General features: G+C 45.0%; 11 protein-coding genes across 11 annotated transcripts; 5 read left to right on the forward strand and 6 right to left on the reverse strand.

The window, feature by feature from the left end:
• Window positions 1-14524: 14524 nt before the first annotated feature.
• Window positions 14525-16502, forward strand: MYCTH_2312987 (uncharacterized protein). Its single transcript, XM_003667258.1, has 6 exons — window positions 14525-14892; window positions 15008-15085; window positions 15154-15441; window positions 15545-15619; window positions 15703-15786; window positions 15983-16502. The coding sequence occupies exons 3-6, from the start codon at window positions 15168-15170 to the stop codon at window positions 16375-16377; spliced, it is 828 nt and encodes a 275-aa protein (XP_003667306.1). The 5' UTR covers window positions 14525-14892; window positions 15008-15085; window positions 15154-15167; the 3' UTR covers window positions 16378-16502.
• Window positions 16503-21185: 4683 nt separating this feature from the next.
• On the reverse strand, window positions 21186-22543 carry MYCTH_71609 (uncharacterized protein; the record flags this gene model as incomplete). The annotated part of the gene is made up of 2 exons (XM_003667259.1): window positions 21301-22543; window positions 21186-21261 (listed from the first exon to the last, which is right to left on the reverse strand). Coding segments are annotated over exons 1-2 (153 nt in total), but the record flags the coding sequence as incomplete, so codon positions are not given.
• Window positions 22544-31063: 8520 nt separating this feature from the next.
• MYCTH_2312992 (uncharacterized protein) lies at window positions 31064-32747 on the forward strand. Its single transcript, XM_003667260.1, has 4 exons — window positions 31064-31323; window positions 31384-31658; window positions 31734-31957; window positions 32009-32747. The coding sequence occupies exons 1-4, from the start codon at window positions 31223-31225 to the stop codon at window positions 32366-32368; spliced, it is 960 nt and encodes a 319-aa protein (XP_003667308.1). The 5' UTR covers window positions 31064-31222; the 3' UTR covers window positions 32369-32747.
• Window positions 32748-33221: 474 nt separating this feature from the next.
• On the forward strand, window positions 33222-35063 carry MYCTH_2113928 (uncharacterized protein; the record flags this gene model as incomplete). Its single annotated transcript, XM_003667261.1, has 4 exons — window positions 33222-33463; window positions 33613-33955; window positions 34014-34347; window positions 34429-35063. The coding sequence occupies 4 exons, from the start codon at window positions 33222-33224 to the stop codon at window positions 35061-35063; spliced, it is 1554 nt and encodes a 517-aa protein (XP_003667309.1).
• A 578-nt stretch (window positions 35064-35641) lies between these two features.
• Window positions 35642-37406, reverse strand: MYCTH_2312994 (uncharacterized protein). The gene is made up of 3 exons (XM_003667262.1): window positions 36889-37406; window positions 36500-36828; window positions 35642-36435 (listed from the first exon to the last, which is right to left on the reverse strand). Exons 1-3 carry the CDS (start codon window positions 37301-37303, stop codon window positions 35956-35958), a joined length of 1224 nt encoding a protein of 407 aa, XP_003667310.1. The 5' UTR covers window positions 37304-37406; the 3' UTR covers window positions 35642-35955.
• Window positions 37407-40444: 3038 nt separating this feature from the next.
• MYCTH_103867 (uncharacterized protein) lies at window positions 40445-43050 on the forward strand (the record flags this gene model as incomplete). The annotated part of the gene is made up of 7 exons (XM_003667263.1): window positions 40445-40537; window positions 40631-41160; window positions 41209-41523; window positions 41621-41984; window positions 42267-42418; window positions 42469-42470; window positions 42926-43050. The coding sequence occupies 7 exons, from the start codon at window positions 40445-40447 to the stop codon at window positions 43048-43050; spliced, it is 1581 nt and encodes a 526-aa protein (XP_003667311.1).
• A 560-nt stretch (window positions 43051-43610) lies between these two features.
• Window positions 43611-44958, forward strand: MYCTH_2312998 (uncharacterized protein). Its single transcript, XM_003667264.1, has 2 exons — window positions 43611-43786; window positions 43862-44958. Exons 1-2 carry the CDS (start codon window positions 43725-43727, stop codon window positions 44784-44786), a joined length of 987 nt encoding a protein of 328 aa, XP_003667312.1. The 5' UTR covers window positions 43611-43724; the 3' UTR covers window positions 44787-44958.
• Window position 44959: 1 nt separating this feature from the next.
• Window positions 44960-46267, reverse strand: MYCTH_2313004 (uncharacterized protein). Its single transcript, XM_003667265.1, has 3 exons — window positions 46120-46267; window positions 45730-45853; window positions 44960-45439 (listed from the first exon to the last, which is right to left on the reverse strand). Exons 1-3 carry the CDS (start codon window positions 46232-46234, stop codon window positions 45238-45240), a joined length of 441 nt encoding a protein of 146 aa, XP_003667313.1. The 5' UTR covers window positions 46235-46267; the 3' UTR covers window positions 44960-45237.
• Window positions 46268-47246: 979 nt separating this feature from the next.
• MYCTH_2313005 (uncharacterized protein) lies at window positions 47247-51257 on the reverse strand. Its single transcript, XM_003667266.1, has 2 exons — window positions 50463-51257; window positions 47247-50399 (listed from the first exon to the last, which is right to left on the reverse strand). Exons 1-2 carry the CDS (start codon window positions 50988-50990, stop codon window positions 47292-47294), a joined length of 3636 nt encoding a protein of 1211 aa, XP_003667314.1. The 5' UTR covers window positions 50991-51257; the 3' UTR covers window positions 47247-47291.
• Window positions 51258-54733: 3476 nt separating this feature from the next.
• Window positions 54734-55461, reverse strand: MYCTH_2313008 (uncharacterized protein). Its single transcript, XM_003667267.1, has one exon. The coding sequence runs from the start codon at window positions 55170-55172 to the stop codon at window positions 54999-55001; it is 174 nt and encodes a 57-aa protein (XP_003667315.1). The 5' UTR covers window positions 55173-55461; the 3' UTR covers window positions 54734-54998.
• Window positions 55462-56806: 1345 nt separating this feature from the next.
• On the reverse strand, window positions 56807-58557 carry MYCTH_2313009 (uncharacterized protein). Its single transcript, XM_003667268.1, has 2 exons — window positions 58160-58557; window positions 56807-58051 (listed from the first exon to the last, which is right to left on the reverse strand). The coding sequence occupies exons 1-2, from the start codon at window positions 58382-58384 to the stop codon at window positions 56852-56854; spliced, it is 1425 nt and encodes a 474-aa protein (XP_003667316.1). The 5' UTR covers window positions 58385-58557; the 3' UTR covers window positions 56807-56851.
• Window positions 58558-68122: the final 9565 nt, after the last annotated feature.

Below are 68122 nucleotides of genomic sequence, written 5' to 3' on the forward strand. Positions count from 1 at the left end.
GAGGTTTCGATATAGTGGTCTCTTATACTAGTTCCTCCTATACTACGCTACTACTTGCTGCTATACGGGCGTTAATTGTTTTCGGGCCCCTTAGAGGGCCCCTACCCGTTTCCTAGGTCAGTATTAACCTCTTCGGTTGTTTAGCTAATAGCAGCTTCGTCGATCATACTCATTTCTATAAGCCATTAAGTGCTAGTAGCTTCCTACTATTAGGTCTGTTCTGCTTTCTATTATATATACTATAGCTTTATCTAAAGCTCCTAGATCTACGATTTCTTTTCATCTACGTGGTAGAGGTAGTCGTTACTCCGGCATAAGTCCTATATGTCTCGTCTTATTCTATAGTACCTAGGCTAGGCTCGTTTTGGTACTACCATAATGCCTTCTAGATCGCAGGCTTCGATCTTCTAGAGCAATTTGGCTGCTCTGTTTCCTATATCATAGACCTATTCCATAGGGTAAAGGCTTCCGTCTTTATTTCCTTGTCGGGTTAGCTAGTAATTGTTTTCGAATTTGTCACGAAAGTAGTATCGGCATTCGTATAACACATACTAGAACTAGGGCACTTATATATATGCCTTGTATTATAGGTATAGCCGTATAGCGTCGCCTAGAAGGTATTGGAATTCTTTTTTAAATCCTTCCTACTATATATAGACTATAGGTACTCTAATGCTAAGGTAAGAGTGTTTCTTCTAGTAGTTTTTCTATATATATTTGTCTTTTCCATAGTTTATATATATAAACTAGTACTCTAGGTTCTATACGTCGTAGCTAAGTTACTAATCGTCAAAATACTTAGTATAGCTATTAGGCCCATTATATATCACAGGCTATTCCCCTTTAATAATTTCTATAATATATTAGAGTTCCCTTATCTCGTCCCTTATCTCATCGCTCTACTAGGCAAGTCAAATCAAGCATCTATCCCGTTTATATAGTTCCGTGTTAAGTTAGAAAACTTCGTTATAGTACTATTCGATTTGTTCCTAGAGGAATAGAACATTAGGTCCAGGTCTTTCGATTCCTTAGGTATCGGTCGTCCATAATCTATCCTGCCTCTAGGTAACTATAAAACCCTACTGCCTTAAGGCTAGGAGAATCGAAATTGGTAGTATATATTCTCCTGCCGTGTCCTATTCGGCAAGACCTATTTCTAGGTCTATAGTAACCAGTTCGGAGTATAGTGCTTATTCGTCTTTACCGTCGCTATTACGTCCGAGACTATCCGTATCGCTGTCCCTGTTTTCGTAGCTTGTGGCCGCTACTTCGATGATATCCTTGGTAGTTTCGTTAATAGCTATAATTTCCTTTCTAGGGACTAGTTTCTAGTCTTTCTTCGGGCTTCGATATTCTTATTTATAGTATCCTTTCTTTCTATAGTTATAATAGATAACGTTAGACTTGTCTTTAGTTATCTTCTTTTTATCTTGCTTCTATACTATATCTATATCTATAGCTCTAGGATATATCCTATATAAGGTACTAATATATACTTATTTTTTCTTATCGTTAGCCTTAACCGTGGTTCTATTTATCTAACCTCGTTTCTACTACTCTTGTATATAAAGTCGATTATCGATCCTAATAGCCTATATAATATATTTATCTAGGGTCTTAGGCCGGTTATACTTATATAGCTTGTCTTTAACCTTTTCCTTTAAGCCATTATAGAATAGTTATATTAATACCTTATTATTAAGCTAAGACTTAAGTATATTCTGTCTAAACTATATAATATAAGAGGCTACTAACTTAGTCCATCAGAGATTAGTAAGTCTTTCTTACATATAAATCTTCTTATCTTTATTACTAAAAACCTTCCGAAGCTCTTCTTTAAACCGGTCATAGGATCGAAAGACTACCTATATAAATATATCTCGGTCGTCTTTGTCTTCCTTAGTAAGATAGTCATTCTACATAGGCTCGAACTATCTAAGTACCTTGCCCTCTAGTCTCGTAGCTATATAGAGGACTTTAGCTTTATCGTCTAAAAACTTATCATTATTAAGCTAGAAGATCAGAGGTTTGTCAGGAATCCTACAAGATCCTCCTTGGTTCCTCTATATTTACTAGGTAGTTTGATCTTGATACGGCTCGCTTTAGCACCTTCAAGTGCCTTAATTTTGGTATAGGCCTCGTTAACTAGCTTCTATAAATGCTTTTCGCCGTTCTCGAGTTCCTTGATCTAAGCTTAAGTAACCTTATCTCTCTAGTCTAACTCCTAGATCTGCTACTAGAGTTAACTAAGCTAGGTAAGTAGCTATTTAGCTATAATGTTAGTAACTATATCGATATTAAGGTCGAAATTACCTCCGTTCTAAGCTATAACAGAATAAAGGGAGTAATAACAACGTATAACAAACCTAACTCAGACTTCTTCTAAAAGGGTTCAGACAGAGGTAAATTAAACAGGACAAGCATATAGGTCGTCTAAGGGATTTGGTAAAGCTAAAGGGTTTATAATAACACTAGAGTTGTCTCTTACAGTAGTTAGCGATGCTTAGTATAAGTACTATGATTATAGGTTACTATTACTAGTAAACTCCTAGAGTCTACTATAACGAATAATTATTTATATGTATATATACTTCTATTAGTCGTTTATAGTCCCCTTCTAGCCTGCCCTAGGATTGCCTTTAGTAGCTAGCTATCCTCTGCTATCTTTCCCTTTTGGCAATTGTTTGCTTATAGTAGCCTACGCTCCCTAGCGATCCCGTGTTAGCCTCGCTCCGTGCCCTTCTTGATTGGTGGCTCGTTTAGCCTGCTACGCCCTACCGGGTTGCGGTATATGGTTGGCTTGTAACACTATCTAGATAAAGGAAGGAGAAGATAACCTACTACTAACAAAAGAGTAATTAGTTATAAAGAAGGATCGCTAGGTTCCTATAGACAATACTATCTAGCAGTTCCTTAGTAAGGTACCTAAGGGACTTAGGCTGCCTTAGTTACTCTAATAGGCACTCGAATATCCCTATAAACCAAGGATAGCTATCTACTAGCGTATAGTAAAGCAGGTAAAGGAATAACTTATAGCTATAGAAGGATAAGGAAAATTTTTGGAGTCGTAGTAGTAGTAACTAGTTAAATAGGCGCCTTTAGTAATATAATAGCCACTAGGTTAGACCAAGATAAGGCTAAGTAAGCTAGTATAAATATAAGAGATATATTTAACCTAAGCTACTAAGAAAGGATAGGCTTATTAATGTCATCCTAATAATAATCTAGCCAAATAGACTTAGCCCTTACTATTTAAACATTTAAGGCTATGACAAACCTAACTTAGACTTCTTCTAAAAGGGTTTAGACAAAGGTAGATTAAGCAGGACAAGCAAGCAGGTCGTCTAAGGGATTCGGTAAAGCCAAAGGGTTTATAACAACACTAGAGTTATCTCTTATAGTAATCAGCAATGCTTGGTATAAGTACTATAATTATAGGTTACTATCACTAGTAAACTCCTAGAGTCTACTATAACGAGTGACTATTTACATATATATATACTTCTGTCGATCGCTTATAGTCCCCTTCTATTCTATCCTTGGATCGCCTTTAATAGCTAGCTATCCTCTACTATCTTTCCCTTTTAGCAATTGTTTACCTGTAGTAGCCTGCGCTCCCTAGCGATTCCATATCAGCCTCGCTTCGTGCCCTTCTTGATTAGTGGCTCATTTAGCCTACTACACCCTACCGGGTTGTGGTATATGGTTAGCTTGTAATACAATGCCCCCTCTTTAGGGCTTTTGACCTAAAAGCTTCTTATGACTTATTTTAAGTACTACTAATACCCCCCTTTTCCCTAGTAAGTAATGTCCTTCTTCTGCTAACTTTCTTTTGCTATAGCTAATTGTATTCCTAGGAATTATTATAATCTTAAACGCGAACGATACGCTATTACGATTAAGATTAAGTGAGAGGGTTACAAAGTCGCTATACCTTATAAGCGTTATTAGAATACAAAGCTATAAAAGCGTTATATAATAATAGAAGGTTTAAATAAGTATTAAAACTATATTTATATAGGTAAGAAGTATAGTAGTCTAAACATTATAGATGCCTATAGGTTCCTCGTTATTTTCCTTTGTAGTCTTAGGTTACTAACTATCTTAGTCCTTTCGAATTTATCAGAGCAGGAGGAGGTTTTGAGGGAGATTGCTAAGACCGAGGCATTACTTACTTGGATACTAAGCCATTTAAGTCAATTACGTCGTTTATAACAATCCCTATACAATTATAGTACCGAAGTTTTTCGTCGTAGCGTAGCTTGTCTGGAGGAGGAGGAAGAACCAGATACTCCTCCGCTAATATTAGAGACGTAGACCCTCGCGGGTTAGGCTTAGGCGTTAGGTGCTTTTAATGTGCTTGATTAGGAGTCGATCGGGTTAGATCCTAGTCCTAATTCTAGTAGGTTCCCCTCTTTTTCTATCGGGGAATAGGCTTTAGAACCGGTTCTTATAGCCGGTTAGGATTCCGCTAGTAGAACTACTCTAGTTTCTTAGGGCAATTTAGGTTCTTAATAGGTTCCTATAAGTTATCTTCTAGTCCAAAATCAAGCTATTTAACTAGGTACTATAGTTCTCTGTTAATAATATGTAAATCTAGAATTTCTTTAATATCCTATTCTTCCTCTTTATCCTCTGCTTTAATATATGTAGTAACCTTAGCATTCTTTAGTACTAGTTCGAGAAGTGAAATATAAAAAACATCTATCTATAGTTATATAGATAATAGTAATAATAATTAATAGTTAGATATCGAAATTCGTTCTTTAATAATGAAAGGTCTGACCTTTTTAAAGTCTAGCTTCGTACTTGGTCGTTTGGTTCGTAAGTTTTATATAATTAAGTAGACTTTGTCTCCTCTCTCTAGGTAAGGTCCCTTAAGCCTGTATTTGTTATAGTAATTTTTCATTCTAGTCTTGACAAACTCGAGTTCCTTTTTAAGTTTCTTATATAGTACGTACATTTGTTTTACTTTAACTACTACTCTTGGCACTGTAACCTCTAGTCTTTACCTAAGGTCTACTTTATATCTATAGTTCGCGAAGAACGGTATGACTTTGGTCATTTCTATTAGCGTTATATTATAAGCGAGTTATACTATTAGTAATAGTATAACCTAGTTATCTTGCTAATAGTTAACGTAAGAGCGGAGGTACTACTTAATAACTTGGTTTAGTTACTCCGTTTATCTGTTAGTCTATAGGTAATATACTATTGATAGCTTACTATTAACGCCTAATCGTTATATTAACGCTTACTAGAATTTTAATATGATCTTAGTATCTCTATTAGTAATCTATTTTTATAGCTAAGTATATACTAATATAACTTGCTAATAGATTATATCTACTAGCTATTTAGCTATCTAAGATTTCTTATAGGGAAAGAAGTATATCTATTTAGTTAGGTAATCCACTATAGTAAGAATACTATTATAGATTACTCTTATAGCTATGTCTTTAGATTCTAGTAGCTTTATAATAAGGTCTATTATAACTAAACTCTATAGTTTGTCAGCTATTAGTAATGGCTAAAGTAATCTATACAGCTTATATTATACCGTTTTACTTTAATTATAAATGTCGTAGTTCTATACGACTTCTTTAACTTATACCATTAACTATAGAAAGTCGTAATGTTTCTTAACTTATATAATAGTCTTCGTAACTCCTTTATATCTTCTAAGTTTCGACTTATAGAGTTCTCAAATCATCTATAGCTATTAATCCTAGTCGTAGATATATGCTTTACCTCGATACTAGAGTTTCCTATCTCTTTCTTCTACTCCGTTAGGTACTACTAGTCTAGGTACTACTTAATACTATATCTCGTTAATCCTTTCTTCTTGAAAGATTATATAACATTCTAGGAACGAGTCAAGTAGATTATCTTCTATAGGTATCTATATTTCGGAATATAGTATTCTATCTGTTCGTTCTTTAAATAACGGTAGTGTTATTTCCGTTCGTCCTTCTATATAATCCGTTCGTCAGCTTAAGATATCCGCTCGTATATTCTCTTTACCCTTCTTATAGCAGATCTCGAAGTTAAATTCCGTAAGGAATTCTGCCTATTGTATTTATCGTCTGTTAAGCTCCTTTATCGTTATAAAGTATCGCAAATTCTTATAATCCGTATATACTTATACCGGTTTAATCGTACTACTAAGGTATAGTCGCTATTCCTTGAAAGCTTTGATAATCATAAGTAATTCCTTATCGTAGATCGGATAATTAAGACGTGGTCTATTAAGCTTCTTTGAAAAAAAGGCTATAAGATATAGCTTTCCTTGTTCGTCTCGTTATCCTAATTATCCTCTAATGGCGTAGTCTAAAGCGTCTATTTCTACCTCGAATAGCTTCTTAGGGTCTAGTAGTACTAGTACTAGATCTTTAGTAATAGTATTATAGATCTATATAAATGCTTACTTATGCTATTCTTCCTATTAGAATTTAGCGTTCTTCTTTATAAGTTCGTATAAAGGTTATACGATTGCTCTAAAGTTCCTAATAAATATTCGGTAGAAGTTCGTAAATCCGATAAAGCTTTGTATTTCTATAACTAATATTAGTTATAGCTATTCCTTGATAGCTTTAACCTTTAAAGGTTCTATCCGAATTTATCCTAGGAATATTTTATATCCTAAAAACACCGTCTTCCTAACGTAGAATTTGCCCTTTTCCTTATTAATTAATAGTTTATATACATATAACACGTCTAGTACTACTTTTATATGCTTCTAGTGTTTATCTATTATCTTAGAGAAGATAAGTATATCGTCGAGATAATATACTGTAAATTTGTCGAGAAAGGGTCAGATAGCTTAATCAATTAGGGCTTAGAACGTTACTAGCGCGTTCGTGAGTCTAAATAGTATAACGAGGTACTTATAATAGCTATAGGGTATCCTAAAGGCCATTTTCTACTCGTCGCCTTCTTTAATCTATATATAGTTATAGGCCAATAGCAAGTCAAGACGTATAAAATATTAGGCTCCTACTAACTAATCTTAGAGCCGTAAGATTAGCAGTAACAGGTATCGGTTTTTCATAGTCTATTCATTAAGTTACCAATAGTTAACGTATAACTATAGCTTTCCGTCTTTCTTAGGTATAAACAGGATTAGGTAGCCTACTAGCAATATCGATAGGCGGATATATCCTCTTCGAAGGTTCTCCTCTAAATATCGCTTAAGTTCTTTATTCTATATCTAGCTCGTATAGTAAATCTTAAAGAACTTTAGTTATACTCCTTCCTTAAGCTTGATCTCGTAATCCTATAGGCCGTGTTCTAATAATCCTTCTAGATGCTTTGGTTCGAATGCTAGGTGTCCTTTATATTCCTTCGGTACTTCCCTAGTCTTGTCTTATCTCTCGGTTTTCTGATAGTATATAAACTTGGTTCTGTCTATAGCGATACTAGCGATTTCTCCTATCTTAACCTACTACTCTAATTATAGTGCTTTACATTTATTAATAGAGAGAATAGCTATTAGCGGTTTAGCTCGTTCCTCCTATTACGATATTGATATCATTATACTACTTCTTCTAGAGTCTATAGTAGTCTGTCTACTACTATCTATCTCTTACGGTAGATCTATAGGACATGCCTTCCCTTAAGTATTGTCTGTTTGCGATCCTTATATGCTCCCTATCTTGCTAGTTAAATATAACTCTATTTAGGGTTATAGGTAGCTACTATTCTTCTAGCTAATGTCTAGGTTATAATCTTCATACTATAGTAACCCTAATATTATATCTTTATTATTACTTATATCCATAATATTAAATATAATTACCATAGTCTTGCCTACTATAGTAATATCAATTGGTTCGGTCTCCTTATATACCTATTATATTAGAAATAGCCCTTTAACTATACTATACTTCTACTTTATTCTCTAGGGTATCTATAGCTAATTTACAAGTATTAGCGAAATCAGGTTTATCTCTACTCTACTATCTACTAGTATAAGCATTTTATACTATTTCCATTATACCGTTATTTATAGTCGCTTATCTTACTACTATCGTCTAAAGATTATAGCGATTTCCTATATTTGTACTAGGAGTTCTCAATATAGTGGTCTCTTACGCTAGTTCCTCTTATATTACGCTACTACTCGCCGCTACGTGGGCGTTAATGGTTTCCGGGCCCCTTAAAGGGCCCTGACCCGTTTCCTAGGTCAGTGCTAACCTCTTCGGTTATTTGGCTAATAGCGGCTTCGTCGATCGTGCTCATTTCTGTAAGCCATTAAGTGCTTACAGCTTCTACTATTAAGTCCGTTCTGCTTTTCGTCGTATATACCATATCTTTATCTGAAGCTCCTAAATTCGCGATTTCTTTTTGTCTACGTAATAGAGACAATCGTTACTCTAGTATAAGTCCTATATATCTCGTCCTATTCTGTAGTACTTAGGCTAGGCTTGTTTTAGAACTACCGTAATGCCTTTTAGATTATAGGCTTCGATCTTCTAGAGCAATTTGGCCGCTCTATTTCCTATATTGTGAACCTATTCTATAGGGTAGAGGCTTTCGTCCTTATTTCCTTATTAGGTCGGCTAATGATTGTTTTCGAATTTGTCACGGAAGTAATATTGGCATTTGTATACTATATACTAGAATTAGGTCACTTACGTATATGCCTCGTGTCGAGGGTATAGTCACGTAGCGTTGCCTAGGAGGTATTAAAACTCTTTCCCGAATCCTTCTTACTATATATAGACTATAGATACCCTGACGCTAAGGTAGGAATGTTTCTTCTAGTAGTTTTCCTATATATATTTGTCTTTTCCACGGTTCGTGTGTATAAACTAGTACTCTAGGTTCCATATATCGTTACTAAGTTACTAGTTGTCAAGGTACTTAGCGTAGCTATTAGGCCTATTATATATTATAGGCTGTCTTCCTTTAATAGCTTCTATAATATATTAGAGTTTCCTTATTTCGTCCCTTATCTTATCGCTCTACTAGGTAAGTCAAGTTAAGCGTCTATCCTATTTATATAGTTCTATATTAAGTCGGAAAACTTTATTATAATACTATTTGATTTGTTCCTAGAGGAATAGAACATTAGGTCCGGGTCTTTCGATTCCTTAGGTATCGGTTATCTATAATCTATCCTACCTCTATATAACTATAAAACCTTACTACCTTAAGGCTAGGAGAATCGAAATTAGCGGTGTGTATTCTCTTACCATATCCTATTCGGCAAGACCTATCTCTAGGTCTATAGTAACTAGTTTAGAGTACAGTACTTGTTCGTCTTTACCATTACTATCGTGTCCAAGACTATCTATATTACTACCCCTATCTTCGTAGCTTGTAGCTGCTACTTCGATAATGTCCTTGGTAGTTTCGTCGATAACCGTAATTTCCTTTCTAGGGACTGTCTTCTACTCTTTCTTCGGGCTTCGACATTCTCGCTTATAGTGCCCTTTCTTTCTATAGTTATAGTAGGTAATATTAGACTTATCTTTGGTTATCTTCTTCCGGTCTTACTTCTATGCTATATCTATATCTATAGCTCTAGGGTACGTCCTATATAAGGTATTAATATACGCTCGCTTTTTCTTATCATTAGCCTTAACTATAGTTCTATTATTCGACCTTGTTTCTACTACTCCTATATATAGAGTCGATTATCGATTCTAATAGCCTATATAATATATTTATCTAGAGTCTTAGGCCGATTATACTTATATAGCTTGTCTTTAACCTTTTCCTTTAAGCCGTTATAGAATAATTATATTAATACCTCGTTATTAAGCTAAGACTTAAGTATATCCTATCTAAACTATATAGTATAGGAGGCTACTAACTTAGTCTATTAGAGATTAGTAAGTCTTTCTTATATATAAATCTTCTTGTCTTTGTCACTAAAAACCTTCTAAAGCTCTTCTTTAAAATAGTCATAAGATCAAAAGACTACCTACGTAAACGCGTCTCGGTCGTCTTTATCTTCCTTAGTAAGGTAGTCATTCTACATAGGCTCGAACTATCTAAGTGCCTTACCCTCTAATCTTATAGCTATATAGAGGACTTTAGCTTTATTGTCTAGAAACTTGTTATTATTAAGCTAGAAGTAGGATCGAAGGTTTATTAGGAATCCTATAAGATCCTCCTTAGTTCCTCTATATTTATTAGGTAGTTCGATCTTAATATAGCTCGCTTTTAGCGGTTTCGAGCGCCTTGATTTTGGTATAGGCCTTGTTAACTAACTTCTATAAGTACTTTTCGCCGTTCTCGAGTTTTTTAATTTAGGCTTAAGTAGCCTTATCTCTCTAGTCCAACTCCTAGATCTACTAATAGAGTTAACTAAGCTAAGCAAGCAGCTATTCGGCCGTAACGTTAGTAGCTATATCGATATCGAGGTCAAAGTTACCTCCGTTCTAAACCATAAGAGAATAAAGGAAGTAATAGTAACATGTAACAAACCTAACTCAGACTTCTTCTAAAAGGGTTTAGACGAAGGTAGATTAAGCAGAACAAGTAAGCAGGTTGTCTAAGGGATTTGGTAAAGCTAAAGGGTTTATAATAACACTAGAGTTATCTCTTATAGTAATTAGTAATACTTAGTATAAGTACTATAATTATAGGTTACTATTACTAGTAAACTCCTAGAGTCTATTATAATAAGTGACTATTTATATATATATATACTTCTGTCGATCGCTTATAGTCCCCTTTTATCTTGTCCTTGGATTGCCTTTGGTAGCTAGCTATCCTCTACTATCTTTCCCTTTTGGCAATTGTTCGCCTATAGTAGCCCGTGCTCCCTAGCGATCCCGTGTTAGCCTCGCTTCGTGCCTTTCTTGATTGGTGGCTTATTTAGCCTGCTATACCCTACCAGGTTACGGTATATAGTTAGCTCGTGACAAAGGCCTAAAGATCTAAAGCTAGTTCCTAAGTACCCTTTATAGTTTATAGGCTAAGATACGCTAAATATCAAAGTAAAAGCCCAGTAAAGGCATTAGATATCTAAAAAATGGCCCTTATCTAAAGGTAATAGTAGAGCTAAACAGGCTAGGCATTATAAGGAATATAAGTAAAGTTTTAGGCCCGAATTCGCTAGTAAGAGCCTTAAGGCGAATTCGAAAGGGAAGTATAGACTAGGGCTAGAAGTTCTTAATATAACTAGAAGGACATAAGATATAGTTTTGTTTTTCCGGTTCTATAGAGCTTTATTATATATAATAGGTATAAATAGGGGGTACCCATCTAGGGGCTCTAGATAGAAAGACAAGGACAATAGATAGCTTTTAATACTTGTTTGCTCTAATAGATTAAAGCGATAGGATATAGTTCTTCTTTCTTTTATAAGTTAGAGTATCTTTTTCTACGTAAGTGGACTCTTCTACATCTGTCTAGAGGGATATCGTTGTCGCTACCTTTGCCCCTATCGTCGTTGCCATCTAGATGGTTAGACTTGCCTACTGTGACCGCGAATATTCGGATGCCCTGGACATTTTAAGCCGACGCTCCTCCTTATCTGACTAGATAGAGGTTTAGTTCTAGAGGTGCTAAGTGGTGCCCTAGAGGGTTGGCACTAGCTTAATATGTACCTAGTATCTATAGGTAAAGATGCTATTCTAATTTAGGTATAAGTCGCTAGTTAATGTAATTATTAAGCTAGGTTTGTATTAGCGAAAATACTATTTAAACTAGCTATAGAGCACTTTATTAGGAGTTTTAAATAAGTAAATACGGCTTAGGCTTATTATATATAAGTATATTACTACTTATATACTTTTTAATTAGAGCTTTATAAATAGATTTATACTATTAAGCATCTTAATTAAGTATAAGGTTAGTTCTTACCTTACTTACTTTACTAGTCTATTAGGCTTATAGGTATATAAAGGTAAGAGCTTAAGATTAATACTACTTTCTATAGCCTAAGTCTAATAGTACGTTAGTATATACCTTATTAAACTAATCGTTATAATATCGTTATCCTATTTAATCTTACAAATAGTAAGCCCGTATTAACGTCTTACCTAGCTCTCGAAGTTCTAAATAATTCCTATAATCTAGTCTAGTGACTTCGTCGTTAGGAAGAAAGGGAAGAGCTTCTTATTATACTTATCAACAATTATAAGTAGCTATTACGATCCATTAATCGCTTTAGGATAGTCAAACAGATCCTAGGCTACTTGCTAGAATAGGTATATAGACTTCTACTTAGGTAGTATTTTCCTAGAGATAACCTTACTTATGTAAGTATAAGCGTAGCTCTCGTACTTAATATATACCGTCCCCTTGATATAGACGTTTCTAGCATTATTGATAAGCGCTTTTAACGCTTCTAGTCCGAGGTAGCTAGCTCTTAAGTGCTAAAGATCCTTAGTATCCTCTCTTATAGTAGGTAATGCTTATATCTAGGACCTTTTACCATACGTAGTGAACACGTTCTATAAGGATATATAAACGTTTATAATATCCGCTTTACTAATTAAGACGTAGTCTAGGAAGCTTGGGTAGTAAGAAAGTAGCTTATATTCGAGGAAGGTAAGATTATACTTATATTCTAACTTATAAAGTATAACGTTTTTTCTAGTATTCTAAAACATAGTAAGTAATCTAACCTATAGTACTAAGTGCCTATCTCAAGTAATAGAGCTTCCAAGATAATATCAATATAGAATTCTTTGATGATAGTAATATCTTTAAGCGTTAGGCTCTCGGTATATAGTCTATATAGTCTATCTAGAACGTTCTTAATTACCCGAGTACCCCTCTTACTAATAGGAAAGGTTGTTATACCTGCTTTAATAAACTTAGGATCTTCTACCTTAACAAACATTCTAGGTAAAAGGAACTTCTTATCGTTAACTAAGTAGGTTATACTATATAAGTCTAGTAGAGTACTTTCCAAAAGAGGATAATGCCATAGAGTAACTATACTAAACGCCCTATAGTAAGTTAAGAGCTCACTAAGTAGTTAAAGGCTAATGATTAATATATTAAGGGAACTAGGGTATCCTACCCCTGACTACCTAGAATAGGATAGCTCCCTCTATTTAGCGATAAGTTAATCCTTTAGTCTAGCCTACTTCGGCTTATTAAGCTCCTAGTAAATCCTCTTATACTCCTTATTAGAAAGGTATAAGTATTACTTATCACTATAGATAGCTTACTTAAGTATATAACAGTCTATTAGGTCCTATAGATATCTTAGATATTTATAGGGATATCTTATATTATATTATTAAGTATATAAGTCTCTACCTCTTTCCTTACTACTCTTTTAAACTATAGGAAGTATTAGTATATAAGGTATTAATAAGATTCTATACTTCTAAGAGACTCTAGGTTATATATCATTATTAATTAGGATCTTAGCTATTATAATAAGGGTATTAAGCTCTAGAAGTAGCTATCCTATACTATTAATAAGCTTAATTTCTATCCTCTTATTTACCACTTAGGTTAGTAAGATATATATAATGATAATATTAAAAAAGGTATAAAGTCCTTATATACCTTATATTTCTAAGATATTATATTAGATAGCTTATTAGAAGGTAATATTAAAGTCATAAATCTAACGCTATAGATTAACTCCTAAACGCTTAACTATATTAAAACTAGTTATATATTATATAGTAACTATTATATAGAGCATTATAATAGATAGTATAAGTATAGAGCAAAGTACCTAGATAATTCCCCTAATAAGGTTAATATCTTTCTTCCTATATACTTTTATAACTTTATAGAGTTTAGGATCTATAATATATACTAGCTAACGTTATAGCTATTCTATCTACTTACTAATATCTATAATATATATAATATCTTTATAAAAGGAGTCTTATAGTTATATGAATTCGGCTATAATAGCTATATTAGAAGATATCAAATCTATAGGTATTAAAGGTAATAATCCTTCTAAAAGTTACTCTTAAAAAGCTAAGATAAGGTTATCTCTAGCTTACTTATAGGTTAGGCACTATAAAACTTCTAGATCTAGCTTATAGTCACTATTAAGGTCGATAAATCCCTATATATTAGCGAATTTAACCTATAACTATAGTTTAATATACTACAAGTTCTAGGAACTAGGCCCTATAAGGCATATAAAAGTCTTAACTAGGATCTTAGGTATAATAGACATATCGTCAAAAGCGTATTAAAGCAGGGTAAAAGAGTTTATAATAGAAGAAGCTACTATTAATATTAAAGATACGTTAGTAGAGGAGTAGTCAAGGCGCCGGGCTTATAACTGCTAAACCTAGTAATGAGCTTCCTAGAGCGTTAAAAGCAGTGTCTGTAGTGGGTAGCTGTACGAAGGAAAGAGTGCCTTGTTGAACTATCTATAAAGGAGACAAAAAGAGTGGTATTTATAGATAAGGGGACTGGCCAATGCGTTGAACAGCCTCATATAGCTGTGGCAAACGCGTGGCTAATACTCTTGGAAGCTCTATAGCTTCCGACACCTGTATACCAGGTAATAATAGTCACCCAAGTATACCCACCCTACCCAGCCCCTCCTGAAGTACGGAATAGAGCCGTTACAGGGCACCAGAATCACGAAACTGCTCATTGTGGTTAAAGGCAACGAACTAGCGCACCAAGGCGGTGGCGGTGCAGAGCAAGGGACGGTGTCACACTGCTAATAAATACGGAATGGTGCATGTAAGTGTTCGTGCAGATCACATCCGCCCTTCACCCTGCAGAGGCCTCTCAGCCTTGCCATGGTCCATGGAGCTCAAAAGGGTGTGCCCGTGCCATCAACCCCGCCCTCTCTGGCATTTCATCAATATGAGCCCGAAGTCCTTCTGTCCCTTTCCCAAAGTTGTCACCAAGATCCAAAGCCAAATCAGACCACTCCCGCTGCGATAGTAGTCCAGTCCATCCCGTGAATTCAACCAAGGAAGATGAGTCTGGGTAAGAAGTCACCAGCTCGGACTGATTTTTTTTTCTTTTTCTTTCTTTCTTTCTTTTTTTCTGGTTGGGGAGGGGAAAACTCGAAGCCTTGCTGAACAACCTCGACCCTCTCAAGCGGCCAGCCAGTGCGTCTACATCCAGCTCCAAAGGGTTGCGCTAACCACCCAGAGCCCGCGCGAGTTCGCGGACCAACGTAAGTTCTCGCTGCAGCACCAGTTAGCGGCGTTCCCTGGGGACCTGACAGACTTTTCATAAAAAAAGTGGCCATATTCATAATGACTCGCCTCTTTGATGTTGGTCTTGCCACTGCTGCAGCAGCGGCAGCTGGAGCAGCAGGCGCACATGCAGCCGGAGTCCCCCTGACTACCGAGATACTGCGGGATGCCGCCGTTGGCGGAGCCCTCAAATCCGGAGCCATGGCCGTTGCCGGTCTCTTCATGCTGGCGCGGCTTAATACACCCTTCATCGTCATCCCGATGCTCCTGGGAACAACCATGGCGACAAACGTTCTGTTGGTGGCAGCACTAGCAAACCGAACGCTCGGATACGGTGAGCATAATCACCCAAGTTTTTTTCTCATCATCATGCAATCCGCTGTCTTTATAAACCGGGGGGTTGCTGAGCTGGCATCTCTTAATTGCCTTTCACCCAGCGCCAACCCAGCTCCTCGTAGCCGCCGTCGTGGCCGGCATTCCGCTCGGCTTTTGCCCGGTATACTATTATGGAGGTGAGAGCCCCTTGATGCAATCATGTTCCGGAACCGGTAGGGCCAGCCAGCCCGACTCTCACACGAAATCCATCACGATCTAGCGTTTCGAGTCCCGATCACGTTTACATCAATCCCATTCGACGTTCTCGGGGCATATACGTTTGTGAAAATGGCCGACAACTTGGGTAAGACATTACCTATTAATTAATTACCTACACACCTCTTTCCCATTTGGTTCTTCCCCCCCTTGGTGCGGTGAGAGACTCTGGTTCACCATCGCGACCTTGGCTATCCTTGAAGAAAAAGCAACTGGAATAGAGAGGGAAAAAAGAAAGAAAAAAAAAATCGAAGCTAACCACAACCCACAATCCATATTAATAGGCCACCCTATTTGCCCACTCAGGCCTGCACTAGTTGCCGGCGCCGTGTTTGGAACGGTCTTCTCTGTCGGCTTAACTTTATTCGGTTGCTGGTTCATAGGACGGCCCAGGATCATACGCCTGAGCAATGCCGGGAACAGCCTCTCTGGGCACGCGAGCTGCTGTGGAAATCAAGTTGTTTTCAATTCCGTCACGAGGGGGGCCATCGCCAGGCCCCCAGTCTATGGTTCCTTGGGTAGCGCCGGGTTCGGCGTGGTGTCTCGGAGAACCCATGCCCTCGGAATCTACTGGGAGCCTGGTGCGGTTGGCGGGGGCTTGGTCCTCCACGCCGAGTCGTCTGCAAACGATACGGTAAATTACACTACGGGCGGGGCCGAGTTCTTCAGGATGGCTTGAGTCAACACCCAAGACGCCAGCGTCTCATCACGTCCCGAGACGGCGCATTCTTCATCATCATGCTTCTCTACCGAGCCACAGCAGAGAAATTACACAGAACTTAATTATATAAACCTAAGTATGGCAGTATTGCTTAAGTGCCTACTCCACATGCTATTACCATATGCCAAACGCAGTAGGAGCTCCGGGAGCATTAAAAGCAGTCTATAGTAGGTAGCTATATAAAGGAGACAGTACCTTATTAAACTATCTATAAAGGAGACAAAACGACTAATATTTATAGACAAAGGAACTGGCCAATGCGTTAGCAATGACGCCTTATACGTTATAGCACGTATATAGCTAATACTCTTAAAAGCTCTATAGCTTCTGATATACCCCCTAGTTAAAGGCAATAGTCGTTTAACTACACTTTATAGTAATACTGTTCTTAGTATTATATCCTTTGTCACTCTTACCTCGATAGCTCCTTCAGGGGGCCTGCCTTCTATATTTAGAAGTGTAATGTGCTAGCCTTATGGCAACTGCAGATAAGCGCACAATATTCTATTCGACTACCTTAGGGAGGAAAAAGAGAAAGAACACAAGAGTTATACGGAGGGGCGCCTTTTAAGTATATACGTTGTAACCTAGGTAGGGCCCGGTTAGGCTCCGGGTCGGGCCCTAACCGGGCCTTGGCCGCGTGTCCACCGGACGAGTTACGAACGAGCAACGAACGCTCTACGGACCTGTGGGGCGTAGGTAAGTGGGGCAGGGTGGGTCTGTTCTGTGCCTGGGTAAAGCCTGGGCATTGTCTAGCCCGGGTATAGCCTGGGCCTATAATATACCCCCCCTCTTTTTTCGCGGTTGCTGGGCCGACCTGCCCTATATCGTGCTTTATATATTAGTCCTATAAGCAGGCCCTATACCTTCCTTCCTTTGTTGCTATAATAATGTAACTTGCGTATATAATAGTATATTATATATAAATAGGTAGCTATTTAAGTTTAGATAAAACCTATACCTCCTTATCTTTATTATTAGAATAATGCGACCTATATATATAGTAGTAAGTTATATATATAATAAGTAGTCTGCCTAGGCCTAGTATACTCCTTTATTACCCTCCTCTTATACCTATAAATATACCTTCTTTTTCCCTCCTCCTCTTAATTTTTCCTTATTTATAACTAACTCTCTTCCTCTATACCTTCTAACTACCTCTGCCTCCTATAACTATACTTACTACCTATGCCCTTGTTATACCCTTAAGTTCTTTTTTTTTTAATTAGTATCTATCTAATATATTAATAGCTATCGGTTTACTTAGTAGTAGTAGTAATAGTCGCTACTCTAGTAGTAATAAGAATAAAGATTACTATATAAATTTTTCTCTTACCTATACTAATTTTAGCTATTATATATATATATAGGGCATGGACTAATTCCTTATTTTATAGCATAAGAATGCTAACCTCTCCCTTGGTAGGTACGCTATTAAGGGCGACTCCTTTAATAAGGAATTAGAACTATAGCCTAAGAAGTAGTAATATTACCTATTATATATTAACTAACTTCTAAAAGGCAATAAGGTCAAATACGTCTAGGGTTAGGGCGCCTCCTATACGACGTGCTACAAGAACTATAGGAGCTATATTTAGGATCTATAGCTCTAGGCTAACAACCCCTACCTACATGTAGGCATCAAGAAAATTGTAGGTTATTACGATGCTAGCACCGCCCTTGCCTCCCCTGCCTATTATAAGACCGCTAACTAGGGCGCCTGTCACGCCGTCCTGACGCCTAAGTTCTCCGCGCTGGTGCGTTTGTTCTCTGTGCTCTTCGAGGCTGCCTAGTCTAACTATTCGCCTAGATAGGCTACCTTCGCCCCTGCCCTGGCTGTAAGTTCTCGTCGTTCTAGTAACGACTTTGCCCTAGTTGCTACTACCGCCGCCCCTAATACCCCTACCTATTGTAGTAATATTGTCTAGCCTACTACTAGCCCTAACCTTACCCTATAAGCTACTAGGCAGCTTATATACTATATTATAGTATAGAATAATAGTATATTATACTAGATATAGTATATAAATAAGAATATATTAACTTTGGTTAATACTAATGTTACCCTTGTTATCTATATCTTAGGCACCCTATTGCTTGCCTCTTATGCCTATATAAGTGCCTCTATATGCCCTATACCTATGCCGATCGACTTTAGCCATTCCTATGCCTACTACTCTTCCTTGCCTGCTAAGCGTATAGTATACCTAGTCCGTAACTACAATAACCCTACCCTTACCACTGTAACTATTGTTTTAGAGGAGGAGGATAAGGAGGAGGATGTTACAAAGTAAGCGCGTTATACTCTAGTTAGTGTATTTGTTTTTGTTTTTATAATTAGATTATCTCTATAACGCGTCTATAATACGTTCGCGACGCGTCTGTAACGTGTCTGCCGCTCGTTTGCCTTAGGTTTGCCTGCCTACGTGTAAATTCTAAATTATTTATTTTTATACCCTTCCCTACCTCTTGTTTATAACTAGTCTATTATTGTAATATATGTCTCCCTATTCCTATTTAAACGTATTAAGTGCCTTAGTATTTTCTAGATTTTCTAATAGTTCTTAAGTTAGGGTATTATATCCCTTCTATTTTACTAATATATTATATCGGTTTCCTCTCCCCCTTACGTTTCTAGCTATAAGGATCGCTTCTACTTTATATTTTTCCTATAGTAGTCCTTCCTAGGAGAGTTCTAATACTAGGTCTAGTTAGAAATCTGATATATATTATAAAGGTAATAGGTTAGATATAGTACGCTTGACAAGATCAATATAGAAGGTAGGGTAGAGGCCCTAGGGAACATTTAGAGTCACTATTAGTAATGTCGGTACCGTGATTACCTTATACTTAGCGTTAACCTAATCGAGTTTACAGCTAGGGCGATTAGTTTTAATATTATATAAGGATAGCTATACTTTATCCCCTACCTTAAATCTCTTAGCTAGGCGTCGAGAACGATTAGCGTTTTTTTGCTAGCGCTACTATATATACACGATGGCGGCCTAGATCCATTCTATACCTTCTCTTAGGTAGTATAAGAAATTAGTAGCTCTTCCTTGTAAGGTCGAGGCAGGAGCGTCTAATAGGTCGATGAACTATATTAGGCTTATATTATAACTATAGAGGAGGTAGCTTACGCTTGTCCTAGTTACTATCGAGTCACGGTTATTAATTGTAAGCTAGTATATAGGTAGATGTTTAGGCTAGTCATACTATATAAAGGAAACTATAGTCTATAGGATAGTCTATACCTCCTAATTTACACGTTCTGTGCCTCTATCTATCTATAGATAATAGGCTATTAATAGTAGCTGCTCGATCCCAACAGTCTTATAGAAAGTGGTCTAAAACTGGCTAAGCTAGTCCGAACCGTGATTAGTGATAATTTGTATCGGAAATCTGTAAAACCGCCATTATACATCCTAGAACCGGAGCGCGCACGCCTCGGCTCCTATCGAGGATATAGCTTCGAGTTAGACGTACTTTGACAGCTGGTCGGTGATTACTATAAGGTACCGGGGAGAATTCTTGTCTTGTGCAGGGAGATCGACCATAAAATCGATAGAAATCTATTTCTAGAAGCGGTTGGTGATAGGTAGGGGCTAGAGGAGTCCTTGTTATAGTTAACGCGAAACCTTAGCCTTCTAATATATATAATAGTTCCTTGTAAATCTCTTTACGTCTAGAGATATAAAGTCCTAGTAATAGTCCTATTAGAGTATTTTAAATAACCTATTCCTCCCTAGATAGCCTAATATAAGGGAGTTATAGATACATTAAAGGATAGTAGTAGTAAGTAGTTCCTATATAGGGAGCTAAAGTCTACCCTAGAACTAGAAAGCACCCTACGTATTAAGGGAGTAGTCCATAATCTAGGTCTATACTATATTTGCTTCCTTTAGAAATTTTCAGGCCCTATCCTAGATAGCCTAGAGCTAGTATATATAATGTTTATCCTTGACAACTCCCTTATCTTATAAGGCTACTAGCTATTTGTCTATAAAAATGGTGCTCCCCTTTGGTAGGTAGGATGCTTTAGATGACATCGAGGAATCTGTTATATTTATCTAGATAGTAGGGAGAAGTTATACTATACGTTATACGTCTTCGGGAAAGTCTTGTTTACGACAGGACAGGGCGTTAGGGCGGGATACTTACGACCTAGGTCGGTAATAGAGCTTAAAGTGGAAGAGGGAGAGTATCTTAGCCTAGCGAGCTTGTTACTTATTGATTAAACGAGGCTAGGAAAAGTATTTAAGGTTTTTATAGTTAGTTAAGATCTAAAAGGGAGCTATAATACTATAGAGCTTGGCTAACTAGGCCTTTAGGTACAAGATAATTATAAGTAACTCCTTATTATAGATTATATAGTTCTATTTAGCCAGGGTTAGTTTTATAGAGTGGTAGGCTATAAGGTATAGAACCCTATCTTCTTCCTACTAGGATAGGCACCTTCCTAGCGCTATCCTAGAGTAATCTGCCTTAAGTACCGTCTCCCATTTAGGGTCCTATTATACGAGGATAGGTTCTAATATAAAGGCTATCTTAAAGGCGTCGAAGGCCTTCTGTTCCTTAATCTCTTACTGGAATGGGGTATTCTTATAGGTTAACTATATTAAGGGTTCTATCAGCCTGGAAAAGTTAGGGATAAAGTCTTAATAGAAATTAGCAAATCCTAGGAAGCTTTATACTCCCTAAACCTTCTATAGTACCTCCTACTTACAGATAGTAGCTAGCTTTTCAGGGTCTAGACAGACCTAGGCCCCTACCTTTATAATATAGCTAAGGTATTTGACTTCTTTTATAGTAAACGCGTACTTCTTAAGGTCTAGTATAAGTCTTACTTTTTATAACTCTTAGAATATATCCTTTACTTACCTTATATAATCTTTCCTACTACCCGAAGTATAAACTAAGATATTATTAAGATATACCGTTATAAAGTCTCTAAGCATTAGACCAAGAGCGTTATTAATATATTATTAGAAGATTACAGGTATACCTATAAGTCTAAAGGGATAGATAAGCCACTTAAAGAGGCCAAACCAGGTCTAGAATGCTATCAAATGTTCGTAGCCCTCTATAATCCGGATATAGTAGAAGGCTGCCTAGATATCTAACTTTATAAACCACTTAGCTCCGGCTAGGGAGCGAAGCGTTTCCTTAATAAGCAGGAGGGGGTATCGGTCTTACCTTATAATCTTGTTTAGCGCTTGATAGTTAATATAGAACCTTTAACCTCTATCTGCTTTCTTTACTAAGAGGATAGGGGCAGCGGCCGAAGAGAAGCTAGCTTAGATCTATCCCTTATCTAGTAAGTTAACGACTTGCTTTTGGACTTCTAATAAATGATCCTATAGCATGTTGTAGAGAGGTCCCTAAGGGAGTTTAAGGATCTTTCTGTCTAGGCCCTCCTTTAATTTGATGTAATGATTGGCCGCGCTATAATATGGGGGAAGTCTGCTAGCTTTCTCCTTGTTAAAGAGGTCGGCAAAGTTACGAAGTTCGTCTAGTAAGGTAACCTCTGACTCTATACTAGGCCCTAGTTAGGTACCCCTATTCCCTATATTTTCTCTGTCAAATTGGTATCTTGATTCTAGAATAGTTATTATTTCCTAGATACTAGTAACTAGGAAGGTGTCGGAAGTCTTCTTTTTCTATACCCTTTAAACTATGCTTATAAAGACTATACCTATAATTTGGGAGATTCCTATCTATCTTATTTATAAAGAGATCTTATAGATAAGTAATCCTAGTTATATCCTGATTTTAAGAATGCCTATATATATATCTAATCTAACCTCCTAGTATTTTATCTATAGAAGACCTAGTATAATGTTATATACAAGTCCTAGGACTATATAAAACGCGGCCTAACTCTCCTAGCCATCGATATCTATCGTAATACAGGCTATCCAAGTAATCTTCTAGTCCTGTTATAGCCTAGTTATAGTCCTAAGGGTATATATAGTAGGCAAACTAATCTACTCGATTCCGAGCTTCTAGTACATTCTCTTGCTAATAATACTATAGCTAGAATATCTATTATCTACTTAAGTATTTATAAAGCCGGTAGAGTTAAGGAAGATTAGAATGAGAAAAGGAAGTCTATCCATTCTTTTACTAATCTCTATAAACTCGTCTTCTAGGTGGTCGTAGTCTTCTAGCCCCCTCGTAAGACTTTGCTTAGGGGCTACTCTTTTCCCTACTTACCGTCTTCTTCGTTAGACAGGTCGTCGTCTTCCTTCTAATCCTTAGCCTCTAAGGCATTAATATCAGTTCTTGGCTAGTTCTACTATACCGGCCTTAAAGTAGAGGCAAAGTGACACTTAGTAATAAAGTGACCTTTCTACCTATACTAGATATATACTCTAGCTACCTATCGGGCTATACGTACTTCTAGACTAACCTATTTCGCCTATAGGGCATTACCTTTACGTTTTCCTGCCCTGTCCTTATTAGGTCCCTTCCTCTATAGGTTAGTATATAATAAGTTAATTCCAGTTATCGGTATATCTCCTTCTATATCCTTCTCTCTCTACAGTTCGGGTATTGCCTACTACCTCTATATCTACTAATACTTGTCACTAAGCTAAAGAGCCTTAAGATCTATAGCAATTTTATAATATTTCTCGACCGCCATTATATAATTATCCTAGGGAATCCCTCGTCTGACCGCTATATATTTAAGTTTCAGAGAGAGATATTATTATAATTTGATTAGGCGTAGCTCGTTACTCTAAAGGAGACTACCTGCCTTCGATAGCTTGGCCTTAAACCGAACAATAAAGGTAGTAAACGGTTCATTATCTCTCTATCAAAGGAATTCTAGTTCTAATAGAGCTACTATCTTCTTATAAGGGTTAGAGAAGATGCTCTCGAGATATTAAAGGAACTTAGTTAGGTTATACCTAACTTTTAGGCCTATAGATTTATAGTAGGCCGTAACCCGAGTCTATACCTAGCATATAAGGTTTCCCTAGATAAAGACCTATTAGTTATAATTAAAGCTAATAAAATCTCTATTAGCTATAAGGATATATTCTATTATACTCTTCTATACTATAAAGAGTTCCTTTTTACCGTCGAAAGGTTAACTAGTTAGGAGACGCTTCTACTATAGCTGCTAAGCTTTAAGGGGCACCCTAGCCGACTTAGGGGTTAGGATAGGTTAGGTTTAGGATGCTTAGAGAGTATCGATCGTCACGTTCTACTGTTCTACTACTACTTAAAGGGAGTAGACAAGCTCCTATAATTCCGCTAAGCCCAAGGGCCTATATGCCATTGAATCCGTCATGACTACATTATTAATAACTCCCTTAGGGAGTTACTACCAGTAGAAGGTAGTCAAAATGTAATGTACTAGCCTTATAGCAACTATAGATAAGCGTATAATATTCTATTTAACTACCTTAGGGAGGAAAAAGAGAAAGAATATAAGAGTTGTACAGAGGGGCGCCTTTTAAGTATATACGTTGTAACCTAGGTAGGGCCCGGTTAGGCTCCGGGTTGGGCCCTAACTGGGCCTTGGCCGCGTGTCTACCGGACGAGTTACGAACGAGCAACAAACGCTCTACGGACCTGTGGGGCGTGGGTGAGTAGGGTAGGGTAGGTCTGTTCTGTGCCTGGGTAAAGCCTGGGCATTGTCTAGCCCGGGTGTAGCCTAGGCCTATAATAAGAAGTCTAAAAGAGTCGAGTATAATAGAGCGATTCCTTTAAAGCTATAGATTAAATATAGCTATTATAGTCGTAGTATTAATAGTATTATTAGTTTTAATTGTAATAATAATAAGATAATACCTCTTATGCTTGAATAAATAGATGACTTGTCGGGTATGCTTGTTATAAGTACTATAACTGCTAGTAGGTCGACTCTTGCTTCTATAATACCTCGAAAGTATAAGCACGCTAAAGCTTCTAAACTAGCTTCTAAACTATAAGTGTTTCTATTATTTCCATTTGATTGATTTTATACCGGTTTTGTGGTTTTCTAGCGATTCTAGTGATTTAAGCGGGTTCGTGTAGTTTAGTTTCTTCTGGTTGATTTAATAGCGACTCTATTATAGTTTCTAGCGCTCTACTAGTCACGTCTAGATCATTTAGGCTAACTAAATATAGCGATATCGAAGCTAGTAAGCTTTATAAGGTGCCCTATAGAATATATATATAGTTAGCTTTAGTAGGATGTTCTTTCGGCAAATGTCGCGATCATTCTAGTACTAGCTCCTACTACTACTATTATACCTATAGTTCCTATAAGTATAAGAAGATATACGCTAATTGCCTATATATCTAATAGCTTTTATAATACCTATACCAACTATATTAGTAGTCCTACTTCTTACGTTAGGTCGGCAAAGAATTTGACAAAGGCCCTATTAGATAGAGCTAAGGCTTCTATAAGTCTCTAGATCCTAAACCTCTACCCCTAACGTATAGGCAAATCGCTAATAGTTATATATGGGATCTTAAGAAGTTATATATAGTCCTTTAGAGTGACTTAAAACGCGCTAGTGTAGACGATACAGAGGAGTACAAGCTTAATAAGGCTAAACTCGTACGTTTTACAAAGATCGCCTACTCTATATACGACATCTTCTACTAGTTAGCTAAGATTAAGGAGGCTCGTAATACTCGCGTTAGCACATCTGATAACACGTCAGGCGCTATATTGTCGCCTAGCCAAGATAAAGGCAAAGGCAAGGCTATTAATCTCGGCGACGGCTAATAGTAGTAGATAAGGAGTATTAGGCGGTATTTTAGTTAACGAATTTGACTTATTTTCTACCCCCTAGTTATATAAGCCTGTGACTAACATCTTAAAGATTAAGGAGAGCCCTCTAGCGCTTAAAGGCTTACCAGCTAAGTTATTTAGTAAGCCTATCTACTAGCATCTAACTAGTTAATAGATATATAGCTTTAAACGTTCCTTTCGCCGCTTCCTAGTATAACCATATATTATAGATATCTATATACTATAGGCAAGTATTAATACATTCGTTCTTGGCTATTACTAGTCAAATAGTTTACTAATTGTTATAATAGATGTTCTAGGGTTCCCCGAGCTTAAGATCGATATCTGTAAATAGCCTTTTAAGTACTATAGCCTCTCTTGCTATAAGGGAGAGCGTTAGAAGTTCTACTTTAGTACTTGACGTTATAATAGTATCCTAGTACGACGCCTTTTACGTAATAGGACCTCCGAATGGGAAGAAAATATATCTCTATAACGAATACCGTGTATCTAGATCATCTACGTATAACGCGTCCCTAGCGATTATAAGCGTTAACCTATCTAGCGCTCGCTTACCTTTATATTAGATTGACAGGCAAGGGCTCCTAAATAGATATCTTACTACTTACCGTGCCTCTGACAAGTGGTCTGGTCCTAGGTTAGTTAGGTATTAAGAGAGTACTAAATAGGCATATATAACATCTAGACATAGTATAACTATATAGTATAGGATCGATCCGACAAGCTTCTAATACTCTTTAATCTATATATTAGTAACGCTCCCTTTAAACTTCTTAAGTTCTTTATAGCTTAAGGGAGTTAGCTTATATATACTAGGCACGTTTAGTCTATATCTTCTTACTACCTTTCTAATATATTAGTTATAGACTAACCATATCTTATACGTAGGTCAGTCTTGAATCACCCTAATACTAAGGAACTAACTGACATTACCCTGCTCGTAGACGTCGTATCAAGCTTTAATTCTTTCTATCACCCGCTCGGCCGCTATAGCGTTACTTTTATAAAAGAAGACCAAGAAGTTATTGATATAGAAGATCAGGATAACTTGTTTGTCATAGCTTAGGAAGAGGCACTTCTCTTCGCCTAATAGTTCTATACCTAGATCTGACAACATTTTATAGAACTCTTTATACTATAAGAGTAACAAGTCTCTTAAGCCGTATAGAGCTCTTTATAACTCTATACATTTCCCTAGCTACTTGAATCCTTCTAGCAATTCGTAGACGATAGGATCGTCTTCCGGTCGTTCGGCATTAAGGAACACTTATACTACATTAAACTGCTTGACTTCCAAGTCGAAATACGTAGTAATCGCTATTATTATATAAAACGACTACGCTACTAGAGTAGCTATATATGTACTTTCCACTAAGCTAATATCTCATAGATCTCCTTATATATAGATCCTTACCTTATACTTCTCTAAGAAACCGTTCTTATTAAACTTATATATAAAGACCTATTTTAATGGTATAGGTTACGCTTTTGCCTACTTATGTAGTACGATCTTTTACGTTCCCCTGCTCTCTAAGTTACGTATCTCCTCACAAGCTATATCTCTAAACTATTGTCCTAACAAGTAATTATATAGGTCTCGCTAGTTAGTAGGAACACGGATAAGATCGTTAATATACTAACGTAGCTTATTTAAGGCTACTTTAAGATATATAGCATCCTTCTATCGTATAGTGGTGGTAAATACTATATATACCGTTCGAATGCTCTAATCTTCTAAGTAAGCTTCCTATTAATTAGGTAGGTAAGTCTTATAGAACTGTCGCTAGAGTTCCTTTATTACGTAGATAAAGGAGTAGTAGTAATTGACCTTCTCCTTATTTTATAGCCTTTCGCTTGACTAGATAGGGTCCCTAGGCTTACAAGCCCTCCTCCTACCTCTGCCTCTCCTTGTAGGAGGTTACTAAGTAGCTTTTCCTTCGTTTCTACCTTCTATAGGATATATTAGCTAATCCGGACTTCGCTTAACGCTCTACTCCTCTAGCCTAGCTAGGTACGATATATCGGTAGTACCGTCCCTAGCTTCTAGCTCTTCTATCTACTCGTTATATACACTAGATTCTTTTATAGAAGGTATTCCTCTGTTAGATTCGATAGCTTCCCTACTTTCCTTAGCGTCTAGTTAACTAGCTAGCGACTAGGAAGGCCCTAATTTAAACCCTCTTACTTCCTAGTAGATATCCCCTTTACTAGCCGGCATAGGGCAAGTTACCAAGGGCTTAGGCATATATTTAGGGGTCAAGAGTCCTCTAAAGCTCTCTATCCATTTGGTAAGTTTATCTATTACTTATATCTCTACTATAAGAGTCTCTAGAACTAATTATTTACTTATAGGCTACGTATTAGAGAGCTCCCTTACCCCTAAGTCTTGACCTTATTAGAGAGGTTAGCCTATCGCCAGACTCTCTTATAATAGAGGTAGCCAAGCTACTATAATAGAGTCTTCTACTAGTTGTTAGGTCTATTATAACGCTTCCTAGAGAAAGTTGGTATCCTAGGAATTTTTGCTAAGATTGAATTAATTGACTTCCTAGCTTATTACTACTAGCAACGACTCTATTGGCTACTCTTTACCTAGATAGTGGAAAGTCTTCTTATTAAAGCGAACGTTACAAGTTATAATGACCCTATCGAGCTTAGGTATCTAAATATAATGGATATTAGATACGTAATATCTTATAAGATACCCTATTAGCCTATATAGTAGTATCTTAAAGTCCTTTATATGCTACTTAGCTTCCTTATCCTTATAGAGGATATATACCTAGTATCTATATATAAAGATGCTACTCTAATCTAGGTATAAGTCGCTAGTTAACGTAATTATCAAGCTAGGTTTATACTAGCGAAAATACTATCTAAACTAGCTATAGAGCACTTTGTTAGGAGTTCCAAATAAGTAAGTACGGCTTAGGCTTATCGCGTATAAGTACGCTACCGCTTATACGCTTTCTAACTAGAGCTTTATGGATAGATTTATACTATTAAGCATCTTAATTAAGCGTAAGATCAGTTCTTGCCCTACTTGCTCTACTAGACTATTAGGCTTATAGGTATACAAAGATAAGAGTTTAAGATTAATACCACTTTCTATAGCCTAAGTCTAGTAGCATGTTAGTACCTGCCTTACTAAACTAACCGTCATAGTATCGTTATCCTACTTAATCTTGTAGATAGCAAGCCTATATTAGCGTCTTACCTAGCTCTTGAAATTCTAGATAACTCCTATAATCTAGTCTAACGACTTTGTTATTAGGAGGAAAGGGAAGAGCTTCCTACTATACTCGTTAATAATTACAAGTAGCTATCGCGATCTATTAATCGCTTTAAGATAGTTAAATAGATCCTAGGCTACTTGCTAGAATAGGCACGTAGACTTCTACTTAGGTAGTGTTTTCCTAGGGATTACCTTACTTACGTAAGTACAAACGTAACTCTTGTACTTAATATATACCATCCCCTTAATATAGACGTTTCTAGCGTTATTAACAAGCGCTTTTAACGCTTCTAGTCTAAGGTAGCTAGCTCTTAAGTGCTAAAGATCTTTAGTATCCTCTCTTATAGTAGGTAATACTTACGTCTAGGACCTTTTACCGTATATAGTAAATACATTCTATAAGAACATATAAACGTTTATAATACCTGCTTTACTAATTAAGATATAGTCTAGGAAGCTCAAGTAATAGAAAAGTAGCTTATTTTCGAGGAAGGTAAGATTGTACTTACGTTCTAACTTATGGAGGATAATATTATTTCCTAGTATTCTAAAACGTAATAAGTAGTGTAAGCTATAATACTAAATGCCTACCTTAAGTAATAGAGCTTCTAAAATAATATTAATATAGAATCCTTTAATAATAGTGATATCCTTAAACGTTAGGCTCTTGGTATACGGTCTACGTAGTCTATCTAGAACGTTCTCGATCACCTAAGTGCCCCTCTTACTAATAGGGAAGGTCGTCGTACCTGCTTTAACGAACTTAGGATCTTCTACCTTGACGAACGTCCTAGGTAAAAGGAACTTCTTATCGTTAACCAAGTAGGTCGCGCTATATAAGTCTAGTAAAGTACTTTTCGAAAGAGGATGATACTATAGAGCGACGGTACTAAACGCCCTATAGTAAGTCGAAAGCTTACTAAGTAGTTAAGGGCTAATAATTGATATATTAAGGGAACTAGGGTATCCTGCCTTTGATTACCTAGAATAAGATAGCTCCCCCTACTTAGCGATAAGTTAGCTTTTTAGTCTGGCCTACTTCGGCTTATCAAGCTCCTAGCAAATCCTCTTATACTCTTTATTAAAAAGGTACAAGCGTTACTTGTTACTATAGACAGCTTACTTAAGTATATAGTAGTCTATTAGATCTTATAGATATCTTAGACGCTTATAGGGACATCTCGTATTATACTACTAACCGCTATAAGAGTCTCTACACAAGTCTCCGCCTCTCTCCTTACCGCTCTTCTAAGCTATAGGAAGTATTAGTATATAAGTTATCAAGAAGATTCTATACTTCTAAGAGACTCTAGGTTATACGTTATTATTAATTAGGATCTTAGCTATTATAACAAAGGTACTAAGCTCTAGAAGTAGCTATCTTATACTATTAGTAAGCTTGATTTCTATCCTTTTATTTGCTACCTAAATTAGTAGGATATATATAATAATAGTATTAAGAAAGGTATAAAGTCCTTATATACCTTATACTTCTAGAATATTATATTAGATAGCTTGCTAGAAGGTAATATTAAAGTTATAAATCCAGCGCTATAGATTAACTCCTAAACGCTTAGCTATATTAAGACTAGTTATATATTATATAGTAACTATTATATAAAGTATTATAATAAATAGTATAAGTATAGAGCAAAGCGCCTAGATAATCCCTTTAATAAGGTTAATATCCTTCTTCCTATATACTTTAGTAGCTTTATAAAGTTTAGGATCTATAGTATATACTAGCTAGCATTATAGCTATCCTATCTACTTACTAACGTCTATAATATATATAATATCCTTATAAAAGGAGTCTTATAATTATATAAATTCGGCTATAATAGCTATATTAGAAGGCATTAAATCTATAGATATCAAAGGTAATAATCCTTCTTAGAGTTACTCCTAGGAAGCTAGGATAAGGTTATCTCTAGCTTACTTATAGGTTAGATACTATAGAACTTCTAGATCTAGCTTATAGTCACTATCAAGGTTAATAAATCCCTATATACTAGCAAATTTAACCTATAACTATAGTTCAATATACTATAAGTTTTAGGAACTAGGCCCTATAAGGTATATAGAAGTCTTAACTAGGATCTTAAGCATAATAGACACGTCATCAAAAGCGTATTAAAGCAGGGTAAGAGAGTTCGTAACCAAAGAAAGAAGCTACTACTAATATTAAAGATACGTCGGCAGAGGAGTAGTCAAGGCGCCAGGCTTATAACTACCGAACGTAGTAGGAGCTCCGGGAGCGTTGAAAGCAGTCTGTAGTAGGTGGCTATACGAAGGAGATAGTGCCTTGTTAAACTATCTACAAAGGAGACAAAACGACTGATATTTATAGACAAAGGAACTGGCCAATGCGTTGGCAACGACGCCTTATACGCTGTGGCACGTATGTGGCTAATACTCTTAGAAGCTCCACAGCTTCTGACACCATACAAGACCAAGATCCTGATTGCCCTCATCTGGCCGTGACTCAATCCAGCCCCGTAGCCCCGGGGGGAAAGTTGCTTCTCGTGGGTGAGAGATCCAGTGAACTGGGCTGGGAGGCTACCGTAGGATTAAGGTTAATCCGGGAAACGAGAAGTTGGGCTGAGACTTGACTGACCGCCTAGCCTTTTTTCAATGTTCCCCGACAATAATTAAGATAGAGCTGTTGCTTCTACCCTTTGATGACCACATTTCCCGTCGCGTAATCCGTAATTCTCGGTCCACTCGTTTCTCCCTCGATGTCTCTTCATCGTCTTGTATTTTCATGCCGTCCACCCGCCGATCGGCTTGTCTTCCGTACAAGCATCAGAATGGCATCCACCATAGCAGGCGCGTCCGGGCGCGTGTACGTCCAAGGCGAGTCGCTTCGTCGCCACTGCGAGGACCCCAAGTTCAGCATCTTCAAAGCCGAGTGCGTCTCAATCTCCATAACTTCACCTAACAGTTTGCACTTTCTAACTATCTTATTCAGATCCGGAAATGAGTCTTTTGTTCTTAAGCGCGTATCTCGGCCATTCTACGATCTATCGCAACGCTTGGCAGCCGAATTTGCTGGCTCTCGTCGGCTTCGAATACATGTCGATTCCAACCAGGAAGAAGGCATTCTCTTCTATCCCTACTTCAGAGACACCCTACTCTCGTTGATCCAGAGAGATCCGGATTTTCCCGTAATAGAACGAAAGAAAATCCTCCGACGCGTAGGAGAGGCATTACAAGAACTTCATAACAAAAACTGGATCCATATCGGTAAACCCATATCGTCTCAGAATTGGCACTCAAACTTCCAAACATCCGATTTAACTAATTAATTACCCTCGGTAGACGTGAAACCCGATAATGTTTTGGTCAACTGGGCTTGCGACCACAATGGGAACAAAACAGTTTCTGAAGTGGTCCTAGGTGACTTTGATATCGCTTTCAAATCAGAAGATGGACGGCCACGTCAAACCCCTTATGCAATAGGGAATGTCACGTGGCGGAGCCCAGAGGGCCAGACAGGAAGGGGTGTGACGAAGGCATCCGACATATTCTCATTTGGCCTAGTGGTAAGTGGGCCATATTGACTTCCGAGAACTAACGCTGAACCCCGTTTATAGTGCATATATGTCCTTGGGGGTGCGGACTTGCTGCTCTTAGACGATTACCAGGAGCTGGCGAAGCATGGTATAAGCCCAGAACAAGAGATCTTGGTTCGACACTTTTCTTATTTCGGACCTGTGACCGAAGGGCTCCTCAGGCAAGTTGATAGTGAGGATTGGTGTAACGCTTTAAAGGGAGCGTCAGAAATGGCCGAGGTGGCAGTGAAGGAACAGCCGGAACTTAGATTCGAGTGGTGGGGGAAGGAGCTTGGTCCCGAGGCACAAAACATGATATCTGGAATGACAAAAATGGATCCGATGGCTAGAATGACGATAGATGAAGTCTTGGCGCATCCATGGTGGGAGGAAGTAGACTGATTAGTCCGCAGTTGTTGGAAGCGCAGCATTCTTCGGGTATACTGCAAATGGGATGCGCGAGACGATCGCACGTTGGCAATTCAAGGACCCGCGATGTCGGTGCATCGCAATGGCTGAGGGGTATCCCACCTTACGCAGGGCAGGATGGTGTGGTTTGTTTGCCTGGGAACGAGCACCCCTAGGGTGCAACTGGGTATAAAATTGGCGCCTGAGTGGCCGAGAACATGTATGTAATTATCTCTTTTCTTCCTCAGGCATTGGGCACCGTTTCTTTCCAAACATATAGGTATATACCTTAGCCATCTGAGCCTGCCATGCCCACAACCAATCAAGTCATTCTCTTCTCGCCGCGAGTTTCCCTGCCATTTCCTGGTGCTCGCAAAAAAAAAAAAAAAAAAAAATGGCACAGCCAAGCTGCATGATCGAGACGGTGACGGCGATACTCATCTCTCAATGGAGGGTGACGTTAATACGACACTCCTGCTTAGAGCCATGCTAAGTTGCTTTGGCCGCGATTGGGCACGCACAGGGCCAATCTTGCAACCTGTAACAAGTGACAGTACTCGAATGGATGTATATACATACATACATAGGTACCTAAGTACGTAGCTTATGTACCTTACAGTTCTGTTCCGGGTTGTCATATTACGGATCCGTACTCCCAAGTCTGGTTGGCCCGCCTTCAGCCTTATCCAGCCCAACATTGATTTTGCTACGAAAGGTGCAATGTCTACAGGCATACCTTTCAGCTCGTCCATACGTTAGCTCGACCGTCCGCGAGCTGTAAAAAGAAAGGCGGAACTGCGGTATCTTGCTACGTTTATCCAACCGGACGACGCGTAAGTGCAGCGGCATGGAAGGTCTCAACCGCGAGTTCAACGGCGAGCCTGTAAAGGAACTATCGACCCACGAAGCTCCGTTGCGAAAGCGTCCTGGAGACCTCCCACTAAACGAGCACTTTGAGATGCTCTGGCAGCCAACAGATCGATCAACGCAGTCTTGTAGCCGAGGGCTGTCAAGCATTGACGCACGCGGGTCTTTGTCCGCATTGCATAACCGTGGAAATGTCGAGAATGTCGGCAGCCAACATCTAAGGTAAGTGCACTTCTAGTTCTATCTAGTTCTTCAATCGCCAAGTCCTCCCGTCTTTGCATCGGCTGTTCTGGTGCTTCGGCATCTAATTCGGCCCAAACCACCCGCGGCTCAACACATCGAACAACTTACCAACATTTCCTTGTCCCCAGGCCATCACAATCGCGAGACGACTTGGTCCTTTCCCAGCTGCAACGGAGCAAAGAGAAGGAGCTGGAGCAGAGGTATCAGCGGGAAATGGATGAGCTACGGGCTCAGCTTCGAGAAGCCAACCATCGTGCCAAGCAGGCAGAGCGCGCAGTTGATCAACTGGCACGAGAACTCGCCGTCAAATCCAACGAGATAACAGCCACCGTTGGCGGTAACTTGGCGGAAATGATTGACGCTCTGAAGACAGAGAACAAGGGCCTCAAGAGAGAGCTCGACGAAGCACGATCCCACATCTTCAGCCTCCAGCCCTACCGGAAGGACCTGACGCCGAAGGAGGTTGGCCAGGTACACAAACCACCACCGTTTTTAAAGGCCAAGAGCGCGGCTGAACATTTGGATGCAGGACTTTGATGACCTAGTACATGGCATTACCGACTGGATCTCAAGCTTCATGGATCCAATCCTTGATGACGAAAACAAGAGAAACGGCGTCGTGGAGGCGGCTAAGAAACGGCCAGCAGACATTCAAAAGCTGAGAATGTATCTGCGCAGCGAAGCCGATTTGGCCTATGGGTGTATGTTCCCCGAGACAGACGTCGACATCCTGATTGCGGTTACGATGCGCTGGCTGCAAGACCAAATCTTCCAGAGGATCCTCTTCGGTCTGGTCCCTGAGGCCGTCGAGATCATCAGTTTCGTGGAGGGGTCGATGCAGACCAACGTAGAACCCAAACGAGGTGGGTGGTCGCCGAGCTGTTTCTCATGTGGCAAAACAGAGTGCAATTGCCTTGGTAATTACTGACTGGCCACTTCCCAAGACCTCTTCGCGCTGCGCACATGGAGGGCCGAGGCGCTCAACGCCCTCATCTGTTCACCTGACTATCAGCAAGCACGACTTGGACGAATCCGAGAACTGACAGCCGACGTCGCATCCCTGTTCAAAGTGTTCAACCACGACAAAGACTGGAACAGGCTCTGCCATGCGTGCCAAGAGAGCATCATCAAGCCCGCTTTGAAGCTCCATGAAAAACTGATGACCTCGACGCATCACTTCTACCTCGACCTGAACCCATATATCGTGTGGAACAGCCAGCAAGAGCTCGAGATGAGCCCGGAGTTCCTGCAGGACCTGCCCAAGCTCAAGTGCGAGAACATTCTGCAGAACCGCAGGCCGTTCGGCGTAGCCAAGCTGGAGCCCCGGCCGAGCAAACAGCAACTATACAAAGAGCTACTCAACGTCGCCACGGTCGTGCCGGCGCTGTACATGAGGAAGGTTGGCAAGGGTGACAATATCAAGGAGCCCACAGTGGTGAGGATGCAGCACGTCTTGGTCGCCTGGGGACCGGAGGAAAAGAGGAAGAGGTTCTTGGCCAACGGGGAGCGCACCCTGTTGCACCAGTTGTGCTTCACACGGCGCAACAGGCAGGAGCGAGCACAGGAGGGAGACGGCTGAACGCCGTGGATTAAATCTGCCCTGGAATAGTCAGACTCCGGAACTCTGGACTTTGTTTACATAATTATCAAGTGCTGAACTTCCTGTTCTGAGCGCCATGTTTGGGTGAGTCTCGACAGTGCGGTGCGCTTGGTCACAGCCAGTTATTACATCGACCATTGTCGCGAGAACGGCGGGCTCTTGTTCGAAGACCACCTGCTCCACACGCCCATTCCCCTCCGACAGCGTCGGGCAAGACAGATCCGGGAAACTGTCGAGCAACTCCATCGCTAACCATAGGCCGAGCTCATGGTCGCCCTGTGCGGACAACGAGAGACCGCGGAGCGGAACCGCATCCGACGTAGGGCGCCGGCCGATATCACTGTGAAGGAAGAGTCTCCAGTGCCGGACCCCTTCCCGCTCCTGATGGACAGGAAGCAATGGCCCCCGCGCATCGGGGATGAAACCCGGTCCTATAGAGAAAGGACGCTTAGGTATTGTCGACCGGCGGTGATATACGATTATGCCGAGAGGAAGCACGCGCGGCAGCTTGGTGCGGTGAAGCAGATATCGTGCAACCACGCGAAGTGTAGAGGGAAGGCGTTGAGAGTTACAAGCACTTGAACCACTTCAAGAACTACGTAGATAGGGTCTATGGCGTTGAATTACGGTCCTGGGCGTATTTAGTTGACATTAGTTATAAATTCTATCTATTCTAAGTTCTTGGAGCAGTGCAATGGACTTGACTTCTTCCTATAGCGCTTCGACGTTACGGTGGAGACTGAGATAATGCCTGTGGCCGGCGAAGGAGAACAGTGACAGGCCGTGTGTTGGTGTTGCACGAGGCAGGACAGGAACAGTAGCACCGGACCGGGTCCCTTCCCCCAGCGTTTACCGAGGAAAATCGACCATGTCAGTAGACGTAGGAGTCTACGCCGTCCCTCCACAAGCCAAGGTGGACGAGAAGGCCCAGGTCTGTAGAGCCGTCCGCCTGCACGCCCTGTGTTTCGGCGTCTTCCATGTCTCTGAGGATGTTATCGATGTAGGCGCCTGCTGCTGACAGGTGGAGGATGCGCGCAATAGCACGGTGGATGGCTAGGAGCCGGGCCGAGGGTGGATCAATCGTGCGGCTGTCTGTCAGGAAGAGCGTCCGGGTCACGGGAAGAAGCCCCCGCACGAAAGCGGGCCGGAGAAACGATTCGATTCGATAGGTGTGAGGTTCTGCGTCGGGCACGGGCTCGAAGTATATATGAAAATTGCCAAACAGGTCGTGCATATAGTGGGTGAGGGTCAAGGCGTTGCGCGGCCGATCAATCTCGACGCCTTCGATCAAGTGCCCGACTCCGTGGTCGAACATATTGAGAATAGTCAAGGCCGCTTGCTTGGCGGAATTCTAAAAACGAAAGGAGTTTTGGTTAAACAAACGCCTGCGTTCGCAAACTGCTGGGGCTAAATACCAGTTCTTCGCCGTGTCCAAGCCTTGTCAATGAGTGCGGCAGGATATGGGCGACTTCCAGGGGTTCAAACGACCCAGGTTGCTCCTCGTTGAGCAAGTTACCGTCGTCATCTCGGGCGTCATCGCCGGCGCTCGCAAAGCGTCTCAGTGCTTCGCTGCTGTCGAATCTTCGTGTCACGACGCAACGATGGCGGTCGCGGATGAGGCATCTAGCGCGCAGGGCAGATATTCTATGGGGGGTCCCCACAGATTCCCGTTCTCCCTGCAATCGTTGAATGGCGGAATGGCTTGCTGGCGAGGGCTGGGGAGTCTTCCTGGCAGATGCCTTGACTAATAGGAGTTAGCTACGTGCATGAAGGTGTGAGGCAAGGGATGGACAATGCAACTTACGGGGTAGGAAGAAGTTGTAGAAGAGGTAATCTGCAAAGCTAAAAAACTTCTCCGAAATCTGCTCGTCCAGCGCTTCGTTGCCGTCCATAGATAATTCGAGGAAGCCAAAGAAAGCTCGTAGGAAGTTATCCTGTGAGAGTGGCGAGCGAGCATGGTCGTATGTAAGACGAATCAGCCGCGAGCGATTGTATGGAGGCTTGTTGCTGCCGCCGCCGGCCCCGTTGTTCCCCCCGTTGTCTCTGTTGCTGTTCCCATTCTCAGCGGTCGCCTCAAAATGGTCCACGATATGGTAGAATCTGCGCCTGGCCCGGTCGCGCGCATCTGGGCTTAATGGCAATTCGGGTTGAAGTTCAATGATGTTCTCTAGCGAAGATTGGTGCCTGTAGTGAGGCGAGGATGGCGAGTGCTGCGCCATCGTGTCGATCTGTGGTGGACTTGTGGTTGAACTGCCCTGGTACTGATGTTGACGCAAATCCATACAATAGTGTAGATTGCTTCTGTGAAGCTACCTGACTAAGTATGACGTTAGAAAGACCTGTCTGGTGAATCACATGGACCCTCTGAGGCTCCACATGCCACACATCACGTGGCTGTGGAGTTCGATTAGCTTCTGTGGTGGACTGGGCCCACCAGGGCCCCAGCCCTACCGAGGTTGCAGCCATCCACATCTTCCTGCAGGTTGGCTCTGGACGCCTCCGTCCTTCTTCCTCCAGAACCATCGCCAACCATCAGACTAGCAGAGATACGAAGATCGTCAGTTCTATCCGCGCATCCACCTGCAAGAGCTTCTGAGTGCACCGCCCACCTCGGCATTTCAATCGAGTCTCGCCTCTTTCCTGGACTCGATTCCAGTTTTAAGCCTAGCCGTAGGTAGCCAACAGGAAGACATACAGGACAATATAATAGTAAGATAATGCTACTACTTTCTATTATAATATTATTATAAAAAGAAAGTGCGTTTGAGAGCTATTTGTAGCTATAGTGTAGGCACTGCGTTTTTCCTTCTAGGCAAGGGACTTAATGTAGTATGTACGTTGTCTACAAGCGCGTCTATTATGTAAGGTTAGATTAGATAAACCCCTGTAGGTCCTGGTTTAGTGGGGTAGAGCCTTCTTTGTTCTACCCTCTACTTACATTGGAGCTAGTATACAGGATCAAACAGAAGAAGAGATATCGAACTTTAAATCATCTTGATTTTACTAATAGACTGGGGCTGGAAGCTCTCGATGTGACCAGAGGGGCACAGGGTGCAGTTTTGTTTTTCCGGCTCCGTGGAGCTTTGTTATGTACGCTAGACATAAATAGGGGTTGCCCATCCAGGGGCACCAACAACAAGAAGGACAGATAGACAGGAACAACAGAGGATCAAGAAGTGGCTTTCAACACCCGTTTACCCTGATGGATCTGGGTGACGAGATGTGGTTCTTCTTTCTTTTGTGAGTTGGGATATCTTTGTTTCCACGTAAGTGGACTCTTTTACGTCTGTCCAGAGGGACATCACTATCGCCACCTTCGCTTCCGCCGTCGTTGCCGTCCGAACGGCCGGACTTGTCTGCTGTGATCGAGAATACTCGGACACCCTGGACATTTTGAGCCGAAGCTCCTCCCCATCTGACCAGACGGAGGTTTGGTTCTGGAGGTGCTGAGTGGTGTCGTGGAGAGTTGGCACCATCTCACTAAAACTAATCTTCCATTAGATATGTTTGACCAGTCTCCTGATGGGTGAAGGAGGTCAGAACGAGGCGGCCTAGTGAGGTTGCCTGACGGGCTAGGGAGGTCCGAGTCAGTAATCTTAGTAGTCTTGAAGAATTAGCTTATTAACTGGTCCCCTAACAGGCTGGTGAAGTTAGAGGAATGGAGTTGAGGAAATTGGTCGTTGGAGGACCAGTCTGACTTGGTGGAATGGAGCTGGAAAGATGTAATAATTATCGTCGAAGCACCTGGTGAAGTTAGAAGGAGGTATCTTGGTGAGCTTGCAAGGCCCACTCTGGAAGGACTGATTCGACTGATCTCCGCGCGGATTAATTATAATTAATTAGTCTCCTGGTGGAGTAGAGTGACCGCTCGTTATCTCAAGGTTGAAAGGAGCGTCTTCTAGGTCGAATGTTGGAATACGTAATGGGATGTCCAAAAGTGGAAGAAATTTGTCGTCCCACTCGCTTCCTGCCATATCGAAAGCAGAGCGACTCTTTCTCGCTTTAAGCTATAGACAAAATAGTACAGAAGAGCTCCCGGGTGGAGGAGTTAATTAGTTCAGGCTACTTCGTGTAATCCGGACCAGCTTACAATAGCACAGCGATCTTGTACTGCCTCCCACTCCTGTTGATTATTCAAGGCGTTGAAATCCAGAGAGCATCTCAGCGGGAGTAGTCCGTAAGAGAACCAGAATGGAACAGTGTGGTGTGCACACAGTTTGTGTTAGGTACTGGTTGGCGCATCGCAACCGTTAGCTGACTAAAGGCCTTGGGACAACACACCAGCCAAGAAATGGGGACTCGTTCCCGAATCTGGTAAATCCTGGGCCTGAACGTCAGAACCCCATTCCCCCCCCCACTAGCGCACTCGCCGCTTGGCGATCAGGCACTGGACAGAGCCTCGTCCAATCTGGGCTGCCAGCGCACCAGGGTTAGGTTGACAACCGTTACCTACCTGACACGAAAAGAGCCGAGCCACGTTGGGTACCGATCCTCACGGAGGTGGGAGAGTTTTCAAGACTGATTACGATAGTCAAAATGACAAAGAGAGATGCCCAGGCCCACCCTCGCGCTCAGCTTCTCCGCCTAAGGCGCTCACTAAGGCGCTCACCTTCCCCGGGCCGACCGTGGCTTCCTTCCATTCCTTGCTGCTGCCAGCTATCTTGGCGGGGGACCCAGTGGTCCGCGGGGCAGTCAATCACAGCATCCTGGCACCATCTAGTTAGGCACAAGGCGGTGAACGGGACGCGGCATCCCTGGTTCTTTGTTTCGTTAGCGATATCCTTAGGCTTCGTCGGCACCCATCACAACCATCGTGTTTTGCACTCTCGCCCAGGGTGCATACAGATAATTAAACGGAGTGCATAACGGGATGCCGACGAACAGCCAATTTGCGAGAGACACAATGCAAGGACACTAGGCAGATCAAAAATGACTTTCTTATCGTTGCTAGCAAGCCTTTATGTATCAATGTCCTTGACTTCGTACCCACGTCATGCTCAGGTTAACCCGCGTGGATCGAACAACACGCGCGGATCTGTCAATTTTGTAAGAGAACTTGATTCTTAGTTCCCTGCAATGAGCTACCGATCGTGTCTTGTTGGCAAGAAGCACACGTTGCCTCACCTTCTCCCGTGACCTCCCCCCCCCCCACGCTGGCAAACCTCCGTCTTTTCAAAAGTATCCATGTGGCTGACCACGATTCGACAAGGCCGTCTGATAAAAGGAGTGCCAGATGAAACTGAACAACGGGAGTGCGTGGTCAGTTTCCGTTCCCCAAAAAAGAACAAAAAAAAGTTTCGGGGAGTTCGTCTTCATCTTTGTTTACTTCCCGGTTCCCGCCAACTTTGCCAACGGAAACGATGGCGTCCGCTGCCTGGCCGCCAACGACGAGCTTCTATGGCCCGATCAGCCCCGCGATTCTAGGATCTGATTGGGACGAGGTGGAAGGGGAGGTGATTGCAGCGCCGGCCATCGAAAGTGTGGACAACGGGAAAGGAATTGAGGTCCAGAACCGGCAACAACCACCAGGAGAATCGCAAACACAGCCACAGGCACAACCACAACCACAATCACAACTACAGCAGCAGCAGCAGCAGCAGCAGCAGCAGCAGCAATTCAGACAGCAGTCTAAAATCACTACGGCGAGCCTGAGATCATTGGTGCTGGATTTTTGGGGGTTCAACGCTGCCCTGCTCGATGATTTCTTCGACGATGGGGCTAGTGAGCTGTCAGGGATGGCCACGGACGGAGGGAGCGTCGCGGGAGATGAGGCCTCAACTGGAGATGGAAACTTGGAGCCTCATCCGACACAGCTCGTCCGGGATTCCAATGTGGGCTCTGCCGCTCCAGCAACCCGAAACAAGCGCCCGGAGACGGAGGAGAGCAGATCATGGTCAAGGAGAGTCGCGCGGTCCAGAGACACGAGCGCGAATCGATCGGAGCCCGACCGGCCGACCAACCCATACACTGCGGCCATTGAGGAGAAGCAAAATGCCATGACTGTCGAGTTCCTCCGCAGCACCGCGGGAATTCGACCTGGCGACGCCTCCCCTATCCCGACTCCCGATGACCTTGGGTATGTGCTGGGTAACGCAGACCACAACCTCCTTGCTGACATGTTTAGCTCTGGGCAGCGATACAAAATCGCCGCCGAGACGTCTTCGGTGGTCATTAGCAACCAACGCAGACTACCCGACATTCTCGTCGGCGAACGTGAGTGCATTGTTTGCACCGACACCAAGCCGGTGTCGGAGTTTCCCACGGTAGGCATCACCAAGGCATGCAATCACGAGCCAGCGACCTGCCTCGCCTGTGTCGCGACATCCATCCGGACAGACCTCAACACCCGGCTCTGGAACGAGATCAAGTGCCCGGAGTGCCGAGAAACGCTAGAGTATGACGACGTCCAGCGCTTTGCCGACGAGGAGACAAAAGAGCGGTAATTAAGCTCTCCCCTGCCTTCAACTTCCTTCAACTCAATCCTCATTCTCACAAACTAACCGGACACTCCCCCCAACCCAACAACCCTTCTGCAGCTATCAAACACTCTCCTTCCGCTCCGCCGTCTCCTCCTCCCCAAACTTCCTCTGGTGCACCGCCGGCTGCGGCTACGGCCAGATCCACGAGGGAGGGGAGTCGTCGCCCATCGTCACCTGCCGGCTCTGCTCGCACCGCTCCTGCTTCCACCACAAGGTGGCCTGGCACGAGAACCTGACGTGCGACGAGTACGACAGCCTGCTGGCCGACCCGGTCAACTTCCGCAGCCGGTTCGACGCGGCCAACGAGGAGGCCGAGAAGGCCGCCGCCGCCCGCCGCGCGCAGGAGGACGCCGACCGCGCGTTTGCGCAGGCCCTCGCTGCCGAGGAGCGGAGGGCCCTGGTCCGGCAGAGGGCTGAGAGAGTGAGGGAGAGAGAGAGGGAAAGAGAAAGGGAGAGAGAGAGGGAGAGGGAGAAGGAAAGGGAAAGTGAAAGGGAAAGGGAAAAGGAAATGGGAAAGGAAAGGGAAAAGGAAAGGGAGAAGGAGAGAGAGAAGGAGAGAGAGAAGGAGAGAGAGAAGGAGAGGGACAGGGAAAGGGAGAGGGAAAGGGAGAGGGAGAGGGAGAGGGAAAGGGAAAGAGAGAAGGAAAGGGAGACAGAGAAGGAGAGGGAGCGGAAGAGGGAGGAGCAGGCGCGGCGCGAAAAGGAGGAGAGGGAGAAAAGGGAGAAGAGAGAGCGCGAGATGCGGGAACTGGCGTTGAGGAGGAAGCAGGACGAGGAGGCCAGTCTCCGTACTGTGGGTACCACGACCAAGCCATGCCCCGGGTGCAGAGCGCCCATTGAGAAGAACGCGGGGTGGTACGTACTCACCTTTTCCCCTTCCCATCCCTTCTCTGTTTGGCTTTTGTTGCTCATGATGCTGACTCTCGTCTTCTAGTGCACATATGACGTGTAAGCCTTCTTTCCTACTGCCTGTACCACGGCTTCGCCCTACCCGGAGGAAGCTGCGCATGCGGAAGCCTGCTGCTGCTCCAAGTGGAGAGGAGTACAATCCCTTCTTCCTACCCCGCCGCCTCCAACACACATGATGGTTAAAATAAAAGTGCGTCTCCTCTACACAGGTATCAAGTGCCGGTACCAGTTCTGTTGGGGCTGCAATGCCGAATGGACCCGCAGTCACAGTGTCCTCTGCACTGGGGCGAATGGGCGGAGATGAAGGGTTCAGGTGCGAATCCGGGCGAGAAACGGGCCCTGGATATCAGGTGCGGCCAGCCATGCCCTTATCGATGCTGATGTCGGGGTTATTCTAATGGCACAAACCGTCGCCGTGTTCCATGTAACCCTTGGCTGATGATGCCCTCTCGACAGGTGCATTGTGCAAGTACGAATTCTGCTGGGACTGCCTTGCCAGTCATAGACGAATTATGGAGACCGATAACAGCGCACACAAGGAGGATTGCCCCTGGCATCCGAACAATCTCGAGGACTGATGTTGTGAGGACGAGGGTGAAGGATTGGCTCTGGGACGGACAGGTAGCGTCTACGACTGGACATATAACGGAGTAAAGGGATACCGTCATAGGCAACAGAACAGACTGTGCATATTAGAAAATGTAAATACAAGCCTTTTTTTTTCTTTTTTTTTCTTTTTCTTTCTTTTCCTTTTTTCTTTAGAGCAATACGAAGTAATACTCCTCGGCGAGTTCGACCGGACCCTTATTGACGGATGACTATCCGGAGAACGTTTGGTATCTTGGTCAAGGTTTGATCTAATCCAGCTCCGCAATTCGAGGGTATGCGTTTGCGAAAAGTGATTGAATAACAATAAAGCTATCCAGGAATCCATCAGAGCAGTTCATTTCAGGTTGGCTGCCCTCAAATGGGTGGAATTTTAGAAGTTGTTCCAGAGCTTCACCGTTTGGGCTCCACAACTGCGGTGGTAGTGGCCCACCAGCCAACAATCGCGTGTGCCCCACTCCACTGAATGGCCCTACAAAAATGAAAATTTCCCAACTCCAGGAACCCTCCCTCGTTTCCTTCCTACCCTCCGGTCAATTCTAGCAACAACAATAACGCGACACGCCCACGCGTGCCACGCATTCTTACAAGACAGCCATGTGCGCATCATAGTGCGAGGCAAGCAGATGCCTTGTCAATCTACACAATGACAATGCGGCTCTTCCTCGTCCGACACGGGGAGACTGTCGACAACGTCGCGGGAATCTAGTATGTCCTTTCTGCGAAAACATTTAATAACCTGGCACAAGGAACGAAAGTAGACTGACCAGCGTATCCTTAAAGTGCAGGAACCCACGACTCGCCGCTCACGGCCCACGGCGTACTCCAGGCCCGCCGTCTTGGCGCACACCTCGCCTCTCGGTCGGCGACCATCGGCCCCGTTCGACACGTGTTTGCCTCGGACCTGAAGCGCGCCGTAGAGACGGCCGCGGCAGTGGTTGACGCGCAGACCGCTGCCGTCGGCGGCAACCAGCCCCGCTCCCAGCCGGCCACCTCCGACTCGGACTCGGACCCCTTCCGAGTCGATAGTGGTGAGAAGGATGCGGACAGTAATAAGGCTGCAGACCCGGCCGCGTCGCTGAAGCTAGTAGAGCTGCCCGAGCTGAGAGAGCGGGACTTCGGCTCGGCAGAAGGCGAGAAGTTCGGCGTGGACTTGACCCTGGCCGGTGCTGAGTCTCGGGAGCAGATGAGGCAGCGGGCGGCGTGGTTCGTGGACACCCATCTTGTGCCGCTGCTCACTGCCGAGCAAGTGGCCTCGGGCGGTTGCATCGTCGTTGTCGCACACGGGCTGATCTTGGGATCGCTCTTGCGAGTGCTCCTGGCCCGGTATGGCCCTGGGCAGCTGGCACGCCTGGCGGGCGGGAAGATGCCGGGGTGGAGCAACACCGGCTATTACGAGCTTATTGTTGGCGCGGTCTCGAGCTCGCCGGTCGTGGCAAGTAGTAGTGGTCTGGCAAGTTCGGGAAGCTCAGCTGGAGTGTCTGGTGAAAGGACATCGAAGTTGACTTTGCCGACCCCGTCGCCACAAGGACCGCACATCACCCTGTCTGTGGCTGGAGTCAACGTGCTGAAACATCTTGAGGGTCTGAAGAAGACTCGAGGTGGAATCGGCAGTGCCCGGTTTGACAAACGGCAGAGGACAATGGACTCATTCTTTGCCCCAGCGGCGAAGAAGGCTAAGGTTGAACCAGCGCCTGACGTGGCTTGAACTCGACCGGCCGCTCAAGCTTCCTGCTCTGACGAGTCTTCACTATGGAATCTGGTATGTCGACCTCTATTTTCTATCAATCACGCGTGTCGCTTCTATGATGAGAGAAACAATGTTCACAGACCTGTACCGAAACACAATGTGGAAAAACTTTGTCCAACCGCTATCTGAGAAGCTTCATTCCTTTGTTCTGTTTTGGCATTGACCTGGTTGTTCACTGCTGACAGTTCTTCCAAGCCAGGTTACCTGCCAGTCCTTGCTCTCCTGATCTTGTTGGGAAGGGAAGTGCTATGGACGGTCAATCGAGTTCGCATATTTATTTGGGGGGGGTGGTGGTTGCCTCTCTTGGCCAGTTATGATGATGCTACTTGAGCAGCATCCAGAATACACTCCATCAATCTCTACAGCGCCTTACATCTATCTGGTCCCATTGTGTAAACTCATGCCGTTCCTAAATGTCTCGTGCTTCCTCGTCCTCGTCATCCCCCTCATCAGATACATCTAAACCCTGCCCCTCTTCGGAAGGCAAGATGCGGGGGAACCACCCATACTCGGCAAAATCGACCATGAACTCTCCCAGCGCGCTCCTCGTCACAGTCACGCCCTCGGCTTCCAGCGCGGCAGCCTGGTTCCGCGCCCCTGACGGCTGAGACCTGCCTCTCGTCAGTGCCCTTAGTCCCTCTCCATCCCTAGCCATTCATTCCTCATATCGATCAGCCCCTGGCCACCACCTCCGCCACCATAGCAACGACCAGACGCTTGAAAAAAAAAAAAAAAAGCTGGTTTGCTCCCTGTGCCCGCTACCTACTGGGCGGTTCGGAAGCGCGGAAGCGCGGAAGCGCGGAAGACGGGACCCGGGGGGGGGGGGGGGTAAGGCAAAACGAGCCGGCGCCACAAGATCAGAAGTTCAACTAAAACTAACTACAACTAGAATGCTACGTACCGAGGCGAGATGATGCCCTTGGCGTTGATCACCCGCTGCCACGGCACATTGTCGTGGTTGAAGCGCGCCGACGGGTCCGATGGCAGGTGTTTGAGGCAGACGCCGACCTGGCGAGGACGCTGGGCTGTTTTTGTGTTTGTTTTGCCGTCGCCGGACAGCGGTGTCGAGGTTAGCGTGGATCTCGGCAAAAGCAGGGGGAAAGCCGTAGGATCGACCGGGTTTACCGGGTTTACCGGGTTCCCCCTTCAGGTGATGATCCGGCGTATGTGTGTATCGCTGGTAAGGGAGAGGGAATTGACATGTGCGTGGGTTGGGAACTTGGGGTGGGGGGGGGGGGGGAGGCTTGAGAGGTTTGGGAAAGGGAGGGAAAGGATTTGGGGTTGTTATTACGAGTGCCGACCAGTTTGGCAATGTGACCGTAGCTGGTCACTTTACCAGGTGGGATCTCTTGTACAGCGCTGTAGACGGCATGGAAGAAAGCCTGGGCTTCGTCGCTGCGTGGCATTATCCTCGTGAGGCGCTGACGGAGAGGTGAGCTGTTATGCTAATTACTTAAAAGCGGATCTTCATAGTGGGGACGGCATGAGGAAGTGAATCCGCCAAGATATCGCTACGGATCAGGGTTAGGGTTTATCGACACGAAAATGCTGAACCAAAAGTGACGGAGCAACGTACGGAGTAAAGTCCCCCCCGTATGGGAAAGGAACAAAAGACCATTCAACGACATCGTTCACGACTTCCATACCGACATCAAACCGACCTTTTAAGCCTGCCAATCCCAAAGTTCCGTCCATTACGGCGAACGCGCTAGCTCCACCTTCCCGGAAAGGCCAAAGAACAAATGTACATACATACATACAGACATCCCACCGGCGGGAAGACAGAAACTCAAATAAGCAGGTCAGATCGAGCCTCATGACTGTCATGGCATCAAGTCATCCAGGCCACTGCTGTTCATTCCCATACCGACCCTTTTTTTATCCCGACAGGCTTAATCCAACACGTGAGAATGGGCAAAGAAAATACCAAGGCTACAACAACAGAAATATTTTAAATCCAGCTCTAGTCATGTCTCCCAAAGCCATCCTGCGCCATTCAAACGTCGGGTGTCCGTAACCAGAGATAATGTCGAGGCGCAAACCGCCCGCGGCTCGCAGGTTCGGAGCTACCCCGTTGGGGGGGGGGGGGGGGTTCGACTGTTCGTAGGGGGTCTAGGTGCGAAATACTGCCACGCAACCATTCCAGAATGGGTTCATGGCGGCACCATCACCATTTTCCGGAACCTAAACCCGAGTTGAGATGAATGCATAATATGGATGGACCGAGATGCCGTCACCCCCCTTGGGACAAGGAGCGGTAAAGTGGTGTTTGGGGCACATGACAGATCACCACGTGCTGACTTGGAGGTATCGATAACGAATCTCAAAAAAAAAAAAAAAATGCGAATAGGGGGTATCACAAAAAACTACTAAAGACATTGAAGAGCCTTGGGGGATTGAAGGTGAGGGAGGCGGTGATAGGCTAATAGTCGACGTAGCTGGCTGCGCGAGGACATCCTTGGCTCAGATCTGAACCGATAGACCATTAAGTCCGGTGCTGTTGCCGCGCATCCAGCTGAACATGCTGCCACCGACCGGGCTGGACGGGGCCTCGATAGCTGTTCGTGGTTGTTGTGCCTCGCGAGGCTCAAGAAGCAGGCTCTTGCGGTAGTGTACTGCCTGCGTGTTGGCACCAGTTTTCTCCTTCTCGCGAACACGCTCAATCTCCGCTGTCAACCACTGCTGGAGATCCGGCAACTCGGTGAGGCGGTAGGGAATCTGGAAGCGCTGCAGCTCCCCAATGCTCTTCGCAGTGCGGGTGTGCTTGTCAAAGTTGATGACGGTCAACCCGGTGTCGCTTGTCTTGGTGGCCGGATTCCCAACGTCCACAAACGTGAGATCGGTCAAAAACATGCCGAGGAAGGGAAGGCACGGCGGGACCTGGTCGTGAAGTCGGGCGCGGAGAACCTTGAAGTTCTGGTTGAAGTCGACAATGGCTTGTAGCGCCTTGAGCATCTCCTTGCGCTTGACGGGAACGGCATCCCACGTCATCTTCAAACGCTTGATGCTCGTGTCGGTGAGCGCGCAAGTGATTGCCATGAGCGCATCGTAGTTGTGAAGCTGGGAGCATTGATTGGCAATCTTGATCCACTGCTTGATGACAAGCGCTCGCTTCTTGACTTCCTCATGATGCAGGATGGTGTCGACAACGAGGTTGGTCAAGCCGGTAGTGAACGCCGACATGGCCTTCACATTAGGTGTCTCAGCACCGCCAAACTTGGTCCACTTCGAGCCCAGGAGTTCATCCGGTGTGATGGAGCAGAAAAGGGCCATTTGCTTCATCGTTAGCTGGCGGGCAATCTCGAGGGAATCGAAATCGAGGATTGAAGGGGAGCTGCCGCCCGCCTTCCAACTCGTCAACGCGTTCACCTGGCTCCTGCTGATGACAGGGGCGGGAAGCGTCGTCTCGGCGGGGACAAGTTGAGCAGCAGAGGAGCTAGTCTTGCTCATGGAGCAGACCAGGCGAGGTACCAGAGCACCATCAACCACGGAGACCTTCTCAGCCAGCTCGAGCAGGCGCTTCCCGGCGGATGGCAGGACGGGGGTCAGTCGGAACTCGGCAAACTGTTTGATCAGCCCAAGAGCTTCACGGTCGGTCTCATCGCGCCAGTGAGACTCGAGCCACCCCTTAAACACATTGTAAGTTCTAAGCCGTACAGGTGCGGCAATATGCGGGGCTTCTCCGATGTAGTCAAACCGGTCAATGAGTGCCTCGGTAAGCTTGACCGGTGTGCAAAACAGGCGAAATGTGAGGTAGAAGGTCGACACAAACAGTGCGTCCGGGGTTGACTCATGGGTAGTGAGACGCTCGACCAACGCAGGCAACGAACCGCCCGTTACCTGTCCTTCCTTGTTGAAAATCAATTCATGCGCGTACGTCTTCTCCAGCAACCTCGTCTCCACTTCCTCGTCCTCTGTTGGCGCCAAGCTCTCTGAAATGCTCAGGTCTGAAAGCGAAGGTTGAGCTTTGGGTGTTGGGTTGGGTGCTTGAGAGTTATCCGGCGTCGTCGCGCGGGTAGACGCCTGCGAAACGATGCTCGACTCCGAGTCACGACTGATGTACGTGCTGCCAGAGCCAGCACTCGTGGCAGTCATGCTTCCCGACTGGAAAGACTGGAGCTCGGCCTCCTGCGACGCGGATGGTTCCGTGGGACTGTAACTTTCAGCCGGTAACGATGTGGTCGAGATCCTCGGCAGCGGCGGAAGGTCAGGGCGGAGCGAAGAGACCGGAGGAGCCCCATTTGAGCTGCCGGCCTCGGGCACAGACGACTCGGAATGCGGTGGAGGACATGACGACTGTGGCATCAGCTGCTCGGAGACGGGCGAGGCTACCTGCGGAAGTTCCGGGAGCGGCTTGTCGATCGAGAGGGACCTGGCTTGTGCAGCTACCGCCGCGGAGCCCGCCACAGAAGTTGCTGTTGAGTCCGCCATGCCTGCTTCTGGCACTGTCGATTCGGCAATGTTCGGCAACTCCGCGCCGCTAGGCTTCGACTGTTCATGCAAACCTTGGGCCATGTCGGAGAGTCCAAAATCGATTCCAAGGCTACCGTGATCAAACTCGAACTCGAAGTCGCCAATCCGCTCGATGACTGACCTTGTCTTCGCGACGCATTCTCCCGTAGCCTTCACACACCCGGTGGCCGCCCCCAGCAGGCGGCCGTTGTCATGTGGCACGATCACATCATCCTCCATCTCTGGCTCCGACTTGCTGAGAATGTCGCGCGCCGTAAGCACCAAATCGTGGATCCGGTTGTACATGGCAGTACGAGCCTGCTCTAGCGCGTCGATGCCGATCGAAGCCTGCGCAACAACCACGTCCACGACCACCAGCAACTCTCCGCCGGAGGTAGCGGACTGCTTTACCGCGACCGCGAGGCTAGGGCGCGACTGAGATTGAAGTTGCAAGCGTCCGATGAAGGATCCCAAATGCGAGAGGAAGATGTCGTGGCAGGAATTAAGCCGCTCCGAGACGAGGTTCTGAGGGCGCGAGCACGTAGAAAGGCCGGCCAAACTGACCCGGTGTGAGATTGTGGATGACAAACGGTTTGTTTGTACCAGACTGTTCTGTGATGATCGGCGCCCGTTGGTGACATGTTGCACGTAACCGGATGACAAACGGTTGCCGCTCGGTGTCTGCTCCCGTGCTACGTGGCCTGCCGCTGATGGCGTCGGCCCGGAATCCCTGCTCGGCTCGATCATACTTGACTCCGCAGGGCCGGTGTGATCTTGTGCTGCATGAAAAGAGCCCGAATCGGCTGGCGGCGTTAGTGGAACGGGAACTTCCTCCTGCAGCGTCGTCAATATAGTCACTGCTGGCAGCCGAGATCTCCGGTCATCCTCCAGAATATCCAAGAATCTCACGCCTTTGATGATAATCTTGAACGCTCTCAGTATCATCTCGTCCACAACGTCGTTGATGTCTTCGGACCCGATCATCCTTTGCGCGTCCTGCAACCGTTTGGCCGTCTTGACCAAGGATGACAGTTCTGATAGCAACGACCTTCGGCTCCGGCGTAGTCCTTCGTGTCTCTGGACCAGTGGGGATTCTTTTGTCAAGCAGTGCGTCCGTTCCTGCGTAACTTGTGAGATAACCAGACCACTCAAGGTCGACCTTTATGACACCCATTCACCTACCAAGAGGTACCGCACACCGGCAATGATCCCCTTCATGAAGTCCTGGTTGCCAAACATCTCATTGTCGTTTACCAGGGCGCTGCGCATCAGGTCCCAGAAGTTGAGAAGCGCCTTCAGCAGGCTCCTCATCTCCTCCGGTTCGTACGGTTCGCAGTAGTTCGTCGGCAGCCATCCTCTCGCTCCGTTAGCCAGAAGGGTGCCGTCGGCCCAGCCATTGGTGTGGATAGAGTGCACAAGAACGACGTCCCCCTCACTCAGCGGTAATGTGACTGTCGACTCGCTCGTCACGTAATCGGGGTGGAATGGGTAGAAAGCCCGCAAGAAGTTGGAGAAAACCGGGTTGCTAGCTGGCGCATCGCAATCCTCTCGCGACTCATTTGGAGTCGCTGGCGGCGTTATCTGCGTGTCCGACAAATCGTTGGTCGGGTCGATTGTGTCCGAGGGCTTCTCAGGCCCCCCACCTCGCGTCTTGTGTATCGTTAACGGAGCCACCTGCAGGCTTGACCGCATGCCCTGATTGTTCACCATTGCGCTTGCTGCCCAAAGCCCGTTTCGCGCAACATAGATGACTGACACAGGCCTGCGCTTGGGTCAGTTGACCCGGCCGAGTGACGGGACCGGCTCTGGTCCAACCCTCCCGCGATAATCTGTTCCCTCTGATGATGATAGCTCTAATCCGTATGACCAAACCACCTTGCACGTCCGCCACAAGGATAACGGGTGTCGAAAACTGCGCAGAAGGTTACCAAGATCGCTGCCAGTAGGATCCGGTTCAAATATTTGTTGACGTCTTTCAGTGCGTTTCGGGACTGGCATGAGAGGACAGGTTAGATGCAACGGCTCACTTCGCCACAGGTGCTGGGATGTTTTTCGCATATCATGGGGGTGCCTGTTTGAGGACTGTCGGGGGAGCCTTGTGCGGGGAGGCACGCGGTTGAGGAATGTCGCAGCACGGGTCAGAAGGCAACCGGGGGGAACTTGCATGCCAGGGGAGGGCCCTACCGGCCTTGCAAGTCACGACATGGTATGGTCTGCCCTCGAGCGTTCAAACGACCTGGAGAACAACAAAACGGCCACCAAAAGCAAAAAGATGCATGTCGTACCTTGTTGTTTCGAGATTGTTGGGTCAACAACTTTCGGTGTAGCGAACTGGCTTTCCGATATTTGGCGAAGAGATGTTTTGGTGGATCACGGTCTGAGGCCCGAAAGTCGGGAGGTGTTGAGGGGCGGTAGGATATGCCAGGGAAAAAGACGTTTCGAGCGAGTCAATCGCCGAAGCGAAAAGATCAAGCAACTGATGACGCCTTTCGCGTAGAATGATATGGTGAAACTGCGATCGCCGACAAAGCCGTATCGTCAAGCTGCCATGCTGCGCACCCGGCGAACGGCGAACGGTGGTGGGATCTCGAAATTCAATGCGAGATAGTTATTGAGTAACCTCGAACTGTCTGGGTCGCGCCCTGTGCGACAAGGTTGCCGAGGGGTGAGCAAAACCCGGGGAACGACTGGTGCTCTGCACTTCAGACGAGAATAAAGAAAGGAAATCGAGGGCAAGCTGGGGTGGTAAATCTGGAATTGGATCCTGTCTGGGATGAAGAGAAGACGAAGGAACCCAAGAACAGGGGACCTCGCAAGGTGTGATCTGGATTGCTCGCGCTCCTTCGATGTTGCTCTTGGTTCTCATTGCCCAATTGCACCTGCCGCCCCTGGCCACAAAAAGTTCCCCACCGCTCTCTGCGGGACACGGTCCGGCTGCAATGATTTTTCGTCAATTGCCTGTTGGGTGCAGTTGATGTGGGTCTGGCAGGTTGAATCTCGGCATGGGCCAGCCGCAGCCAACCAGGGCTCAGGGGCAAGCTCGGGTACACTAGGCCAAGACCTCTGCTTCCCCTGGCGAGTGGGGTAACAGCCTAGTGTAATCCGTACTACTGTGATACTGTTATCCAAAAAAAAAACTCGCCCCATCCAGTGTGCTTTTATTGATGCTCAGAGGCGTGCCAGCAACAGAGCGTTACGAAAGTTGCTCTACCGGAGTTGGGTCCTATGGCGGCAGAACTTGGCTCAACCACTGCGTAAGCCGGCATCCCGATTCTCCGTATACACACTACAAGTTACACGAAACTCTACAAAGCAGGAGTACCTTATACCTATGCTTATAGTCCGTAGCTAATCCGTATACATACAGTTCAGTAACGAGCACTGGCCGCCTCGAACCGGCTTCGGATACGCGCACCGTCCGTGCTCATCAAATCGCAACAGTGAAAAGAGTGGCGCAATGGGCGGCGGACGAACCGCTAACTTCCAAATGCGGGTGGCATCTCTCGAGCTCGACAGAGGGGCTACTCCGTAGTTATCGCCGGAGCGCCTTGCCGGCCACAGGACTTTTCAATGTGGACCCCCCTTCTTCGCTGCGATCACGTTATCTTCGGGCTCTGCGGCTTATCACTCCCGATACAGCATGAGCAGTGCCTCACTGTCCGTCTTTACTGTACAAGTCGTGAAGCCTCACCAAGCCCTTGGGATCGTAGCTGCAGATATCATACAAAGAGCTACCTCATCTGCCGACAGTCCAGGACTAGTGTAGTTGCAGTCTCTTCTGGCCACCTACCTCGCAAGGCAGTCCCCCAACTATCAGCCAATGTTCCTCGTCGCAGAATTCGACACTTTAGTCGGATCATGAGCAACGAGACATGGCCATACAACCCGTGATCGGCCCCTCCGAGTGGCAGTCAACTGCAACATCAGCGTCGTGTAGCGCTCAAGCTGAGCGTCGCAGCATGGGATCCTGCATTTGATATCACATCCTGCACTTACTGCAGTCGGACTAGCAGCCTACCTTATCCCGCGAGGCAGCGTGAACACCGTCGCAGCGGCAAAGTGGCTGCCGCCTTGGCACCGGGGAAGAACCCGTCGCGGCGCTGCAAAGCTTACACCCATACGTGCTCCGTACTACACTCCAACTGCCAGTATGTGTAGTACGGGTTCGTGTTGATCAGATAGTTCCTGCGTAGCGCGGTTAGATCCATATTATGCATTCCTTCTTCGCATGGGACAGCCATTGCCGGGCAACTCTCCCGTCTGCAGCTGGAACGGGAACCGGAGCTGGGAGACTTCCTTACCCCACTACTCCGTACTGCCCAAGCTGCAGCATGGCCTGGCCAAGTCTGATAAGACCCCTGGTTGCTGGAGCGAGCCGTCGCCAGATTCCGCGGGATATGTCAACAAAAGTATACCGTACGGATTTTGGAGTACGGATTGCACGTGTACACATACCCCCACAGTGCCAAGTTCAACCCCCCAAACTTCGACGGCTTGGCATCGTCAATCATGGGTATCACCAGTCTCCGAGGGCAAAGGAATCTTTCAGTTTATTGAGTCGGTGTCGTGCAGCATGGTGTAGCTTGCAGAGCCGTCATCTGCCGACATTGCACACTATGTAGTAAGCGCCTGTTCGGTGCCAAATAGCGTAGAGGATTTGCATGAAGCGAGGATAGTCACGCTACGGTGGAGGGGCCTTTCGCCTGAAGGTGGTACTGTACACTAGTTTTGGTAGTGCAGGCTACATAGTACACTACTATTGCGCGCCTGCGCAGACACGAGCCTCCGACCACAAAGCCTAAAAGTACACTACTGCAACTTTCAAAAAAAAAAATTGTCCCAACATTCTTTCTGAAGTTCATACATGCATACACTCTTAGGTTTGCTAGTGCATCATTGATAAGGGGATCAAAAACAGACAAAATCTTTGGACATCATTATCCGATGTTTACTATGTAGGGTACTGTACAGTACGAGGCCCCAGGGCTCTTTACTATCGATTGCCGTGTACACAGTATTGTATGTATGTACATACAGTACAATCCGGTGTCGCCACTCAATTTCGGCTTCGCTCCTGTGCCACTACACGTGCAGTTGCCCAGGTTACTGGGCAACGTGCTCCGTACCGTGTAACCGCCTTAGGTACGTAACTACACTAGGTAGATACCTAGTGTGTAACTACGTCCGTAGTGTACGCTACGCTACACGACTAAAACACATGGAACTTGAAAAGTGATGGACCGGGTCCATAAAGGTGGAGGGATCCGAGAAGTCCGGGTGTGGTTGCGAGTCCCTCCCAACGCTTTTTGCCGTCTGTCGGTCGCGAAGTTCATGTCCTGTTCGCAACCCACTGTCCACTGAAACCTTGAAAAATGCCCAAGAGAGGCGGCTTCAGCATGGAAGGTGGCGCGCAGCAATTGTGAAGGAAAAAAAAAAAAAAAAAAAAAAAAAAAAAAAAAAAAAAAAAAAAAAAAAAAAAAAGAGGGCAAAGCGTGCAACACAGAGTGATTGGCCACAGTCAGAAACATCACTTCGGGTTTTGATGTTTTTTTTTTTTTTTTTGGCCGATAATTCTCTGCCCCCCACGGGTGCAGACCTGCGTTCATGCTGTTTTCCGCGCTTTTCTGACGGGGAGGCCAAGGCTCGAACCCTCTCCCCGCTCTGCTGCTCTGGAGCTCCTTGGTACTCCATACAATATCCCTCGTGCTTTTTTCCTTGCTACCTGACGATCTTCTTGCTGCTGGTTCCTCCAGATAGCTGGAGCCCAAGAACCTTGACGACCTCGTGGTGGAGCTCACTTCTTGGCCATTGGCCTAGCAAGGGGGTTTCGATCCACCATCGCAGGATCGTCACATAACCCACACAACTACTCCATACCACAAAATCGTACATGACGCTAGTGTAGTGTACGGACGTACTGCAAGCTTGGTGGTCCTTGTTCCTTTACGGTACGTGCCACCATTCGTTATAGTGTAATCCGTACAAGAATCGGTCATGTTACAAGGCAGATCATCGGCGGCAATCGTGAGACGAGACCGCGGCTCGCTTCCCAGAGCGCGTGTCGGCTGTTGCAGTCACCACCCACTCCGCCTAAGACGACGCGTACACTACTACTGGAACAGAAAGAAGAAATGGACGATCGTCGCCTTCTCTGGTCCGGAAGAAACGAAGGAGCCAAGTAATTCTCACATGTTCCGAACAAGGCAGTTGCGCGGCAAGTGATTGCTCGGCCAGTCAGACTCGAGAAGATCAGAAAGCAAAACACCCAGTTCGCCTTGCTACGAGGCCGATTCAAGCTGTTTGCTCAGAGAGCTAATTCACGTTTGGGAGAAGGTTGGTTGGCTTTCTACCAAAAAAACCAATTGAATTGGGACTCGGGACAGCTATACCCGGACTTAGCTGTTCTTCAGCACTTGCAAGATTTTGTCACTACACCCATTCGATGTTCTCTTGCTGAAAGCACAGCACACTCACCTGATCGCGACCGTTGCTCCAAGCATTCAGATGCGGCGCAACCAATCAGCGATTTTTTTTTTTTTTTGCTTTTTTTTACCTTTCTTGCATTTTCTTTCCGCTTCTGGGATTGACGACAAGTGCTCTCTTCCAGTTTCTCGTGCTACCACCACCTTTCGGGGGCCGCGCGTCAGTCACCAACAAGCCTCAAAGACGCGCCCAAGCACGTGCAATACCGCAGTGTAGAGGCGATTTTGTTCTGCGAGGGTGTGGCCAGGGGGAAAGAAAATCAGGGTCTTCACGGAACTACTCTGTACATACCACGATAAGCACGCTGCGGCGGTCCAGTCGAGCAGTGTGGAGCAGTGTGGAGGCGTAACGAGGGGCGCAGAAACCCTCCGGCAATCCCCATTGCCCCGCCGTGCCCGCCTGTGGGGTGATCTCCAAAACACAATGTGCGCACTTGGCCGCTAACTAGTGTACACTAGTGTAGTGGGCACTACGCTAACTAGCGTGGGCGTGGGTCAGTCCAGCTTTGCCCATGCGATGGGGTTGCTTTTTTGGACTTGCTCTCAAGGGCATGGCGGCAAGGCGGAGGCACCGCACTGAGGCAACCGACCCATCAATCACTTCCCATGCGTTGCCCTCGAAATTACAAGGGTCTGAAGCTCGCCCGCACGTGGGCTCTGTCTGAGCAGGGAGTGGACGCAACATGCACTAACACTACGGAGTCCACAGAGTGTGTTGTGAGAAGCGGCCGTCAGATTTTGACCAAGTTTGGCTTCCTTTCCCATCCTCTTTCATCGTCAAACCGCCATGTCTCAGAAGTTCCCTCTCAACAATTCCCCTCTCAACTTACTCCGTACCTGAGTTATTGTTTCAGGCCCCTCTCCCCCTCTTTCTCCCAACCGCTTGCCGAGGGTAGGCATGATGAGGTCAACAGTGTCGAGACAAAACCTGAGAGCTCGGCGAGACCGACACCGCTAACAGACAACCTCCACCGTCCAGCTGACCGACGAACAACCTAAGTCCCTTTAGCGCAGTAAGCAGTATTTACAATGTCCACGGTGTAGTGTAACGGACGGACGTAACCGCTGGTCGGGTGGCGCCTTTCGTCATCACCTGGGGGCGTACACGAAAGCGAGCAGGTCAATCTCGTCGCCGTCCTGTCCGACAAAGCCCACGATCTGCCAGCCATCCTCCGCCGCAGAGGACGTGCAATCTGTGGTGCGGGTGCCGGCCGCGAGGGTGCGTCCCGCCGAGGTGGCCGCCCGGATGTAGAAGTTTCGCGTCTTGCCGTCCTTCTCCCCCCGGCAGAGCTCCGCCTCGACCCAGTACTCTGCCGGGCCCAGCTCGAGGGATACCTCGGTCCCTCCCGTGCCGCCGTGGCTCAATTGCGTGCCGTCCGTCAGCGTCAGGGCCACGCCGTCCAGTCTCGACCCGCCCCTGAACCTCAGCAGCTGCGGCTTGGGCTTGCTGATGGCCGCGAGCGTCGGCACGTCGCTGAACCAAGTACCGTACGCCGCCCCGCCGGAGAAGTCGCTCTGCCGGAGCGCCGCACCGGCGGCCCACGAGAACTCGACAAAGACGGGGTTGTGGTCCGAGAGGACGTTTTTCCCGTCCGGCTGCAGGAACCGCGCGCCGTCGTAGCGGAAGGTCGTCGCCCGCAGCGCCACCAGCGGGCTCGAGCGGTAAAACACCTTGTCGACCACCTCGCACGTGTCGCTCTCGGCCGGGTTGCCGCACGCGCTCTCCGCCGCCGGCACCACGCCGCCGTGCTCCAGCTCGACCCAGGCGTCCGTCATGCCCGGCCCCCCCGCGTTCCCGCTCGCCGCCAGCAGCGCCCGGATCCCCGTGTCGCCCGCCCGGCTGTACCGGCTGTTGGTGTCGCCGTACACGACCACGGCGTTGCCGGCGCTCCACTGCGCGATGTGCGCGGCCACCTGGTTGATGTTGTCCTGGCGGGCGACGAGGTCCTGCTCCTCGGTGCCGGCGTCCGCGTGCAGGTTGTAAAAGTCGACGTACACCGCGGTCGAGTTGTTGCTGCTGCTGCTGATGCTGCTGCTGCTGCTGCTGCTGCTGCTGCCTGCTGTTGTCGTCGAGTTGGAGATGGCCACCCGCATGAAGGTGAAGCCCTTGGGCGTCAGACAGTCGAACTGGGACGCGTCCGAGCACTTGTCCCACTTGATCCGCCGGAAGTCGGCCCAGGGGAAGTTGGACAGCGTGTTGAGGCCCGACCCGATAGGGACGCCCCCGGACGTGGCGGTCCGGTACGGGTGTGTGTCGGTGCTGTAGATGTAGGCGTGGTAATTGAAGTCCTGTCGTGCGAATGGTCAGTTCTTGAGCGGTCCCCTGGCAATAATGTCGAGCTATTCCTGACCAACCAGCCAAAGAAACACAGCCAAACAGGGAAGGAATGTTCTTACCTCCTGCACATGGACGACGTCGAGGTCATACTGGGCAAACTTGGATCCGAGGGTCGCCGCGTTTGTCGCCTTGTCCCCGGGCACGTCATTGTTGTTCAGGAACGCCGGGAGGCCCGCGACGTTGATGGACAGGACGTTAAATACACCGGAAGTAGCAGCAGCCAGACATCGGTCAACCAGGAATGCCGCACCAAGAGCGGCGTTCAGTCTTCGCGACGGCTTCATCTTGGGAGGCTGGCCGCGGTGAGTATAGACCGTCCAGTGGTCAGTGACGGATGTTGACCTGGGCGACGAAAATTCCACCCCGCAACTGCTGCTGCTCATCTACACACTTATACGCGCCCTTCTAAGAAGGTAGGTAAGGTAGTCACTGTTCTCAATGTCTATCCCCCCCCCCCCCCCCACATCCACCCCTCCTCGGGCCACATTCTCTTAGTTCAAGATCCTACTCTCCAGAATCCAGTCGGAACCGAGATCCACTGGCACGTGTCAAGAAAAGAGAAAGTGAAGAACAGAGATTGCCGGGAAGCGAAAGCAACGCTGGCCGTTGCCAATCTCCTCGATCGTTAATGCGGGCCCTTTTTTCGGTACTCTGCCCCGGCGCGATGTCACCCCGTCCCGGAGCGCGGCGCTCGGCACTACAACTAATTAAGTCGGCGACTTCCAGTATCAACAACCTCCCCAATTGCGCAGCCTCCTCCGGCCGGAGGGCCGTGGTAACAGAGCACAAAATGGTCTTCCGGGAAAGCCGGTCTTTTTGAAGGTTTTGTTCATACTTGGAAATGTTAACCGCCTCGGTTGAGATCACTCCACCTCTGAGTTGCGCGTCCAAATCTCGCTTCTCACAAAGATGGAGTAATGCATTAATTTACTGCAATATTGTTAGTCAAGAAACGTTCAATGTCTACGTCCGCACTTTCGTTCTGTCAGTTGTCCTTTTTACTCGCTTGTCATCCAAATCTCCCTATCTCAATACTCTGCTTTTTTAGCCCGACGACGGAGGGCCTTTCTGGTGACAACACGTCACGAAGTATACTACAAGGGCCTTGAAACGAAACACAAGTCGGATCCGTGGACTGCCAAACGAGCCTCGTCTCAGCTCTCGCTCGGTTTTGTGCGGGTGGCAGCCACTGTGTCCACTCCTGATTCGAGTTTCGGATGCACGGTGACCCGAAGAAACACGGCACAAGAGCTAACTTTCCATTGGGCAATCTAATTCCGGCGCCTCCGATTCCCTAGTTCCCCAGGCATTCGAGATGATAAACCTTCATATCATGTCGGGCCCCTTGTGTAGGCAGTATACTCACAAGTCTAAGTGATCAAGTTGAAGACAGCTCGACTAACAGCCCAAAACTGGGGAGCACTAGTTACTCCAAATAGACTTTAATAAGATGGTAGGTACCTTACTCAATGCAGGTGTGCTTGGGGCTAATTGAATCAATATGGCAACTACCCGCGTTTGGAATGATACCTAATTATCTCACTTCGCGTCTTTGGTCTCTCCGTAGGCAGTACCTGGATTCTCTACGACAGTAAGAGTACAGCGTCCCCCACATTAAGTGGGATGTTCTCCTATCCATGCATAATAGTGCTATTCCCTCAGCCTGGCACCTTCCGGGTCCAAACCCCTGGTACGGAGTACATCAAACAGAAAGAATCAATGTTCCAGACGATCCTGGGCCACGGAACACCACTGGCCCGAATCCGAACACCTGTGGTCGGGACTCTCGACAGCCCTGGCCTAAACGGGATCTCGCAGGTACATACATAGTTAGTATTATACGGTGGTGTGACTTGATGGCTTCAGCCTGCTATTGGGTCAGATATTTCTCAGGGCTCGAGAAACCAGAAACTGAGGGATCCGAGCACGGAGGTCTGCTCGATCGGGAAGGGTCCCTAACGGGAGCCGGTTCTCCGTTTTGGTTCCGTCACAGGGTTCCAGGCTATGGGGTGCTGAGAACACGCAAAAGGACACTACCGGGCAAATGTACTGCAACGGCAGCAATCAGCATCCTAGATGAATTAACTGTTGTATTCAGTACTCCCAGTGGCGTATTATATAAGTGTGTAGTATAGTAAAGGTCAGTATTGTGTCTCCCGAGACCAAGATAAAAGTCACCTGTGGTTGTTCCCACCTCCGCGAACACCGTCACATATGGATCCGGTCTGTTCCTCCCAAACTTCTCAGGACTCCGGTTTCGCAACACCCGGGACGAGCGCCACAAAAAGTGCACAACGTGCACCTCGGTTGAGGAGTGGCTTCAGATCCCGCAGCGTGGCATTTTCGCATCTCTAACCCCTGCCGTTCTCCCCTTTCCCGACCACAACGTAGTTATATGTCAGTCCCGCGGATCTTTCTCTTGCCTATCGGTAATTAGTACTAGATGTTTTGTGTTTGCCGAGTTTTGTGCTGAAACCTCCCATACACCTATCATGTCTGCTTGCTCCCAATATCACAGAGACGAATGCTGCTGTTAGCCGAGACGGAACCCCGTTGCTACCCAGAGGAGCGAACTGAATGAATCATTCTCTGTTTACCAGGTGATGAGGAGAACAAAGAGAACCACGGAAACCTCGCTTCCCCCACCCCCCCCCCCCCACCCCTTCTCTTCTTTTTACAGATTTCAGCACGAACTTTATAGTTTCTTAGCAGTTGTGCCTGGAGCAGTCAGCGAGACTCGAAGCTGCGAATCACTGGCATTCTGGCCATGGAGTTAACTTCTAGAAAAGGTACATATAAAAGGTACATATACCCTCTGTCTCTGCTGTCTGTCTCGGGAGTACCCTGTCATCTTCTCGACTCGCCCAGAACGAGATAATCAGCTTTTTGGATGTAACAAACGCCGAACGTTTTCAGGTGAACCGTCCATGTGACAATATGTAATTACGTGATGAACACAGCTCCTGCGTCTACCCGCGACAGCACCCTTCCAACATTTCCAGTACTGCCGCCAGGGGAAAGGGGTAATGGCCCGTGTTTATTATGGTCGCTTGACTCTGTTCCAACTCTGCCATTCTCTGATTCTCAACTTTGCGCGGGAAAGCCAACAGCAGTTCGAGACACACCACGGTACTGGTTTAGTTGCGTTATGCTCAATTGACATGTGGTGCGCTGCTTTTGCCATGTTCCTAAGTCAACATTCAGGGCGTTCTGGTCCTGCTTCACCAAAAAAAGGAGACTTGGAAATACCAACCAGAAGGTATTAAGGGAACCCGGAAACATCCCAAATCACCTCTGAAGCTACCCTTGGGCAAATTGGTAGACCAATCGAGCTGAAGACAAGTTGAGATTTTATGAACCCAGAGCTAACAGCACAGTCAGGAGTCCAAATCAAAGCGCCCATATGATAATGAAGAAGTATTACAGGTGAAACATATATATCAAGCAGCAGTAAAATCAGTCAAACTCGCCTGAAGATTGGCCCTCGGGGAGGATCTACGAGTGAGATATGAATTGACAGCCGACCAAAATCGTCTCGACGCCAGGGTACTTCGGGGGTCATACATATCTGAGCTAAGAAGGAAGTTCTCGTAACAATCACGGCTCTATAATATGTAACCTGGGAATTCCAAGGCTATGATCGAGTGACAAACTTGGCTCGTCACTTTTGAAGAACCTAAAGTACCCGGAGACGTATGTCTAGCTTCCCTATGAGAGCATTACTACCTAATTAACCGTGACTTTGTTACTAGCTGCCCGCGTGAGTTTCTGGCGGCTCTACCCTCTATCATAGTGTCGGAAGCTATAGAGCTTCCAAGAGTATTAGCCACGCGTTTGCCACAGCTATATGAGGCTGTTCAACGCATTGGCCAGTCCCCTTATCTATAAATACCACTCTTTTTGTCTCCTTTGTAGATAGTTCAACAAGGCACTCTTTTTCTTCGTACAGCCACCCACTATAGACTGCTTTCAACGCTCCCGGAAGCTCATCACTACGTTCGGCAGTTATAAGCCCGGTGCCTTGACTACTCCTCTGCCAATGTATCTTCAATATTAATAGTAGCTTCTTCTATTACAAACTCTCTTACCCTGCTTTAATATGCTTCCGATGACATATCTGTCTATTATATTTAAGATCCTAGTTAAGACTAAGACTTCTATATACCTTATAGGGCCTAGTTCCTAGAACTTGTAGTATATTGAACTATAATTATAGGCTAAGTTTGCTAGTATATAGGGATTTGTTAACCCTGATGGTAACTATAAGCTAGATTTAGAAGTTCTATAGTGCCTAACCTATAAGTAAGCTAGAGATAACCTTATCCTGGCTTCTTAGGAGCAACTCCCAGAAGGATTATCGCCCTTGATATCTATAGACTTGATGCCTTCTAATATAGCCGTTATAGCCGAATTCACGTGACTATAGGACTCCTTTTATAAAGATATCGTATATACTATGGACGTTAGCAAGCGGATAGGATAGCTATAACGCTAGCTAGTATATACTATAGATCCTAAACTTTACAAAGCTATAAAAGCGTATAAGAAGAAAGATATTAACCTTATTAGGGGGATTATCTAGGCGCTTTGCTCTATACTTATACTATCCGTTATGACGCTTTATATAATGGTTATAGCGTAATATATAGCTGGTCTTAATATAGCTAAACGTTTAGGAGTTAATCTATAGTGCTAGATTTATAACTTTAATATTACCTTCTAGTAAGCTATCTAATATGATATCCTAGAAGTGTAAGGTATATAAGGACCTTATACCTTTCTTGACGCTATTGCTATATATATCCTACTAACCTAGGTAGCAAACAAGAGGATAGAAATCGAGCTTACTAATAGTATAGGATAGCTACTTCTAGAGCTTAGTACCCTTATTACGATAGCTAAGATCTTAATTAATAATGATATATAACCTAGAGTCTCTTAGAAGTATAGAATCTTCTTAATAACTTATATACTAACACTTCCTATAGCTTAAAAGAGCGGTAAGGAGAGAGGTAGAGACTCGTATACTTAGTGGTATAATATAAGATATCCCTATAAGTATCTAAGACATCTATAGGATCTAGTAGACTACTATACACTTAAGCAAGCTATCTATAGTAATAAGTAACGCTTATACCTTTCTAATAAGGAATATAAAAGGATTTACTAGGAGCTTGATAAGCCGAAGTAGGCTAGATTGAAAAATCAATTTATCGCTAAGTAGGGGGAGCTATCCTATTCTAGGTAATTAGGGGCAGGATACCCTAGTTCCCTTAATACGTTAATTATTAGCCTTTAGCTACTTGGCAAGCTCTTAAATTACTATAGGGCGTTTAGTATAGTCGCTCTATAGCGTTATCCTCTTTTAGAAAGTACTCTACTAGACTTATATAGTATAACCTATTTAGTTAACGATAAGAAGTTCCTTTTACCTAGGACGTTTGTTAAGGTAGAAGATCCTAAGTTTATTAAAGTAGGTATAACGACCTTTCCTATTAGTAGAAGGGGCACTTAGGTAATTAAAAACATTCTAGATAGACTATATAGACTATATACCAAGAGCCTAATATTTAAGGATATCGCTATCGTCAAAGGATTCTATATTAATATTGTCTTAGAAGCTCTATTACTTAAGGTAGGCACTTGGTACTATAGCTTAGATTGCTCTCTACGTTTCAAAATACTAGAAAATAATATTATTCTTCGTAAGCTAGAACGTAAGTATAATCTTACCTTCCTCGAATATAAGCCACTTTCCTATTACTTAAGCTTCCTAGACTACGTCTTAATTAGTAAAGCAGGTACTATAAATATTTATATATCCTTATAGAACGTATTTACTACATATAGTAGAAGATCCTAGATATAAGCGTTACCTACTATAAGAGAGGATACTAAGGATCTTTAGTACTTAAGAGCTAGCTACCTTAGACTAGAAGCGTTAAAAGCGCTTATTAATAACGCTAGAAACGTCTATATCAAGGGGACAGTATATATTAAGTACGAGAGCTATACTCGTACTTACGTAAGTAAGGTTATCTCTAGGAAAACGCTACCTAAGTAGAAGTCTATATACCTATTCTAGCGAGTAGCCTAGGATCTATTCGATTATCCCAAAGCGATTAATAGATCGCGATAGCTGCTTATAATTGTTAACGAGTATAATAGGAAGCTCTTCCCTTTCCTCTTAATGACGAAGTCGCTAGACTAGATTATGAGAGTTATCTAGAATTTTGAGAACTAGGTAAGATGCTAATATAGGCTTACTATCTATAAGATTAAGTAGGATAACGATATTATGACGATTAGTTTAGTAGGATATATACTAATATATTATTAGACTTAGACTATAGAAAGCGGTATTAATCTTAAACTCTTAGCTTTGTATACCTACGAGCCTAACGGACTAGTAGAGTAAGTAGGGTAAGAACTAATCTTATACTTAATTAAGATGCTTAATAGCGTAAATCTCCCTATAAAGCTCTAGTTAGAAAGTATATAAGCGGTGACGTACTTATATATAATAAGCCTAACCTATACTTACTTATTTAGAACTCCTAATAAAGTACTCTATAGCTAATTTAAATGGTATTTTCGCTAATATAAACCTAGCTTATTAATTACGTTAACTAGCGACTTATACCTAGACTAGAGTAGTATCTTTATATATAGATACTAGGTATATATTCTCTATAAGGATAGGGAAGCTAAATAGTATATAAAGGACTTTAAGGTACTACTATATAGGCTAATAGGATATCTTATAGAATATTATATATTTAATATCTATCGCGTTTAGATACCTAAGCTTAATAGGGTTATTATAACTTATAACGTTTACTTTAATAAGAAGACTTTCTACTATCTAGGTAAAGAGTAGCCGATAGAGTCATTACTAGTAGTAATAAGCTAAGAAGTTAATCAATTCGATCTTAGCAAAGATTCCTAGGATAGCGATTTTCTCTAGGAAGCGTTATAATAGACCTAATAACCAATGGAAGACTCTATTATAATGGCTTGGCTACCTCTATTACAAGAGAGTCTAGTAATAGACTAACCTCTCTAATAGGGTTAAGACTCGGGGGTAAGGGAGCTCTCTAATATATAGCCTATAAGCAAGCAATTAGTTCTAGAGACTCCTATAGTAGAGATATAAGTAATAGACAAACTCACCGAATAGATAGAGAGCTTCAGAGGACTCTTGACCCCTAAATATATACCTAAGCCCTTAGTAACTTGCCCTATGCCGGCTAGTAAAGGGGATATCTACTAAGAAGTAAGAAGGTTTAAATCAGGGCCTTCCTAGTCGCTAGCTAGCTAACTAGACGCTAAGGAAAGTAGGGGAGCCGTCGGATCTAACGGAAAAATGCTTTCTATAGAAGAGTCAAGCACATATAGTGTATTAACGGAAGAGCTAGAAGCTAGGGACAGTACTACCGATATATTATACCTAGCTAGGCTAGAGGAGTAGAGTATTAAGCGAAGTCCGGATTAGCTAATATATCTTCTAGAAGGTAGAAATAAAGGAAAAGCTATTTAGTAACCTCCTATAAGGAGAAGCAGAGGTATTATTATTATTATTATTATTAGTCCTACACCGCTATGCTAATAAGCATGCCGGAGCCTCTCTAGTTATATATAAAGGAAACTATACCTAATAGGCCGGATAAAAACCTCTGTCCCGCTTTTTAATGCCCAATCCCGAATACTAATATACTACAAAGAAAAGGAGAAGTGGCTAGAACAGCCCTATAGAGGCCTTGCCTCCCGGTCTAGCCTTCTTCTCAAGGCGGTATTCCGGAAGCCTCCCTAGGTCCATTAGCCACTGTAGAACCCTCCTTGCCAAACGATAGTTACGGGCCCCTATACCTTGTAAAACGAGGTCTAGGTCCCTTTGCGACTATATTTCCCAGGATTCCTATGTTCAGCTTCTTAGTAGGTTCGGGCACTATACGACTAGGTGCTCGACAGTCTCCCTCCCCTGGCCGTAGGCATAGTAGGGGGTACTGACCCCTGGGACTTAAACCCTAAAAAGGAAGTCACGGAGGCTAATAGCCCCTGTACAGGCTTGTACTAGTAGGGAGCTCTAGGCCTTCGTTAGGCCCTGGTGCCTTTGTAGGCCTTCCCCTATAAAAACTAGGTATAGGGGGTCCTTGTCTGATATACGCTATATCCTCCTGCCGGCTTGGTCGGCCCTCTAGCGGTTGCTCTAGCTTGCCACTATGGCTAGTTCTGTGGCCTGTAGCCTTTTTCGTAGGGTCTGTAGGGGGAGTCGACCCTCTCTATAGCCCTCCTAAACCTACTACTAGACTGTCGATCTTGCTACCTCTAGGGCTATAGGCCTTGGCTCCTAGCCCCTTGTCCTAACCCTTCTCTTCCAGAACCTCTAGCCTAGCCTATTATAGGCCTATTAGATGAGAGCCCTAGCAGGGACCCAGGGGGCCCCTAGGCCTGCCCTAGTCTGTAGGAGTGGCTAGTCAAGTTTGGCTTCGAAGTCGGCTAGCCTCTTATTAAGGTAGAGGTCAAAGGGTAGTACCTAGGCTTCCGTTTCGAGGCACTAGATAGGGGTAGCCTTATAGGTCCTGGTAACTACTTGAAGGGCCCTATATTAGGCCTTCGATAGTTCCCTAGCAGGGCCTTCCGGCTTGCCCCCTGGCTTGGTAGGCTTATAGAAGTTCGAGGCCTTATAAGCTAGGGCGCTGTAAATACACTTAGTATAGACCTTACAGGCCTATAGGAGGCTAGGGCCCTAGGTCTTTATAGTAAGTCTGGTCAGGGTAAACTCCTAGGTTTCTAGCTTCTTAGCCACCTTCGTATAGTAGGGGCCCTACTATAGCCTCTAGTCTAGCCAGACCCCTAGGAATCTGGCCGACTTCGACAGGGCTATAGTAGTAGTACCCCCTCTAGGCTGTAGGAGCTCTAGCGGTCGTAACCACTATTTCCAGCCCCTATTAAAGTGGATAAGTTCGCACTTTTCTAGGGCAAAAGCCATACCCTATATCTTAGCCTACTATAGGCAGGCCTTCCAAGCCCTCTGTAGCTAACCGTTATAGGCCTCCTCGGCCCTCCTAAAGGCTAGAAGGTTGGTATCGTCGGCGAAGCCTATCAAGCTAACCGTAGGGCAGGCCTGGCAAATGGCCTAGTAAAGAGAGGCTATATAGAGGATAAATAGTATAGGAGAGAGGGGCGACCCCTAGGGGACCCCGGCCCTTACTACTATATCCTCTGTTTCCTAGCCATCAAAGTAAAGGATAGCTACCCTATCCTATAGCCACTCCCTAACCTAGACCACTAATCACTTTGGGAAGCCCTGGCTCTGTAAGGTGGCTAGTAGCTAGGTATAGTTAATGGTATCGAAAGCCCTTAAGATGTCAAGCTAGAGGAAGGAGGCAGCCGCCTTATACCTCTAGGCCTCCTAGACCTGAGCCGTAACAAGCCGGATAGCTAGTTCTATAGACCTATATTCCTGGTTACCTATCTATTCGGCCGGTAGAAGCCTATAAGCCTCTGCGACGGCCGTTACCTTCCGGGCGACTATAGCTTCTAGTACCTTGCCTACTATTAGTAAGAGTGCTATAGGCCTATAGCTACCTAGGGTAAAGTAGGCCTATAGGGGTTTGCCGGGCTTGCGGAGGACCACTGTCTTAGCCCTTTTAAACCAGGCTAGGCAATAGCTAAGCTAGAGGCTCTCTAAGGCTAGTATAGCTAGTATCCGGTAAAGCGGCCGCCTATAGGCCTTTAGCAGGCCTATAGGGAGGAGGTCCTCCCCCGGGGCCTTCTATAGGGCTGCTCTAGCTAGTACTACCCTGACGTCACCTACCGTAACCCTCCGACTTATCTCGAACTTCGGCTCCTAGTAGCCATTTAGTTCTAGGTCGTCGATATCCGAAAGGTCTGCTTCTAGGTTTAGGAAGAACTTATCGGCTAGTGCCTTAGCCTTCTATTAGTAGGTTATAAGCCCTCCTTCGAAGGCTAGGAGCTTTAGGAGTCGACTAGTAGGTAGCTTTATAGCCTTGCCTACC

The sequence above is a fragment of the Thermothelomyces thermophilus genome, chromosome 7 (assembly GCF_000226095.1).
Source record: "Thermothelomyces thermophilus ATCC 42464 chromosome 7, complete sequence".
Taxonomy (NCBI): Eukaryota; Fungi; Ascomycota; class Sordariomycetes; order Sordariales; family Chaetomiaceae; genus Thermothelomyces; species Thermothelomyces thermophilus.

What these genes read in the sequence shown, in the direction of transcription:
- MYCTH_2312987 (XM_003667258.1), top strand. Translation starts at nt 15,168, where the DNA reads ATGACTCGCCTCTTTGATGTTGGTCTTGCCACTGCTGCAGCAGCGGCA. An exon ending in AAACCGAACGCTCGGATACG is followed by an intron (nt 15,442 to 15,544) that starts GTGAGCATAATC and finishes CCTTTCACCCAG; the next exon opens with CGCCAACCCAGCTCCTCGTA. An exon ending in GAAAATGGCCGACAACTTGG is followed by an intron (nt 15,787 to 15,982) that starts GTAAGACATTAC and finishes CCATATTAATAG; the next exon opens with GCCACCCTATTTGCCCACTC.
- MYCTH_2312992 (XM_003667260.1), top strand. Translation starts at nt 31,223, where the DNA reads ATGGCATCCACCATAGCAGGCGCGTCCGGGCGCGTGTACGTCCAAGGC. An exon ending in TTCAGCATCTTCAAAGCCGA is followed by an intron (nt 31,324 to 31,383) that starts GTGCGTCTCAAT and finishes TATCTTATTCAG; the next exon opens with ATCCGGAAATGAGTCTTTTG. An exon ending in TATTCTCATTTGGCCTAGTG is followed by an intron (nt 31,958 to 32,008) that starts GTAAGTGGGCCA and finishes CCCCGTTTATAG; the next exon opens with TGCATATATGTCCTTGGGGG.
- MYCTH_2312994 (XM_003667262.1), bottom strand. Translation starts at nt 37,303, where the DNA reads ATGGCGCAGCACTCGCCATCCTCGCCTCACTACAGGCACCAATCTTCG. An exon ending in CTACAACTTCTTCCTACCCC is followed by an intron (nt 36,829 to 36,888) that starts GTAAGTTGCATT and finishes AACTCCTATTAG; the next exon opens with TCAAGGCATCTGCCAGGAAG. An exon ending in TTGGACACGGCGAAGAACTG is followed by an intron (nt 36,436 to 36,499) that starts GTATTTAGCCCC and finishes TTTCGTTTTTAG; the next exon opens with AATTCCGCCAAGCAAGCGGC.
- MYCTH_2312998 (XM_003667264.1), top strand. Translation starts at nt 43,725, where the DNA reads ATGACAATGCGGCTCTTCCTCGTCCGACACGGGGAGACTGTCGACAAC. An exon ending in GACAACGTCGCGGGAATCTA is followed by an intron (nt 43,787 to 43,861) that starts GTATGTCCTTTC and finishes GTATCCTTAAAG; the next exon opens with TGCAGGAACCCACGACTCGC.
- MYCTH_2313004 (XM_003667265.1), bottom strand. Translation starts at nt 46,234, where the DNA reads ATGCCACGCAGCGACGAAGCCCAGGCTTTCTTCCATGCCGTCTACAGC. An exon ending in TGCCAAACTGGTCGGCACTC is followed by an intron (nt 45,854 to 46,119) that starts GTAATAACAACC and finishes ACACAAAAACAG; the next exon opens with CCCAGCGTCCTCGCCAGGTC. An exon ending in AAGGGCATCATCTCGCCTCG is followed by an intron (nt 45,440 to 45,729) that starts GTACGTAGCATT and finishes GACGAGAGGCAG; the next exon opens with GTCTCAGCCGTCAGGGGCGC.
- MYCTH_2313005 (XM_003667266.1), bottom strand. Translation starts at nt 50,990, where the DNA reads ATGGTGAACAATCAGGGCATGCGGTCAAGCCTGCAGGTGGCTCCGTTA. An exon ending in CCGGTGTGCGGTACCTCTTG is followed by an intron (nt 50,400 to 50,462) that starts GTAGGTGAATGG and finishes CAAGTTACGCAG; the next exon opens with GAACGGACGCACTGCTTGAC.
- MYCTH_2313008 (XM_003667267.1), bottom strand. Translation starts at nt 55,172, where the DNA reads ATGTACGATTTTGTGGTATGGAGTAGTTGTGTGGGTTATGTGACGATC.
- MYCTH_2313009 (XM_003667268.1), bottom strand. Translation starts at nt 58,384, where the DNA reads ATGAAGCCGTCGCGAAGACTGAACGCCGCTCTTGGTGCGGCATTCCTG. An exon ending in ACGTCGTCCATGTGCAGGAG is followed by an intron (nt 58,052 to 58,159) that starts GTAAGAACATTC and finishes TTCGCACGACAG; the next exon opens with GACTTCAATTACCACGCCTA.